A 72,089-nucleotide genomic window follows, 5' to 3' on the forward strand; every position below is an offset into this window, starting at 1 on the left:
ACAGCAAAGTTTGAATCGCATTATTTTGTTTTCAAACTGACTGCCAACTGTTTCTTTCTAATCATAACCAACATGTAATTTATTAGTGTAACCATGAAAACAAAGGTCCTCCGGCCTGAACTCAGTACTTATTTTAACCCAAACCTAACCAAACCTTTGCAAAGGCATTGCCACATCATTTTTTTTTAGCGCGGATGACCTATATGTTCAGACCTACAGTGCATTTTCACTGTTGCAGTCAACTCTGAGAAGATTTTCCTAGTCAGGTACAGAGAAACAGAGACAGACACTCAAAAAGAGGGAGGGTGTCTGATTCATCTGGCTGATTGAATAACCTGGACACTTGACTCCATGTTGTATTTGTTGTTTGTTGTTGTTTATTTAACAGTTTTTTTTCCAAAACCACATTTGAAAGCGAGGTTGGAGTTGATGCAGTTATATATTTGTAAGAGACTTGACGCGGACTTTGCAAGGTGACGCACTGTGTTTCAGTTTTATTATTGGAAACTGTGAAATGTCCAAAACTGAACATCTCTTAATGCACAATTTCACAGTCAGACACACTAGCACAAACGTACGGCGTCATTCACACACACATAGGCAGTTATCCGAGGGCCATCAAAAGGCCCTCAGCTAGTTGCCTCTTGAAGTGGAGATTAAAGAAGCACAGACAGAGGATTATAGGAAGCGCAGTGAATGAGCAGGACGACGGTGGCACGGAAATAGAGGAAGAGGATAAGATATGTGATGAATAGGGAATAAAGGACGGAGGAAAGGATGAGAGAGGGGTGGAGAGGAGGAGCCGTCACATGCACCAGAGGGGCAGAGGGAAGGGAGCGTGACGCGAAGGGCGGAGAGGATTTATGTGATATAATCATTATTATGTGCATTAGAGTGGTGATGGAGGGAGGGCGAGAGAAACAGAGAGACGATGAATTGAGGGATCCATGAATAAAAATAGTTTCAAACACTGCGTGAAGGATACTGTCACAGTCATAATTTGAACCTTCAGACTCACATGCAGGGTTTCACTTCAAAACGTGATGTATGCTCTGCGAAATACATCACTTTCTTTCTCTTACAGTACATGACAATTTTAGAGTCTTATATAGAGTCTTATCAGACGATATGTGTGTGATGTTTTCCTTCATAGTTCTTTGCTCTTGAAAAGGTGATTACTGAATGAGATATAAACTAACTACAAATATACAAAATTTACAAAAATGAAGAATAACCGAAAAATGTATATCTCATCCTGAAAAATCAACAAACATTTACACTTAAAGTTGCAGAGAAGACGGAAATTTTCATTTTTCATGATACAGATTTAGATCACACTGAAATTGCATCTTAACCCTAAAACCAATCTACAAACTTGTACTTTCTGTAATCTGTCTTAGTCAAATTCACGAACACGGAGCATCTTCAATAAAATGTTACTTTCATCTTAATAAAACCCCAATTTCTATGTTTGTCTGTGTTAAAAAATGAACCTGTGGACCATCTTTACCAAGATTCTTTAAATTAATAAAATTGATATTCTGTTTTGAGGACCGTAAATGGTCGACTTAAGTTTCACTACATGGGATCATGATGAGTGTTTGATGGTTAGAATTGCTGATTATGTGTTTGCCCACCGGACAACTGCCGATTATCAACAAGCAGCTGAGGCCCTGGCTCCCGGCCCAGTCTTCTTCTCTCCCACTCCATCTTCTCGCGGTAAATTACTCCATTTCTGTTTCTTTCGCAAATTATAATCACCATCTCCGCAAAAGCCATATTCTGTAGAATAAAACTGAATAACTTGAGAAATCAGTGTCTTGCCATTCGACAACTTGTGTAGAGCAGCACTGGATTCTGGCCCTGGTACAGTGCTCGAGTGCGGTTCTGACTCACAGACATGATCCCCCATGTGAAATCAATCATCCTGTGACAGTTGCTTTGATGGGGACACTGTATAGCAATCGCACATTAAAGCTTTAAAGATATACTATCTACTTAATTCACCCCTGTGCATATAATGAGACGCATTAAACCAGCGATTAAATGAGACTATTGGGAATTTGCCCTCTGTAACATCCTGCTTCAAGGTCAGGTTGTTTTTTTCTCCATTTGGTACAAAGTTAATCTTTCCCGCTTCCGTGTCTTTGGGTCTTTGTCCTTCTGCCTCATTCTCGTTAGAAACTGAACCAAAACATGGAAATGTCGAAGCAAACTGTTTTGTTTCGCTATTATAGGTTTGTTATTTCAGCAGCGAGTGTAATTCTTGCAAACACCAAACTCGTGGAACTGTATATATTCTGTTTGGTGCTAAAAGGTGTCAGTTCAGTTCATCGGCTGTGTTTCAAGGATGGGAATTGGGAGACCTGTTGTAGTTCAAGGGACTTCTACTGGTCGACTGTAGTCCCCTGATGACATGGCAACAAGTAAAAAGTGTATTTAGAAGAAAAACTCTATTGACTACTATTACAAATCAGTTTGTTTCTGGTGTCACTTGTTAACAAACCACAAACATACCAAAGTGTTCAGAGTCGTCATTCAGCATTCAAGAAACATACTCCACATGAACACAGGCAAAGGCTTGTTTGCCATGACATAACATATTTTTATCTTTTTTCTTTTCTACATGAGTTTTTGTGGGTTTTACATAAGAACAACTATTACTCAGACATTTCTTCACTTTCCCCGCTTTGTCTCTCTAATCTTGTTCAGACATATAACAACCCTGCTGATGGTCCGATTTAGAACCCATTTATGAGGAAGCAGATATAATTATTAGAATTTTGTGAGGGAGTCATTATACATTAAATCCCTTTATACTGCGCTGGTGTTTGATCTGTGGGAATCCGCCCAACTAATCAATCTCGCGTGTCACACTTCTGCAGTCTTTTGTCTTTGTCAACGTGAGTTGCCATGAATACAAAAGAACAACACTTCAAAACACTCTGATAGCCACTGAAGCTCAATGGTGCTGGCAGTGTGTGTGTGTGTGTGTGTGTGTGTGTGTGTGTGTTGGGCCTTGGGTTCATGCAGAGTATCATACAGAGCGTGGGACTCTCTTCTATATGACAATAGCATCAAAAGCACTCAGGCTTTCTTTGATTTCACACACACACACACACACACACAGACACACACACACACACACACACACACACACACACACACACACACACACACACACACACACACACACACACACACACACACACACACACACACACACACACACACACACACACACACACACACACACACACACACACACACACTTCACTATCACTTCTATTTACCTACAGAAGTAAATAAAGGTCACATAATCCCTCTGTAATCAGAGTTGGGTGTTGCCATGGATTATAGTCGTTGTGAACACGTTAAATGGAGTCATCTATATCTCTGAACATTTCTTGCAGTTAAACCCTTTTCACGGTGGCGGACACACTTTGAGTTCACAGTCCTTTTTAATTCGTGAAGCGTAGTTGTCACTTGTGGTGAAGTTTTTTGTAAAATATGTATACAAATAAAATTTGCAAACATTATCTGACACACACTACACATCTTACTCAAAAGGACAGGCGATACGTTTGAAAATTCACCCCCTGAAATTGTTGAAAGATGCTCAGGGATGTTTTCTGTAGTGTGACTGAGTAGTGAGTATATTAGTGCAGTGCCAGTGATTACGACCTCTCAGTCTGTTGGCCTCAACAATGTGTGTGTGTGTGTGTGTGTGTGTGTGTGTGTGAGAGAGGGAGAGAGAGTCACTTATGGTGTCCCAGGCCTGAGGGGCTGCCAAGACAGCTTGACTGGTGCGAACAGATGGCAGCCCACTGAGTATGTGTGCGACAGAGAAAGTCTCTGTTTGCAAGTGTGAGAGGGTGAGAACGTGTGTAGAAGTAAAAAAGTGGGTATTCTATATGTACTCTATTGGTGTGTGTGTGTGTGTGTGGGTGTACATGTACATGTACATGAGAGGTAAAAACTTCAACGACATCACTTCACACACACCAACACAACACACATCCCACGCTGGGACCTGATTCACACTCGTCAAAGCCTGAAATTACAAAACTCTGCCTCTCCATGATTCCTTGTCCTCTCTGCTTGAACACACACTCATGCGCGCACACTCTCTCTCACACACACACACACACACATACACACACACACACACTAGAATTTAGCGATTTCAATGACGATGGGAAAAACTGTAGCATACTTATAAAAAGACAACAAATAAAGAGCATTGATTAAATCGCCAGTAGAATCACTGCTTCAGCGCTGGGTCATTCATAATGCATGTTGCAGGTTGTGTATATGTACATGCGCATACTTTTGCCTTGCTCTGATTGCTCTGATTGCTCTGAGCAAGACATTCAATCACCACTTCCCCTAAATTTCACGTACCCGTCTCAGTCAGAGTTCACCACCTGCCAAATTCTGTACCACTTCAGAAACTCTGTCCAAAAGTCAACTTTCGGTTACAAACTAAAAAAAGAAAAAAATCACTGATCACTGTGGAAGGAAATGTGCTGCATTTTGACAGATGAATTCAAACTCTTTTCTTGAAATGATACAGGTTATTCTGATTATAAATAGCAGAATGTTTATTCAGTTTTGTGTTTTGCATTGCAATGGATTACATCGTAACTTTCTTCTCTGAAATATAGTGAGAACGAATGGCAAAACACAGTTAAACCCACTAAAGAACAATGTTTTTGTGATGCTTTTCTATATCATATATTGTTTTTACATTAGATAGCTAAAATTGTTATTCTGGATTTCAGATAAAGAAAATGGTTGATATACAGTTAACTGTCATGACATCTGAGAGGCAAACGTTTCTTTAGCTGTTTGGCTTGAAGTATTTGTGGATTAAAAAAATAGAGGCAAGGGAGACGCATAGTATATGTATTTTGCAACACTCTGTCGTCTGTGTTTTTCAGTTTTTGTACATTTACTGACCAAGCAGTGTTATGGGAGAAAGCATATGCTACAGTTGCAGCAGCATGAGTCACATTTGGATGAAATATGAAGTGTTTTGTCGGTTGCAAGTGCATTTTGAACCGAAGGTTAACTGATGTGCTTCAAAATCTCCCTGTGTAAAGAGTTTTTTAAAAAGTGGACATTATTTTATCGAGGCAAGAGAGATAACAAATGTAATAAAAAAAAAACACTGTAGTTTCAGTCCTGAGCCAACAACTGCATTTTTATCAACTCCAAATCCTTCTTTTTCAGAATAACCGGGACTATTTGAATATAAATATTCTTGCCTCGAAAAAAAACCCCAACACTTTATTAGAAATCTGAAGTTGACAAATGTGATAGCTCTTCATAGAGAAAGTAAGAGCCAACCAGTGCAAGTGGTGATTTGTTTCGGTGGAAATATGTAACTGTGAGCTTCACTCTCGGAACTCATACGAAAATGACACAGGTGCAAACTTGGAGGGAGGAAGGACGTCTGTTTTTCTAACTAGATGTTGTGTTAAGAGGAGAAAGACTCACAGGAAAAAGGGAAAAGGTTTTATTTAAAAGGCATTATTTGCTAAGTGTGGCAAAGTGAGGGAAGGAATATACTACAAACATTTTCACCCGACAAAAAAATCTCCGTGACCCCTCAAAAAAGGGGTTTTGTGTGCCATGTCCATTTTGTTTTCCTCTCTCTCTGTTCTCTCTTTCCCCGTCTCCGTGTGTCTGTTACAGCCTGTTACAGTCTGACCTTGTACATTGGGCCAAATCAATTGCCACACTTGTGGAGCCAACGCCGCGAGGGGCCAGGCTGTGGCTCCGCACTCTCCCACACATCCAAAAAAGTGCAGACACAGAAATATGCAAGGGGGTCTCCCACGCAGCAGTTCAGAGTTACCGACGTACAGAGTTTTACGGGGCGCCATCTCTGACGAGGCCTGAGATTTTCCCACGGCACGGAGATGAAGACAAAGACGCGTAGATTTGAGGAGGCGGAGAGATACCGCGCTGAGGGGGGCGGGACCGAGCGGCAACCTCACCAGACTAACAAGTCAATTCTTTGCTGTCTTTTGTCTCATCTTAAAACAATCCACATCTGAAAAATATTCTCTATAACCACTTCTACAGATATGTAAAGGCTGCTAAATTAGCTTCAATGACACAGATTCACAGTGGAAAGGTGCCGTTTTCAAGAAAATGGTTCCTGATGATCTAAACTGTATGAATATGATTCTGCCACTATCTTTGTCACCATAACTTCAATAAAAATGATGGAGATTATGGAGATTCTCATTCACCCAGGCCACAGTTGAATCAGGAGCAACTGGTCTTGGTTGTAGTGTGGTCTAATGACACAAAGCTCTATAGGCTATTGTGTCATTAACAATCATGTCAACAACAATCATGCTCATCAGTATTTTGCAGAGCTCAACGTGGCAATCGTTAAATTACTCTTGTTCAGCAAGAGGAACAGTCCAAAAAACAATTAGTTGACCATGAAACGTGACAAAGAAAAGTGTGAGTTACAGACACTGAAGGATCGAGGAGATTTGTGTGTTTGTGTGTGTGTGTGTGTGTGTGTGTGTGTATTGTGTCAGTTGCTCAAGGGAACCGAGTCCTTAACTGCTGGTGCCAAATAGAAGTTAATGAACGGAGGCCAGATTTTTATTCCCTTTGGAGATTGAACTCATGTTTGACGACTCGTGTTCAAACTTGTGTGTGTGTGTGTGTGTGTGTGTGTGTGTGTGAGTGAGGCTTGTCTAGGCACCATTTGGGCACCATCTGCCCCTGTCGGTTCTCATGGCAACCATCACCAGCTGTGTGGTGGGAAATGTTCACTTCACACGCTAACAAGTCATGCCCCCTTCTCCACACAAACGCGCACACTGTAAAAAAAAAAATATTGATTGGCGTCATGGGAAGTTGCTTTTGTTCCCCTAAAGGAAGACAGGTCCCCATAAGGTGACTGTGTAAAGGCCCCCACAAAATGAGTAACTCTCACACACACACACACACACACACACACACACACACACACACACACATTGCCCACACGAACAGCCAACGTCTATTCAACCTTGCTGAGTTGTACAGTATGTGCATGTGCAGCAATCAGCTGTGGCTGAGAAGAGGTGGATCTCTATTCTGGCCACCAGAGGGGGGCAGTGCTTCACCAGACAGCCATCTGAACATACAGATGCATCTTTTCTCACTTTCCAATACTTTTAATCTCCAATCATTTTCTGCCCATACTTCTGAATTCCTATGACAAGAGGCACAATCACAGAGAGGTGGCATCTATTTCCATTTCAGGCCCAATGATTAACCACCCCCTCTTTGTCGAGTAACAACAGTGGCTTCATTTCCGGCCTCAGGGCTTTGCATGCGTGTTCAAGCTTGCCAATAACTATTATGTCAATGGTGACCCCTGTAGGTTGCAGTTTGCACATGCACTGCAGGGATACAGCCATGAATTGCAGGCAGACACACAGTCCTCTTCAGTTGACTTCCTCAGCATCCTTCAGATTAATCTGTCCTTGGATTTTCTCAACAACTACGTAATTTAATCGGCTTCAGATTTGATCAACTTCACGTTGCTCGACTCAAAATCACGACTGTCTGTGACGGATCGGTCCAACCTTCCTGTTTATTGCTATCAGAATAATGAGGAATAAGGCAAGTAACCAAGGAAGTCAGGCTGGTCGGTCAGGGGTTCATCTTACTGTAAGATAATGACCCGTAACATCAGAGGAAAAGAACCAGACGGTGGATTCACATGATGGAGGAGCAGCACCAGTCTCCAGACTTTAACCTCTGTCGAGCTGAAAACTTCTCAGACGGAGTTGGTACATATATTTTGTGAACAATTTTTTGATTTCCATTGCGTAGAGGATGCCATGTGGTTTTAACATTGTCGCTGACTGATGTGCAACTAACTACGCTAACATCCAAGGGGCCAAAATCAGCCACTACAGCTTTGATAATGATCAAGGTTGCTCCGATCTCTGGAAGTCAGAACACACACCGAATGCATCACATCTGTGCCACATGGTGTCAACCTCCCAAAATTGTTCCCAAAAGCAAATTAAAGTCATACAAGTCAGAGGGGAAAGGCTCGAGAAGAACCTCCAGTCAAAGACCAGCACATGCTGAAGACAGAACGAATTTAAGAAATGAAAAGCACCAGGATTCTCTCAGGAAGGCTAATTTAAAGTTCCTGTCAAATGCTAGAGGAGAAAATGGCAGATGAGCCATAGTTAAGAGGATGATTTTATGCAACCTGAATGGATGTAATTATTGGATGAGCCATGACTCCTGCTCTTTTGTGATTCTCTTCAACAGAAGAATATGAAGCCATCTTTCTAAGTTGACATGTAAAATGGGTCACACGGAGAGAAAATAGTCTGAGACACAACATGAACGTCAGTTTGACGAAGAATTTTTTTTTGGGGCTTTTGTTAAAGTCTGGACCTGAATCACACCGACGTGTTGCAGGTTTCTTCATGCCTGCTGAGATGAAGCAGTTCAAGGATGAACGGGTCAAAATGAATCCCATATGGTATCGTTACTCATCGACTGCTTTTTTGTGTTGCATGTGAATGGAAATCGAAATTTATGAATGCGATAAATTTGTTTGGGGAAAATTGTCTGTCTAAACTACATTTTATGTGAAGCATCTGTCCCTGAGTAGCAACACAGATCATTTAAAAATGATGTGTTGAGTTGACTTTTGTCATCCTCATTCATGCAGCTGACATGAGAGAGATCATTTCAGAATAAGATACAAAACAGAATTTATGAAAGCTGCACTACTTTCTAATGAATAACCTCCCCTCAGCTCTATGTAGCATTTAAGCATCTTTCAGCAAAACAGCTTGGGGGGGATCCACAACAGTTTTTTTGGATTGCCCTTCACTATCACAATCATCTACCCATTTTTTATGGGCAGCAGAAAGTTGCTTTCAGCAAACTCTGCTATAAGCCCACTGTCCACTACTTTACCAGCAAGGAACCGCCCACAAACTGAGTCACAAGCAGGCGAACTCAGCGATGCAATTATTGGCTACAGAGCCAGATGTAAACCCCCAAAACAACAACATCAGCATCCGTGTCTGTGAGAAGTAGCGCGGCTCAAACTACTGATCAAATCAAATAATCATTTGCCTGGGAACGAACATGTTGACCATACCAACTCGATACATTTTGGGCCTATTACACTTCCCCAGACTGGATGCAAAAATCAATCAATACAAGTTGAATCCCTGACAGATACTGCAGAGTAGTTATCAGGAACACTCTAACATCACTCTTTTGAAATAAACTGACATTGATGTAGTGTTTTAGGTCACATTTCTTTTTCGTTTTTGCCCTTTTCTTTGACATATCTCATCATATACAAACTACAAATGACACAAATGCTTACGGTTTGCTGTTAAACTAAAATGATTTCACTTTCCTCGTCCATATTTTTACCACCCAGTCGGAGCTGAAACATTAAGCCTCTAATTCCAAACACTGCTCAAAATCCTTTCAGCTACAAAAAAGCTCAAGGTATCACAGTCAAACAATCTTTGATGAAAGAAAATGCTCATGGTACAAAATGATACAGATACAGAAAAGAACTGAAGGGGCTAGAATAGTACCATCACTGTGTATCTGCACGTGAAGAGGCTTCTACTTTCTGTTCTGCTGCAGCCACTGAGACTCTCACACTCTCAGAAATAACATATTCTCCTGCTTTTTCAAATTTTTAAAACCACATGCCTAGAGGCTTAATATGAGTTGACACGTTTGTGGTATTTAATGTTGAAAGCCAGCTCATGTCCTCCTTACAGAGACTCCTTTGATTTGAGGCTGCTGCAGAAACGAGAAGATGAGGAGAGAGACGAAATCATAAAAGTGTCAAATAAGATTAACCTTTGGTACGTATGCAATTTAAATTGTGTTAATGAATAAAAGTAAAAGGACTAATTCAATTGATGTATAATTCATACCAGCGGCTGATTCAACACGAGTGAGTTAATCAGATTCTAGTCATGGGCAGAATTATTTAGGATTCACTAAATTAACTTTATGTATGACAGAGTTAGATATCTGCACATGATAATTTGATGAAACAACTCTGTAAAAAGTTATTTAATCTCTAGTAGTTTCATCAATCTCAAGAAATATTATTATTAACTACTTAATACTTGTTCATGGTCTCTTACTAATTTTAATATAGAACAAATTAGAGCTGCAACAATTGGTTAATTAATTAAGTAGTTCATGGCCACAAATATAAACTGAAACTATTTTGATTGTTAATCGTTTAGTTTTCAAGTAGAAATGCCAACATAATTCTTCTTGTATTTTTGTAAACAGAAGATCGTTGGGTTTTAAACTGTTGGTCAGACAATACAATCAAAGCTGTCACTTTGGACCAAAAACAAAAAGAAAGTGGGATTGATTTTTTTCTTGTTTCATGACATTTAACATTAAAATAAACTGAAAAAATAGTTTACAGATTAATTGATAATGAAATGAATCCCTATTAATTAGCAATAGACCGAACCTAATATAGATAGCAGTTAATATTAGCATTTATGCACTGTGTTGCTTATCTAAATGTACTAGATCTGAAATGATAACGGAAATGAAAGAAAAAAAAGAAAAGAAAACTTGAAAATGAAAATTGTTGGCAATAATTTGGGAGCAAACTTATCTGCGACTGTTCGGACGAAGCAATTTGAAACTGGGAACTTTTTTTAACGGGATTTTTTTGGGGGGTCCAAGATTTTCATCATCAATTGATTTAGCAATCAGGAAGTGAATTGATGAAAATACGGGGCAGACTTTTTTCCAATTTTCGAATTTCTTCACTTGATTTTTTGGTCTTATTACTTTGCTCCATCCATCCATCCATCGTCTACCGCTTAATCCACTTAAGGGTCGCGGGGGCTGGAGCCAATCCCAGCTAACATTGGGCGAGAGGCGGGGTTCACCCTGGACAGGTCGCCAGCCTATCGCAACATGCAAACTCCACACAGAAAGGCCCTGGTTGGTTTGAACCGGGATACGAACCCAGAACCTTCTTGCTGTGAGGCGAAGGCGCTAACCACTACACCACCGTGCAGCCCCCTTATTACTTTAATGTTTTGAAAAAAAAGGAGGCAGGTAATATTTTTTTTCTGCGAGAAAATTTGCACTTGAAAATGAAACTCTTGAATCTTATTTTCATACACATTTACTTTTCAACTTCCAAACAGCTCTTGTATTGAAAGAGTAAAATACACACAGACATTATTAATGTTGGGCTTTAAAAAAACAACCACAAGAACGTTGAATGCATTGATGAGGATTCTGCACACGCCTCTCTTTGTGTTGAAGAGGAATCTATCAGTACGGTGCCACTCTCTGCTTGTTGTAATAATTGGATCTGTGAGTTTTGTCACCGGGGTTTCCCTCACCCTAACAGACGGCTTTGAACTTGTCACAAGAAGCTTTGCTCATAACCTCCTTCGCCGCGCTGCTGTCCTCCCCTGTCACTTCAGTCTAGCGACGGCGGAACTCAGAGAGTGGAGACTGTTCATATTCACCTGTGTGAGAATGCCGAGGTGGTCGTAGGGTGGGAGAAGCTCTGAGAGCCGAGATGCAGCCACACGGACGATCTGTCAGCGCGTCCGTGTGAAGCAGACGAGGGGAAGCTGCCATGAGATTTACACTTGGATCTGAGTCATCTACAGTGACAGTGAACATTTATTAACCTTGACATGTACAACTAAGCCACGCTGTGCGTTTCATTCTGCAGAAGAACCACACTGTTTACACATTACACTGAACATCCCCCGGAGATTCAGTCACACAGATTCTGTTTCATCCTACAAATATGACCAATTTTAATTGTGCAGACAAAGAAAGATTAGATTGGAGCTGTAAAAGTTAATAGATTAATCGATTAGCAATTTACTATTAAATTAATCACCAACTATTTTAAGAAAATTGATTAATCGGTTTTAGTAGTTTTTATGAAAAAAAAAGTCAGAATTCTATGATTCAGCTTCTAAAATGTGAATATTTTCTGGTTGCTTTGCTCTTTAATGACAGTAAACTAAATATCCTCCGGTGTGTGGACAAAAGAAAACATCATCTTGGTGTCTGGTAAACCCAATCGGGATTTTATGACATTTTATGGACCATACAACTAATAGATTAATCCCGGAAATAATCGACAGATTAATCGATAATGAAAATAATCGTCAGTTGCAGCCCTAAATTAGATGGCCACAAACAATTTCTTACAAAGTCAACCATGAGCTTTTTTCACAGAATCAGTAGAAAAGAATGAAAAATGGCAAAATGTTGGCTTTTTCCTGAAATTTATTGAGAAAACTTTGTCTATCTCTTTATCATTCTTTGATGTTGGTTCTCCTGGTGTCACCATATAGTAAAACTGTAAACTAGAGGGCATTATTTGATTCTTCATGTATCTTTTTGCCGTCATCCTATAAACATGAGATATTCTACACTGTTCCCGCTTCAGACTCATGCACTTGTGAATACTCGTCCCTTATAAATAACATTCACTGAGGCCTTGTCTATTTTCTTGTAGAGAAAACTTTAAAGCAAAGTTTAAACAAGCAGTTCAATAGAAATTTAGTGAGAGTAAATGCTATACATGTTTAAACAACAGTCCAACATCGTAAATCTCCATCCCTGCGGAAAATGAAGATTACGAAAAACAACCTCAGAAGATATTTTAAAACAGATTATACATCAGCTCTTTTCCCTTTTTGTTTCGACAGCCTTCATTTCTATTTTAACTTGGATGAATAACTGAAACGATCTGGTGTTCTATGAGCTTTGCACACAGCAGAGGGCCATCACTCGGAAGAGATGACTGCCGCGGAGTGATTTCGATCTTCCATATTGTGCTATTTTTTCTCCTCTTGTCATCCAATTCAGTCCATAATGATTCTTCACTCAACTGCTCGGCAAAGAATCCAATGAAACTGGGGGACAAATCAGACTGTTCCCTTTCTGGTGGAGCATCAATCGATATGTTTCTGACCAGGGTTCCAGATATAAGTTATGTTATTAACAGAATTCACCGACTTCAGAAAAAACATCACAGAGTACTACGAAAATAACTGAGATAATCAGAGTGACGGCTGACCCTTGACCTGCCATCACTAATAATTCCATGACTAACGCTCTGACCTTTCCCGATCCGTCTTCGTTTGACGCATTTCCATACTTAAACGAATGAACATATCAGAGTCATCGAATCACGCATGAGCGCTTTGAGTAATTAAGGCATTAGTCATTCTTTCCCCCCCATGTGTTAAATGATTTGCGATACTTCTTGCATAATTTTGGCCCAAGGACAATTATGAGTTGTTTTCGCATCCTCGACTGAACTTTTTCGAACACCATCAAGAGCGGAGCAGCCGAGGTCAGATCATTACGCAGATCAACGGCAGATCAGATCTTTGCCTCACAGTGTTAAGAGCATTGAGATCATACGTGCTGCGATTTGGCGCTACATAAAACTGAATAAAATCTGTGCGGCACATTATATTCTAGTGATCTGTTGTAGCGGAAAAACATCGGCTGTAATTGTGGTTTCATTCTTGAAGCTGTAATGTGCTGCTTATGTCAAATTAAATTTGATGTGTCTGAAAATAAAATGAAAATCTGATCAATAACCAACAACAACAATCAAATTCATAAAGTCTTGTTAAGATCCAATGTCTGATCTCAAATGTATGTGCTTTCTCTGTTGTTTATAATACCCGTAACATGATGTATTGGGGCATGCGCATGATTTATCCGGGCTCAAGAGCAATTTTTACGTCTGATCAGTGATTTCCAACGACGGGGCAGCGTCTTCCACCTGCTTTCTGTCACGCACTAAACTGAGAGTTTTGGGTGACGGCTTGCTGTGAAGACTTTACTGATGGCTCTTACCAAAACATCACAACACTATAGAGGCCATCTGTGATGATCGTCAACGCCATTCGGATCTCAACTTCACCTTTGCGAAGTTTTCTTACTAAATCTTGCACAATTGTGATGCTAGTGTGACACAGAGGAGAGAGTTTAGCAACAATGCAGCCGAGGCAATAGTGGGAGGAAAATCGTGACCACGGAAACGAGCGGAAAGAGTGCACAACAGTAAAAGGCGAGAGGTTCAATCAAAGGATAAACTACTAGAGGCAACGAGGAGACTTCCGCAGCGGAAACACTGAAAAACTGAAATGATATTATAAGCGAGGCGCCGACAGCAAAGAAGGACACAGGGAACAAATAGAAGACAATTAGACACAAACTGAGGACATTCTCGCTAAAGAAAAAAAGTCCAAAATGAGAACGTAAAAGTCCAACTGTGGGAAAATAAGAATGAACTCAACAGAGACGAACGGGGAACTACTGAGGGAAACTGCTGAATGAAGTGAGAAAACGAGAGAGAGAGAGAGAGGGGGGATTGTTGAAGGAAGAGAAGCGACGAGCTGAAAAAGTTTTCTTGATGACCTCAAGACTTCAAAACTCTTTGCAAGTGAACAAGTGAACTAGAGAGGCAGATGAAAGAGGAGAGGGATGAAAAGAATAATAAAACAGGGCTGAAACGGGAGCTGAAGAAGGCATCTGAGCAAATGGAGGAGACGGAGGGAGGGAGGGAGGGAGGCTGGGATGGCTCTGAAAGACGAGAGAGAGAGAGAGAGGGGGAGGAGCCATGCGGACGGGAAAGGGAAGAAATGAGCGAGATCTGTGAGGCAGAGGCCAGAGATGAAGAAAGAAAGAAACCCCGATGATGAAGGCGATTCCCCCACCTCACGGTCTCAGAGACAGATGCAGACAAGCAGGTGCAGGTGAGGAGCGAACCAGGAGGAACATTAGGGGAGAATCTGTGGGTGGTTCCCGGTGCTGGAGGAGGTCCAAGTGGAAAATCTGCTGACGGGAAGCAGACACAACAAGCAGACGTGGAGCGGGTAGAACAGCTAAGAGGAACGGGTTAATAATGTATTATTGTCTGCACTAGAAACTGTTCCTCTGATATGTCGAAAAATAATAAATCCCATGACAGCTGTACTTATTAAAGGTGTCGAATCGCTCACCAAGTGTAACGCTCAGAGGTTCAAACGTTTATTCCTTTTGACAACTCCTTGAGTTTTAAGACAGAGGTATTTATATTAGTCATATTTGAAGATGAAAGTCAATACACGTCTTTTTGAATACTTTGATAGGTGTCGATGGAGGAATATATCATTTTCATTTCATATGGCGCTGATTAGTTGGTAGAGACACATAATAATAATAATATTTGACATTTGAAAAAGTCAAATCTCTGGGAATTTAAAGGGGACATTCTTACCGCTTGACTAGTTTTGACATTTTGAATACAGTTATCTTACAGCTTCTACACATAGTAATAATTGAGTTTATTCTGTACAATTTGCGCGTGTGGTACTTTTTTTCATAAAACTACAGCAGATTGAGTGAAAAGCTGAAGTAAAGACCGTTCTTCCGTCCCTGCATGAGCAATAATCTACTGCAATATTCGTTGCTATTTGTTTCAGCTTACAGTTTCTCAGAAGTGAAGCTTCGCACCGGCTTATATGAATGAGTCAGCTGAAGGCAGAGGAGGATCTTTTGTCCTGTGCGATGCCGTTTTGGAGAAAATGAGAAACTTATTCATCTTTGCCACCGACGGCCCTGAAAGTCTGTGTGCAAAAAAAAAGAAGAAGGTTGGAGACAGTAAGACATTAAAAAACAAAACTGAGTTAATTTCACGGTAGCAAGTGTAGTTCAAGTTAATACAGAGTATCCACACAATGCTTTTCTCCTGACCCCATCAAAACTTAATTGAATTTTAAATATAAAAAATGAACTACATTCATGTTTTCAGTCGTTAAGACTGGACACGGTTCAGTTTAATAATTAGGTCTTACAATCTCCTTAACGCAAGCAACAATTATTCATTTGCAGAAGTTATAAAAAATACAGATAATATTTACTAGCACCTCAAACACAAATACAAATAACCCCCTTCACTTTAAATCTAAATGAAATGTTGCTCTGCTTTACTGGTGCTGGTAGCGTTGTTCTTCTGTAGGCATTCATTAATTCTAAGGGTTTAAAAAAAGTTGTGATTTTTGAATGCACATGCATCGTTCAGTTCTGTAGCCTTCACTGCTCATCAGCCGTGTGCACTTGGTGTGAAACACTAGATGGCAGCAATGCATCAGAGCGGCGTGGCGACAGCATCTGACCGCAGCGCTCTCGCATGCTCTCTGTAGTGGTTTTTTAAAATTCTGTTTTGTATCAGCCGGAGCCAAACACGAAAATGTTACACATCGTCCATTGAGATGATGAAAAGAGAGAGAGAGTGCTATACGTTTAAGTATCGCTGACTGATTAACAGAGGGAAGGAGAAATGTAACTGCTTCTTTCGCTCTTGAAGCCGTGATCGACTATTGGCCCTCTAATCAATAGACCCAACATTTCCTTTGTGAGAGGTGAAAATAATGGAGGGCTGCTCCTTGGCATGAACACCGACTCCCCCCGCCCCCGCCGCTGATCTGGAACGGACTGAATTAGAAACTCGAAAAAATCATTTGGAGGCTCCACCACTTCCTGAGCACCATACTGTGACACTGGATTGGATCTCCCTCAAAGGAAATCATCTTCCAAAGTCTGTATTACACCATCTCGCCCTCCTGCCAAGCAAAGGCCAAACTGTTCCACTTGTCCCTTGCCAGAGTCACGACTGGCACAGACGGTCGGCATGCACCTCTCAACGCCGGCCAGGGCACGGCTCCTCCAAAGGTGGGCTTCTGATTAATTGATCCAGGGGATATGCGGCCGAGCCACTGACAGATACTAAGTGCGGGTGCCATGTCGAGGGAAAAGAGCTTTCCATCTTGCCCCCGGTGACTCATTCTCCGCCGAGGAATAGAGTGGGAGCTCCCTCGGAGCTTCACCCCCGCAGAGCCACTGTACGCTGGCCGGACGGACTCACAACACGTGGACATTGCCAGCGTGCGGGCAGATGTGTCTCCCGTGTGATCGATTTCTCGTCCGCAGCACCTCGTCGAGGATTCAATTTGACTTCCATTTCTTTGAAAAATGATTCCTAGCGGCCGATCGTTTGTCCAGGCACACTCAATTAAATATCACGTTCGGTGAAGATCAGTGAGAAACGAAACGGGTTTCTACCGTGGTAAGAGTCTTCTAGTCCTGTCCAGTCAATTTCAATCTGCCGTCCAGAAGCCAGCTATTTCATTCAAGTAAACAAGTCATGCTTTTGCCTCTTTGTCCCACGCTGTTGATGGCTCACAACGTTCCGAGGCAGTAGCGGGAGGCTCGCACAGTCACGCCGCACGTGCCAGGTAATGATGGTGAATTTGCAAACATGCACTTTGCATACGCACATCTTCTACGGTTTCTCGCTCGGCTCTAAGCATGTTCACGCAGAGACGCACACGGGGGGGGGGGGGGGGGTGTGTGCATGTTCCTCGTGTTCAAATAAAGATACTAACCAGCGCAGCATGCAGGCAGTTTGGGAGTGCTCTTCTCCCTGGAGACGGAGGGAGCTTCTCTGAAGTGCTGCAAGAAATGATCACTAACAACCTTCTGTTGTAAACACGCTCATGTTTACGTCGCTTTAACAACTGGCGTGCCAAATGAAGTACCTGGAGCGTGGGCGGGCGCACATTTTTTGTGTGTTTATGTGACTGCGTCTCGTGTGGATTGTGGGCCGGCATTTATTGCCATCGTTGTGTGGATAGCATGACGACACACGGGTTTGTGCGTAGTTCAGGCAGCTTCGAGCAGCGGAGACAGTCACTCGCGATGGCACTAATCGCCCTCTCTTCCCAGAGGAAGCCGGAGAGAGAAGAGTGGGAAGAGAGGATGGTGGGAAAAAGAGAAGAGAAGCAGGGAAGGGTAGCGGGAGGGGGAGAAAGTGGGAAGCAGACAGAGAGAGGGAGGTAGGGAGTGTGTGTGGTTGAGGGAGATGTAAAAATTCACTTTTAAAATGGGATTTCGCTCCACGACGATACAACACTTGATATGACATGATACGATATGAGCCTTAGAGAAACGACGAGGCAAACATATTAATAGTATCGCCCACAGAATAGAGAAGAGCAGCTGCTCGATGTGAGCCTGATTACTTTAATACTGTAGGTTCGATATTCAGAGTTATTGCAGCCAAGAGGTCTGGACCGCTGTGTTTTGATGCACATGCCGCCCGGGGCTACGTTTATGCAGAAGAGGATAGTAAGATCATTATTTTTCTTTGTTAAATCTACATTTGTTCTCGTGTAGGTGCTGTGGAGGTCTCTGTCTTCCCCCCTGGGCATTGTTTTTTTTTTTTTTTTTTAATCTATGCAATTTTTTCGTTGCCATTTTTAAATTATTCTAAAGCTTAATTCATTTGCGACAGATATCTTGGCAGCAGACCACTAACCTCTAAGTGGTCTTCATTATACATGGGGATTTTCATCTGAGATGTATGGAGGAAGCAAACGTGTAGGCGAAGAGACCAGGGATTCAGAAACACCCATGAAGATCACGATGTGATCTTTTTTATCATCTCACCTCTCATATTATCTTTTAACCTTGCAAAGTTTTTATCTTATTATAGCTGTCTTTGAAATTCTCAAAATGTTGAAACATTAATTGCCCGCTCATTTTTCCTCTTTTTGTAGCTATGATCCTCACAGAGATAGAAACTATGGCATTTAATTTTTTTTTTTAAAGAGAGATTTCCCTGGTTGTGATATTAGATTATCACGGGTTCTAAGATTTCTCTGAGGAGATTAAAATTGTGCAGGAGTAAACCAGCACATCTGGCTTGTACCAACACCATGTGACTGTGTTCATTAAGCAAGCAAGTGATAGACAGTGTTCTGTAAGCAAAAAAAAAGTTGCATTTGTACCAGAGTTGTCAGTTGATCACTGTAACTGTGATCAATATAAATAGTTACAACTGCTCATAGTTATTGATACAATGATTGGCTAATTCAATCTATAACAACACATCATGTTACATAAACAGAAGGTTTTTATTCAAAATCTTGGTCTTTGTCAAAGTGCAGTACAAAGTACAAATTTTCCTTCTGAAATGTAGTACGCTGTGAATTATTAAAATGATGAAGAACAGTTAAAGCACCTATTCATTGTACTCCCTGTAGTACTTACTTGGTCAAAAATAATAATAATACATGTTTGTGCACTTTTATGTGCCTACTGTATATTAAAACCCATTTAGAAATAGTCAGACGTGTATAATTACTATAATGTGTGCAATCTGCGATTTGTAATTCTTTGGGAATATGCCAATAAAGAACATCAAATACTTATTCCTGCTGCAGAAATCTCAATATTATGCTGTTTCTTTATTCTTCAATTTCAACGTCTTAATCCGTTTGTGTCCTTTGCAGCCTGACTTCCTCTGAGGATAAACAAAGCTCATCATGCCATCGTACTTGTGAGGCTCTCGTTTATGGAAAGTGACTTGCTGCTCAGTGTCGACAACCACGGCGTACGGTGGGATCCAATAATGCTAATGCATTGTTATCAACTTTGATGACGGCTCTACATCTTGTCTTGAGTGCTCAGATGAAATATTGCTCCCAATCCTCAAGCTACTCCCAAGTAAGTGGGTTATTATCGTACAAAACAAGTGTCAGCTGTAAACATATCATCCCTTCAGGGGTAGGGGTGGGTTCAGAGTAGTCTTAAAGTATCGGCAACCGCTCATCCCAAAGACTTTAACAGTCTCCTGCTCACTTTCTCAGTCCCCGAGTGATTCATCCGCCAAGTTCAAACCACTTGGATGGGCGGTTGTCCAGGAAATCAAAGGACAGACAAACAAGAGTCGAACTAGTAAAGGAAAATCATTAACAGGATGCAAATGTATAAAGTAAAATAAAAAAATAAAAAAAGAAGCCATATAAGCTACTGTTTTTGAAAATAACATGAATAATTCATCAAAGCTTGTGTTGCCTATTTTAGGCGAACGGAGCATCATGCAAAGATGAGATACATCCAGAATTTATATCGGATTCAGCACTGTAGGTTGAAAGTAAATTTGGTTCCCTTTGAGCTCATGCAAATGACACACGAGGAAATCGGAACTGAAGCTGTGTTGAATTAAATACAGTATTTCATTTGTATGTCGTGCTGAATTCTAAGCATTTACTTTGTAATTATGTTGGCTCCAGTACATTTCGGTGAGTCTCTACTGTATCTGCTCCATTTCTCATGTTCTCCCTCTCCCTGCGTAGGTCCTATATCGGCGTGGGCCGGCCGGGGGTTTGTGGGAAAGCTTAACTCTTATCAGCTCTTCATTACATATCGTATCATAACTCTTCGCCATGAATTGCGTACAATTGGAGAGCCGCTTGTAAGATTTTAAAAGACTTCGGAATGGAAACTCTCATTCCCATCTAATTCTGTAATGCTTATCTTCTAGTGTGAAACCAATTCATTCAGTTTCTTTTGCAGGCCGATTTGCCATATTCAACTCACACACTGCGATAAATGGAGATACAATGGAAGCTATTCAGCTCTGACACTGTGTCAGGATGTTGATACTCCCAAGTAACAGTGGCTGATACAGAAGCGGATGGCCTGGGATTGTATTTGTTTGTGTCGCGCGGTTAAGAGAACATGAAACTGCTTTACCAAGACGCCCAAAACAGAAGACATTCAGATCAATGGACTGAGTCTACAGTATTATTCTGTCTTGGCTACGGCCTAATCTCAGAAGCAGGACAGGTCCATTGTTTGTACTGACACGGCTTCAAGCACAACAGGACCTCACATATTTGCTATGATGTACATACACTGTTCAATAATGCAAGTAATGCATAACTTCTCTCCATCTCTACGAAACGACTGAGAAATTGAAGAACTTCAATAGCCCGACCAGCACATACAACAATTTATGCCTTTTGCATCATTACTAGCTCCAGGAACAACTTTTTTAAGCTTCTGTTTTTTTCAATGATGAAAAACCTTCCCTGTAGTATTCTCATTACCAAGCAGTAGATAATGCATCTAAAAAAAAATATGTGGCTGAACAACTTAAGTGGGTTTTCATAATGAGAGTATGGAGGCCAGCACAGGAGTACGAAATGGCTGTTTTGTCAGTATTTTCCACTGCTTAAAACTACACACAGCACTACCAATCTGCAACAGGAAATACGTTTTCAAAGAAACTTTGATCCTGATCAATGTTAATCGGAAAATGTTTGAACAAACTTATCTGCAAAGTCCCAAAATGTTCATATTGAAGGTCTCTGCCAGACGTTCATTGAAATTGTATTTGTTCTGCCTATCTGTTCATGCCGTTCAAGGCCCGATTTACATTGTTACGGGTGTGTTTAAGTTACTCAAAGCTCTTGGTTAAATCGCTTGGTTACATTTTAAAAAAGCCAATAGTGAGACAATCTACCCATGAATTACAACTGGCAAAACATTAGTGGTGAAATAAGACAGCGGGGGGAAAAAGTGCGTCTGCAAAATGTAAAACCAGTGCACTCAGAAGTAATTTAAATAAATGTTGTATGTGAATTAGAATTAATCAGCCTTACCAGAATAAAAAAATATTTCTATTAATACACCTGGACTGATAGAAACCACTTTTATAATCACTATTGCAACACGGAGCTTCAGAGAGCTGTGCAAACGGCTTCACCCACGGACAGAATTCTTCAAGGCAAAAAGTGGCAGACACTTAATGCATCATTTCACTGCAGCAGCTCCCTTCTCGGAACGCATCAAAGAAATATCCAATAGGACTAGTAAATTGTCAAAATGGTCCTCTCCAGACGTAATATGAATTTGTTCACGGACCTCCGATTAATCTGACTCACCGTACATAGAATCTGGAACGCGGGTTCAATCTTGGAACAAGGGTAAAAAAATACATTCAGAAAATACATCAGTGCGTTGCAAAGGGTTTTTCTTACTGCTGCGGTGAATTAGTGTTTTTAATGGCCACCACACAGACGATTTGAGAGAGACTTGAGATGCATTAGGCTGTTTGAAATAGTACTATGCACTTATGGTGTTATTTTCTGCATTTGAAGTTTAAAAGCACCAAACAGATGAATTAATATCAGCTGGTCTATAATCCTCCCAAATCCAAAGATTGCTTGTTTATTCACATATCTTGTTATTGTAGGACTTGAAACCAGTTTCATGGTCTCTGTACTGGAGATGACCTGTTTGTCGTTGTTTCGCAGGTGCCTTGCCATAGAAATTGGACCTTTTCGTTAGTAAGATCTTTACACCAGTTGTCAAACATCCAACATGATCCCCAGGGACCATTTGTTCCCTCGTGGTCAACTTTTATCAAAAGTGTAGAGACAATCCAAAGCTTACGATAATATGATAAGGCACTCACACATAATGAGTTTTATTGGTTACTGGTGAGAAAACGTGGTCAATTTATTATGCCATTCACCTGCTGAACTACAGTATGATAACTGTATGTGTTCTGGTGCTTTTCTGCAAAACGACACCGTTAATTTGCTGGTGATTGCAGCTCGGTTGAAAGTAAAGGGAATGCTAAGGGAACCGAAAGTCGCTCAGTCTGTTTTTATGCAAAGCATCTTGAGTAACTAATAAATGCAAACATTCAGTTATCCCGCTGCAGATGCAAATCGGCTCCTGAATGCTCTGCATCAATGACGACGTGCGTCCTCAGTCAGTCAAACACCACATATACAATGTGGCCGACCTGGAATGACATTCCTGTCTCTGGCTTCGTATTTGAGCAAACACGTCATCTGAGCAACGGGGATTTCTCCGGTTACTACCCTGCTCATTTGATGCAGACCTGTGCTCTCAGACCCTGCAGAACCATGCGTAATGAAGGCGCTGCCAGCTGCGAATTCATTCATAGATCATCTGGTGATTTTATTAATGCATGAGGACTTGCTGGGTAGACCCACACCTCGCCCCCGCCCCCCAGGAGAACATGATTAATGGTGCTCCCCCGAAACTGCATCAGTTAGCCGGTGCTATCTGGTATTTGTCTTTACGAGATCGTATCGACTTTTTGGGAGATCATGCAGAAAATGAACTGTCATGTGCTCAGGAGCTTGCAGAACGAAGGGCGGTAATACCTTCGTTCTGCGGGCGAACAGAAACACGCCTCAGCATGGAAATAGACACACACACAACAACCCTGCTCTCTTTCGGAGAAGAGAAGTCTCCCTTTAACAAGAGTAGCTCCCTGCTTCTTTAATGGAAATGTGTTTAACACAGGATATTACAACACATCAAGTGATTCAACTGTTTGGTTACGCCACATAATGACTACATTATTTCCTTATCGCTTGCGCGTGGAAGATAAATTTACCCCAAAACATTGACAGCAAGCTTCGTCTTTGTTCTCTGTAAATGGCTACTTGTAGTCATACTAAACCAAGACCAAACATCTAACGCCTTTTAATTTCAAAGAGGATGTTCTCTCACCTTTGTGGCTGTTACACATTTGGACAGACTTCAGAAAGGCATTAAGACAACATATCGCAGGATTTACTAATGACATGTTTGTTGTTCATATGCACTTCTTTCCAAATACATCACAACTCCTCTTATAGTGGCCACATTCGATACAGTGGGAAACTTTGATCTCCCAAATCCAAAATGCCAATGACTTCCATGGAAATCAAAAACGATAGTTGAAGCAAATACGTTTTGTTTTTCCAAACTTGGTCAGCGTATGGCAGATAGAAGTTGAAAGCTTTGTCCAGTGGGTTAGAGTCATTTAGAATTTCCAAAAAAGAGAAAGTAACAACAGATCTGCCGTTATCTCGCTGCTGTGTACTCCACCGTATCATCTATCTAATTTTGGTGGCCATTTTACAGAACAATTCCCCCTTCAAATCGACTGATAAAGGCTTGTCTTTCCTTGTAATTCACAGTCAAATCTCAAAATCTAGAGTCAGGTCGCACACAAGCCATTTTGGGGCAGTCTGGAAAAAAACGAGATTGCATCAACCACGCTGATAATGCAAGTTAAGCCTGCGGCTGATTCTCTGACAGACCGGCGCCGAGGCATCGGGGAAGATCCGCGACCAGCAACCAGTGCAGGGAGAAGGAAAGGAAGGCAGCCCCTCTTATTGAGGCAATTCACATCTGTCCCCACAGAGGGTGGAATGGCTGCTTTGGGAAGATAATTGTGCCTGGTAAAATCCAGCTACAGGAACACTAGGAAGTTTTATCAGCACACCACCTTCCCATTTCGCCGACAGGGTGGGTTTTGAAAACTGGCGAGGTTCAGGTGGAGAGGCGGGGAGTGTCATTATTGAAGGGTCACTGCACACACGATAACCCCACCCGCTCTTTTATTCCTTTCATTTTCTTTCTACTCTCCACTCTGTTGCGTGCTTCATGAGGTAAACACATTGGTCTCCTGACTTTTGAAATCAATTTGATTCTGGATTCGTCTGCGCAGACGCCCGACGGACCCTGCGGTGTGCAGCTCCGTTATGGAGCCGGGCGGGGGGGGGGGGAGTCTGGCTGCCCTCCTTCCCTTCAAACAGTGAAAAAGGAGCTGGTGATTAACCGTGACACAACAGCAAAGCATCACTAACTCACGAGGCATGAGTAGAGATGCTGCCACAGTCGCTCCTCACCCTGCCTCACTCTGCTCTCCAGCTGTGATGCAGACTTGGGCAGTGGCCAGAACTGTGCAGTTTTTGGATGAGCCTTGCTCCTGTGAGAGCCTGTGAAGTAGGTTGAGAGGACAGCCATATACCCACAAGTCTCTTCCTACGCCAATGAACATTTTGGAAAATAATTGGTGGGATGCAGCCAATTGCTGTGTTTGACCTTAGAAGCCTTCATCTGTCTCTTATTTAACAAGCATCTCAACTTTAACGTTCACGGCAACTTACTCCATAGCTTTATTTTATCAAATTATTGTCACTTATGTTACATGTTGTCCATTGATAGTAAATACTGTGGGTAGTTGTTTATGAACACAAATTACAAAAAAAAAATGTAGAAGGGGGATTACTAATAACTCAGGTCAGTATATGTTAAGGGTTTTGCTTCATTAGATGCACATAACAGATACTCTATGTCTCTAAAGTCCTGATTAGTGACGACTGACCTGGAAAAATACCTCGACTTAAAATAGACTTCACAGGTGTTGGGGGTAGAGTTCAAGGCATGCCCTATTTTTTCGCTCCTTCATCAGTGAAATTAGACAACAGATGCATGTTGTATGTGTTCTATAAACCAGTAGGGCTGCAACTAGTTATTATTTCAATTTATTTAAATAATTTAGTCAATCATTTAATCAGATTCAGAAATGGTGCAACACAGTCAAAATTCAAGATATTCAAATTAATTCCAGTCATAGTGTCCTACGTGGAGCATTGCATTTAATCTCAATGAGACTAACCTGGTTAAATAAAGGATAAATAAAAATACATAAATGAATAAAATTGCCTTGTTGGACTTATGTTCCAATGTGGAATGTTTGAGGGACTTACATAATAAATTAATTTACACACTCAGTTTTTGGACAATTTTGACATGCAGTTCAATTTAACCTTTGGATTGTTTCTTCAGCTCAGTATTTTGCAGAGATATCTTGGACTTTTTTTTTTCTGGATACAAACACGCACGCGGGTTAAAGTGATACCCTGCTTCCGTGACTACGCCCGCACTCAGGGTAGTTGTGAGGTTGCCATTACATGTCCCAACAAATGTATAAGCCGTTGCAGTTTAGTTGAATAGAAAAAAAATTCTGAGGAGACCGCGTACAAGTTCACACCTGATCTCTGAGACAAAAAGCATTCGTTGAAACATAGAAAATCAGTTAGTGTGAGGTTGAAGGTCCTTTCAAGCCCAACAACAGCCTCAGTCGTTCAGTCAAATGCCCCAAATGCCCTCATGCTGGTGTGCTTCAGATTTCCTACAGACAACAATCAATGCTGTTATGTTTTAACCATGATCGATCATGGTCATAACAACCAGGAACATATATACCCAAATTCGCAGGAGTAACGTAACGTGAAAATTGGTCTGAACACAGCGTGATTGTAATACTTGTATATCGTAACACCACCCAACCCTATGTCTGACTAGTTCCTTTAGTAGATGTACAGTACATGAGTTAAGAAAGGAGGAAATGGAACCAGTAAAAATGGACACTAGAAACACTACAAAGTAAAAGAATACTGTAATACTGAGCACTGTCGTTTACCTGAAACCAGCATCATTTGTCAACTCTATCTGACACGGACTTATTGTCTTTGTTTAAAAATACATGACCTTGTCTAACGCGCCTGTTTCCTCCTCCTACTTCTTTGGTGGAAGTCCAAGAGCGGCTGTAGACTCTAATTAGCCTGATTACCGCAAACACTGATTAATAAAGACCTTCCCCAGAAAAGTGCAACTGCGAGCTGACGTGCACCAGTTTTTCTCAGTGCAATGCGAATAACTCAAGGTGGGATCAATAGGCGAGGCCCTTTCTACATGAGGCGAGTCTCCAGTGAGTCTCTACCCATAAAGAGACATTATTTACCGCTTGCTCACACTGCGACAAATGAACTCAGCATGGGCCCATTAATGTGTAATTAGAGAAGAGAACGAGACAAATATTTAACAACACAAGTGATTCTGCTCATTAGAGCGGCTTCGATGGGGGATTATTTATGGTTTCCAAGTTTAGGATGTGGTGATGAGCTCAGGTTACAGGGGAGAGTTCAAGTGTGATTTATTACATCATGCTACTCTCTTGAGGCCTGCTAGAAATAACGATTATTGTCGCTATTACTGTCTAATAGTGTTTCTTTAGTGTTTCTAATAGTAAGTTGAGTTGAGGGGATCTACGGAGAAAGTTTCACATACACGCAGACATTGTAAAAATAATAGCTACTATAAAAAAATATTATAAAAAATAAAATAATAAATAAATGTGAATCTTTACTTTTAAGATATCTGAGGCATATTGCTTAAATAAATCTCCTCCTCTCTGTGTCAGCCTGGATGCCGTTGCCAGAAGGAATAATGTACCAAAAAAGTTGGCACATCCATATATAGACTTCCAAATCAGAAATTTCACAGTCTGGGAATAACATATGGATTCTACAAATCAAACCTTAGCAGGGTTTGAGGTAACTTCATCCGCCATAGTCCAACATCTTTATCTCTGCGAACAGACAGAAAATCTCAGTTCACGCGGCAACAGCCTAACTACGGCGTTCAATATTAAATAAGAAAACTTTAACGCAACGCTTCACAGGGACTGCCTCACAGAGCACGATACCTGGCGCTCCCCAGGACTTCACAGAGGCGGTGGAGTTAGAGCTGTCTGAATTAGGCGCAGACAGCAGGGGACTGGTGGCAGTGGGAGAACTGCTCACCACCCTTAAGTTGCTCGTGTTGGTCTGATTAAAATTAATGCAGTCGTCTGGTTGGGTTGGCAGTGGTGAAGCTTTACCATGTACTGTAATGTTTAATTCATACACTGGTTGTGTGTGTGTGTGTGTGTGTGTGTGTGTGTGTGTGTGTGTGTGTGTGTGTGTGTGTGTGTGTGTGTGTGTGTGTTGTTTTTTTATTCCACTGACTCCATAGTATTTTTTTCAGGTTAGTTCGCTCTCTCACCTGAGGAGGAGGAGGATTGCTTCCTGCCATTCAGGTCTCAGTGGCATTTGATCATGCTGCACAACATTCTCCATAATCCCTTGCTCTTTTCCCATTTGATGTCATCTTTTCTCGGGGATTAACACGGGCACCCTGAGGGGTGGTGATAAGCACGTCTTCTTAGAACAGCCGAGTCAATGAAAACTTGTATCAGGATACTTTAAAGTTTAAAACACACACACACACACACACACACACACACACACACACACACACACAAGACAACCAAATCTTGAGTACCAAGACAACTGAAAAACATTACCACCAGATAGAGTTTATTATTTATTAACTCATGACAATTATCTGCTGAGAAAAAAGATGAACTTACTGTTCAACAACAACAAAAAGAAGAAAGAAAAACAGTTGATGGAATTGTGGCAGCTTTTGACATTAAATGAAATGAGAATAAATAAAAACTGGATTTTTCTCCACAGCAGTTGTAGCTGTCAGTTAAACGTCGCTCCTCGAGGCTAGACGGCTATATGAGCAGCAGTATTTGGATAAGAGCAACATTCAGTCAATTACACAATGCGGGTTTTTGCCATGTGGACTGAATTTTTAGCAATTTCAGTTTGTCCAGGAAAGTACTTTTTCAAAAGCCGTGCGTACCTTGGCATTTAGTCACCGGAATAATATTTGGATAAAAGCTCAGACAAAAATACCACTTTGTAGTTTAGAAGTTTATCTATTCACACATAAAAGGTAAAACCCAGAAAGAAGAGCTAAAACACATTTTAGTACAGGTGAGATAATTTATTAGAGACATGCTTTAAAAACATCTCAAAGTCCTTTTTTCCACAAAAGAGGCAAGCCAGCAATAAAAAAAACAAGCGTGGGTAAAGTGACATTACAAAAGCTAAATGCATAAATGAAATGTAAGAGAAGTAAAGTGAATGAAAAGACTTTGAGGTGGGCTGTCAAGTCATACAAAAATGATGCTTTTATTCTTAGACAAAGCAATTTTTTTTGAAAACCAGCCCATATACCTGTAAGGCCAGTCAGAGCAACAAAGTGGGGTTTTATTCAGACCGTACTCAATTGTGCACCACTGCCAGCAGAAAATGAACTTTTCCGATAAATAGCACATACAGTCACATCACTTGTAGCTGCAGTCAGGAACAACAGAATCAGAAGTGGCGAGGACTGGGGATTTAATTTAATGAGCAAAAAAACAAAACAACGCAGTCATACAGCACCCTTTGCGTTTTCCCAAATGAACCCGACACCTTGGTCTTCAGTCAATACCTCGCAATCAATACTTGGACCATGCTGAAGCCAACATTTTCAGATGATACCGAGCATAAATCACTTATGTCATGGAGTTATTGACCCATAGATGGGAAAAAAACAACACACACACATGAACATGGCCTACAGAGACTATGATCTCACTGTGTATTTAGGGCCATCGTCGATCTAACATGAAATGCCACCACCATTTATAGTCGCCGTCTCTTTCTCTCATTCTTTGGCCACTTATGCGGAGGAAAACATTTGCATCTCTCTTGGGGACATCTCTGCCGGGCTTTGTGCGGGTTACACATGTACTAAAAAATGTCCTCATTGAACGTCTAATCAGTAAAGCAGATAAGGGTGGGTTTTTCTCAGAGAAAAAAATAATAATAATAGAGGAAATTCCACCCCAAGAAAAAAAGTTAATGAGGTTTTTCCTGCACTACACCTCTAGAGGCAGGGGCTGCTCAGCAGCAATTTCATTAGGCGGGAATTTAACTGAGACTGTTGTTTCACTGTTGCTATCTAAGGCTATCTATTAAAGGCTTTAATTGCATTAACCAAACTGTTCAGGCAAAACAATGCAAGTTGAAGATGCAGTAGTGAATGTGACCAGATGTTTTCATGACTGGACCAAAGCTTATTGGCAGGCAAACTGGATCAAACTCAGGAACATGGATGAGAACAAAACAGGATATAAACAGTTACTCCAAGCTGCTTGAAAAGCAAAACTCTGGGGTATAAACACAGGAACAAAACAGATGTTTGGACCATGAGTGAGAGGAACACATGCTGTTTTACCAGAAACTTTGGAGCTCGGCATGACGTCACACCAGAATTACCAGAGTGGACTGCATTCCAGTTGCTCTGGGCCAGAAGTTGAAGAACCATTGTTAGCAAAAACCAGTTCATAAAATTGCATTACGCGGCATTTCACGCATACCAACGCCGTAGTAAACGTCCCCAGACAGTAATTGGACAGCACTATGTGTCCGACAAATGAGTCACAAATGAGACAGAAGTGCTAATCAACAGTAAAAACTACAGTTTTCACTTACTATTGATACACAAAGCAGCCATCTTGGATTTAGTAGTCAGGGTTAATGAGGTTCTCCGACCTTCCGAGTCAAAATTCAGACTCCAGTTGCAACTTCCGACTCGGAGGTCGGTCATTCCTAAGGTATAATGGAAAGCAGCATGAACACACAAGGTGGGTAAGGGAAATAGGGAACAGGTAAAACTAATCGGGGCAGGCAATCACAAAGGATGGAAAATAGAAACACAAAACAAATACGAGTGATTCAAAAAGCACAGAGTCCGTTCAAAGTCAGGTTGTGACAAATAAAAGCCTTTTCTTTTGTTGCCTTCAAAGAAGCCCTGCTGTCTTGTTTTGTATGTGCATTTGTTGCAAAGTTTTAAACTAGAGCAGACACAAACTCAGTCCCAAGAGAAGCAATACATTAGCAAACACCCTTTAGCGAGCTGGGGACTATGTCCTAATAGTATTCAGTTGCACTCAGCAATCCATCATGGAGATAGCAATCCCAGTCTGTCCCCTTATGCTACAATAGACTTACTGTCATTACACACACAGACACACACACACAGGCACCCACATGCACTTTAATGCACCAAGTAATTTGCGACTCCTTACAGACACAGCATGACGCAACAAAAATAATATAAAATCTCAATTTGATTTCAATTAACTTTATCAGGATGTTGTATCGGTATACTATGAAATTGGGGAGAAATCTGTTTCCTGCAGACCAATGTCCCAATTCAGGGGGCGCCTTGTTTGGCCATCGCGGTCTACATGGTCAACGGAGGCCAACGGCCTTCGTCGGCAGTCCTTGAATTGGGACACAGCTCAAGTAGGCAGACAGGACTTAGCTGAAGATAATGTCATTCAAAAGGAAGCTGTCCCAGTTATTTAACACACTACTCGTGTCCCCAAAAAATAAAAGTAGTCTCCTGGATGAGGTATAATACAGAATGAAACAAAAATTGATAGGGACAAAGATAAGGAAACAAAAAGAGATGATGTTTGCTGCTGTACGAGGTTGACTAATCTTGGACTAGAGTTTGCTATATTTACTTTTGCGACACAATCTATGAAGAGAAACTTAAAGTGTAAAAGTCTTATGATTTAAATATTTTCACTGTTTTAGTTTGACAATGTTATCTTGTCATGCTTGCAAAGCCCACTGAACTGAATGCAACTGATTCGAACAGAAGATGAGTCTGTCAGGGAGAAGAGTCATAGACAGGGCACATCTGACAGAAGATTTGTCAAAATGAAAAATAGTAGAATTTCTTTTGTAGAGATTTCCTTTTTCTTTTATTTGTTGCTTGGGAGAGTAGCAATGTTTTTTTTCTCCCTGCATTTCCTTTGTTTTGATTTACCCCCAAGATGAAGGCATCCTTTATTCTCACTGCTGCCTTGACTGAGTGATGTTTTGTTCAAAAGCAAGTTAATATTTTCATTTGTCTGATTGCTTTGTGGGGGACGCTTAACTCTGGGGAACAGAGCTGGGAGAAATTTTGTGTGAGAATCCATTCCGAGGCCCGCACAACTGCAGCCCTTCACGCTGCTACGGCACCAGAACTTTGTAATCGAACCCGAGATAACGGGATGGGTGGCACTGATGCCAGGTGCATACTGAAAATAATGCTCTCACATTGGACCCTCTCTGAGGGAAGCCATTTTTGTCATGAATTATGCATATATGCAGATATGGGGCAAGAAAATGGATTCCTTGAAAGGGCACCTGTGGTTCCCTGCTCAAAGATATATTCAAAAGGGGAAATGAAGCGAACGGCACTATCATTTAGCTGATGCACAGCTGTGAGGTGAAGTGGAGAAACGCTCTGTGAGACAGGTCTGTAATTCAGAAGTGGGCAATGACTGATAAATGGGGAATTGAAATCACAAGACTGGAGAGTATACCTGTGTATGGAGGTATTCGGAGGGCGCGCTCATCTTTATTTCTGTTTGTGTACAAGACCATTAGCTTAACTGCCTATGAAACATAAATGGAAGTAGGAGTACATTATAAAATGGTGTAGCATCAATCCTCTAGCCCGGCTCTGGAACCATTAATTTAATTTCCAATGGGCGTTGTCAACAGTGATGGATCAAAATGCTCATAGAGGTACTTGGATAGACCTGCAACCAATCAACGCAACAAAATGTGTGATGTAAGTGCAGTTATTTGTTCTGCTTTCATTGTTTCAACAGACCTCTCTACGTCAGGGGCAGCCATCTTGACAGTTAACGAAAATGCTTCAGGGGCGCCCATCGTATCACATACCCCATTTTTTTTAGATAAATGCTTGTGATTGGCCCGAATTTGTGCCCATCTGTGCGGGTGAATAAACATGAACAAGCTGAATGGTCTGGTTTACAGTCTATAAATCCTCACCTCTTTATTAACCTTTCATGACAACAACCTGATAAAATGCGTGCGTGAGTATCGGAAACGTATGGTGAAAGAAAAAGCAAATAACTCAAACCATTCTGCTACTGTGACTGAAGCCCAAATATATGTGCCCTACTTTATTCATTCCTAAGACAGCAGGAAGAAAAGTCTATCTTCGCCAGCATCTTTCTTCCAGCTTCACCCTGAATCCAATTGTTTCAGTACCTCCTATTTCCTGTCACCAACTCAAATCACTATCAGATCACTATCGCCGCCATGATCTGTAGCTGCAGCCGTTGCATTTGCAAATGTGACCAAGAGCATGATGATTAATTGTTGAGATACCAATGTGTATGAAAATCTAAGTATACGATGCCATGGGGATTTTAAGAGTTATATATAGATAATCTATATTTCATGTCTGTGCTGTGTTTTTCAACATTTGTCAAGATTAACTCCTCTAAAATTATTCAAATTTCTCATACACCTGCGATCTCTTCTTCCAAAATTGAAGCTATCCTACAATTGAATCTTGGTCTTTGTTGCTTTGCACCAAGAGTGAGATAAATAGGGTCCAGTCGCCTACTGTGAAGTAATCCCTCTCCTTCCTGACAAGGATTCATCCTATACAAAGCAAACCGAGCCACACTTTCTTTTATCCTGTCGTGTGGGCACAAGAGAGCCACACACAGCCGCCTATAAAGTGTTGAAAGTGGAAGGATGCACTGTTAATTCTGAACAAAGGTGACTGTTCTCAGTCATCCACTCGCTGCAGGTGAAATTGGGGCCACAGTCTTGACTCTGGCGGGGGGCCCTGGTGACTTGGGGTTGGATTTAAAAAGGCTGAATGGCACCTACATGTGCGAGGCATGAAAACAGGGAACCAAGATGTCAAGGAGCCGGGGGTAATATCCTCAGTCACACGCGCGTATGTGCGCCTGCATGTGAACTTCATGCACTGATAACATGAAGAAAAATTGATTCTCATGTCTCAGTGCAATTACAGGATATGTAAGCTTTATGCCGTATGAGTTCTGGCTGGCAAAGAAGTATTTAGCCCATAAGCCTCTGTCTCATCAGCACAAGCTATGGATGGTGATTTCCCAAGCGTCCCCTGCATACTGTTTGTGATTCAGAGTTCACCCATATGCCACGGCATGTTTGTTTACATGTAACACTATGAAAGTCAATTAGTCAGACAGTGATGATCTTTTATGGTGCGTTCACACCGAACGCAACTCGGAATTTTCCCGAGAGCAGATTATATACGCGATTAGGCGCAAGTTTCACGAAGCTCAAATCGCTCTCAAATTTGAATTTGAGTGGCATATTCGCGTGATGCGTTGACACAATAGCCAGTTAGCCCTTGTCGTCAGGCGGCCTGGCTTATCAGAAACGGAGGATAAAACCGTTGCTGCTTTATGTGGGCACCCAGAGCCGATATGCGCAGATATGAAAACTTTGTTTACATTTTTTTTCATGTATTTTCTTCATTCAAGTGCTATTTATTTGGTTGTATTTGTTTGTTTTTTTGTTTCGTTTAATAATACATTTTATGGTTAAACTCTAGAATATCAAGCCTCAATTACAGTTTCTATGTTATTAGGGTTTTAAAATAAAATTTCAGGAATCATTGTTAATTTCTTTAAATTAATAATATTGACCGAAATATCAATTCTTTTTTTACTCCCAAATATTGGTATCAGCCCTGGCTCCTGAAAATCCACATCGAATGGGATCTAGCATTTGGAGCTGAAAATATTATTCAAATCACAAAAAAGTTTCCCTCATCTTCTGAGACAATAATAAAAATACTTTTATCATTTTGAATTGTTGGTCAGACAAAACATGCAATTTGAAAATTTTCATTTGGAATTATGGACATTGTGAATGGCTTTTGTTTGTTTGTTTTTATCTTTTCAACATTTTATGGACCAATCAATTAAATGGTTCACTCAGAAAACAGTCAGTAGAATATCCGGCTGTGAAAATGAAACATCCCATGTGGTCCTACTGTATCTGTGGGTCTGTGTCTTTGTGTGCCTTTAAATAGATTGAAATTGTAATGACGTGAGTGCATGTCCTTTTAAGAGGTATGTATTTCTGCATGTACGTGCTTCTGCCTTTGTGTACGTGCTTGTGTTCACCTGATCTCCAGCCAGCTGTGGCCATTAGCCGAGGGCTGAGCCTGTTCAGACGTGCAGGTCAGTGTTCTGATCTAATCAGGAGGATCTGTGTCTGATGAGGTCTCTGCTGTACACAGAGTGGCCAGACGGAGCCAGTTGCAGAAATCATGGAGCCAGTGGGCAGTGGGGATGGAGTGGGCAGGCAGACATTAGCACAAGGGTAATTGCTGTCCCCACGGCGGCCCACTGAATGACATCTAATATTGCTGGGGAGGGCAGCTAACCATTACCTGGTGCGGAATAAGAGTTTTTTCTGATGGCCACTGAAGTCCAATTGGGCTCGAAAATGGTTCATCATACACCGTGGTCGACCAATTTAGCCTCCTCTGCTGTTGTGTCTGAGAAAGGTGCGGCAACTAGATTATTGATTGTCCTTGAGATTTTTCATACATTGATGTTTTTCCATAGACTTTGAACTGACAGGTGGGTGGTTAGGCCAAAATGAAGAGAGTGACTGCTGCATTTATGGATGTGGTGCATTGCAGAGGCACACAAGCCTGATAATTGGGGGCCTTTGGCGACTTAATCTAACCGTAGGCTCCCTCAGCTATGCAGGATTTAAGCTCGCTAGAATATGCTTCATAAGCAAAACGTGGTCCGGAATGTGCTTTGTGTTTGTTTGCAGCCAGTTTCATCAGCCTGTAGTGTTTCATACTGACACATTAAACATGGTTTGATCATGCTTTGAGGAAAAACACTGTGCTCAGAAAAATATATTGCTTAAATGCACTAAGTGTCACAGCTCGTGCTTGCGTAGCTAAAAGTTTTGTATGAAGAAGAAAGTGTATCTCATGAATACATCCCCACGGGAGTGCACAGGATTATGGCTCAGTGATAAACATATGCTGCAAAAGAAAATAAATCAATAAAGCCTTATTGGAATGATGAAACAGTTACTCCACAGCTACTGTTTCTCAGAAGCCACCCAGCTGTCTCTTCATTTTATTACATTGGAAATCTCCCAGAAGACCTGCAAAGCACTGGATTAAAGACAGGCAATTCGCTCAATTTGTTGTTACCAGGTAGTTACGTTTGCATTTCTCCTCTTTTCTATATGGCGATGATTTTTTTTCTTCTTTTGCTGTAATTCATTTCTGTACCCAGCCTCTGCTTTCTGCTTGCCAAAGAGCTTCAGTCAGTCCAGAACCCCATCTGCTTCATAGCTTCCAGATCACCTCTACAGCTGGTCCTCAGGCCCTGGTTTATGTGCAGATGTGGGCTTCATTTACTTATGAAGTTCCTCTGCAAGATTTGGCAATTCAAATTTGCGAAGGTTAAAAGTTTACTCGTGCCGGACAATTTAAAACTGAATGTGGGTTATACTTAAAAGCCTGCAGTTGCCGTTCATGAAATGTTGAAGAACTGATTGCTTCCCCAGAGTGTGCAGTTCCCACTTCTGTTCCCATGCAGTTCTGCTGTGAATTTAGTCGTACTTTGAACCAAGCTCTTAGGTCTGTGATAGGTGGCAGCTGCTTGAAGTACTGAAGGAGCATGCGGCTCCTTGTGAGGTCCACCTGAAGAAATTGTGCCTCCAGCAGCCTTCGAGAACCAAAACACAGAGATACCAGCATCTTATTGAAAATGTACAACCCAGCCCCCTCTCATCAGTGCAGCAGTCAGTCATGCTCCTCGCAGTCTCGGCTCACACTGCAGACCTCCAGCACAGGAGTGAGTGTGAGGCTGCAGTAACTCACCATGGCTGGTGGACATTTCTTGCCAAAATGCTGCTGTATCCTCAATGACGCAGCTCCAGGCATCTTCCTCTACATGAGCAAAGTTTGCTTTAAAGCATCACCTTTTGAGTCTGTCCCCCACCTCAATCGATGAACAATGTCGTTTTTGAAACAGCGTATTAGGACGTGTGAGGTCGTTTAAAAGACCGCAGACCTCTAGCGCTAGTTATGTACATGGCCAGCTGTTGACCTGGTAAGTCTGTCAAGTTTGGATTTCCTTATATTCTTTAAAGTAGTCGTGCCAATTCCCTGCCACCCTAACCAACGCCCCGTGCCCCTACAAGCGCATTAACCCTGCGTTTAAATCCCACGATGCTCTGAGGGGTTAAAAGGTTTTTTGTCCCGTCACAGGTACAGTCGTATGAGTTAGAGGACTTGTTGCACCTTTGTCATGGCACATCACTTTATAGTCTATTACACAAAATCAAGCTAAAGATACTTATAATTTCAACTGTGTGAGTTTAGTCATTTTTACATGGATTCAGTCATCATGTTGGCCTTGTTTCAACTTCGTCACTCATTCGCCTTTGTCTCTGACTTCTAGTCAACTTCAGCGGCGACAATTAAATGATTCGTGGTGCATCATTGTGGCTGACTGATGTCAGTCAAGATCGTTTCCAATTGAATTATAAAGGGAGGCTTCTGCAGTACGACTATAAACAAACCAATCAGTCAGTCATTCAGTCTGCAAGGAGCCAGCTGGACTAGGCAGCAAGCCCAGCACTGGAGGGGAACTGGAGGCGAGGAAGACACGGTGTAAGATTATCAAAGAGAGCAGAGAGAGCTGTGTATCTAAAGGCTTAGCAGAGGCACACCGAACACCAATGAAGAGTAAGGGGGTGGGGTGTGTGTGTGTGTGTGTGTGTAAGTGAGGGGGGGGTCGTTTGGGTCGCAGAATGAGTGGGAGCAATACGGGAAAGAGAGACGGAGACTGAAAGAGACGCAGATGAGGAGATCTGGTTCTGAAATGACTGAGAATGAAACTCTACCGACAATCACATGGGAATTGTATGTCTGTGTGATTAGGTGTGTGAGCGTGGGAATGAGAGAGACAGTGTGCGTGTGTGTGTGTGTGTGTGTGTGTGTGTGTGTGCGCTCGTGTATCTGCCCAGCAAGGCGCTCATGCGGGATATTTCTCCCGGGGATATTTCTCTCCTGTTGTTTGTTTCCTATCTGTCAAGTCGAATACAGGAAATATTAAAAACATATTCACACAGACACCTTGTTGGTGATGGTGAACTTTGGAGGTCATGTAATCTTCAGGGGGAAACAATGTTTAAGGTCCCAAAGACTTTATGCCTACAGTATGCTAAATAGGTTATTATTTATAGACGTTTTTTATATGTCTGGTATTTTCATTCGATTGTGTTCTACATTTTCCCTGATTAATACAGAGGCAGCATGGCGTAAACAGACATCCACAAAACTAATAAATCACAGGTTTTGATCCGTCATCAATAAACTAGCTGTCCATCTGCCTGTCAGTGTATGTGGTGCAGGATAACGGATACCAGATGAACACTATCCTCTCCTTTCTACAGCTACTGTTCTGGGAATTTCGGCAGACGTGCAGAATACCAATTGGACCAGTTGGTTCGTAGCGTTTTATTATCTCATACCCTCTCTGAATGAAAACCAGGTCCATTTTTATTCACCATGGACAATTAATGAACAATACTTTGTGTTTATCTAAGAACTAAGCTTGTATAAAAATTGAGGTATTTGTACTCTGGTATTTCCAATTCATGTCACTTACTACTTGAATTTGTACTTTACTCCGATTCAGAGGCAGATATTCTTCTTTCTATTTCACTACATTTAATTGAGAGCGACAGTATTCTGCAGTTGCTACTATAAGATTTTACTTTCAAAACATTAAGAACCTATAGTATATGAAAGAGTTTGTGTAGCTTTTACCGTCCGATGGAATATTTTTACTGTGTTATTGTTTCCTCATCCACTTACAATATGTTTGACAATAACACAAAGATATTTATTTACATTCAGATGGTGCAATTGATCAAAACCTCCATTCCCCAACTCTCCTATTCCCCCTTCTCTTCCCCCCCTAACTACTGATGTGAAGTAAACAAATAATGAATAAGTAAATTGAACACTTAAGCTAAGTGGGTTGCCTGTCCCCATCATAAAAAGCTAAAGACGTTTTCAGTTATCAGTTAAATTTGGTCTGACGTATCTGTCTGGCTGTTTGCAAAACATTTTTCCAATCATTTATGATTTAAATGATATCTCATTCTCACCTTGAAAAAATTAGATATTTTAAGAAAAAAAAATGTTCTGGTGAAAAAAACCAAAAACTGTCTAATCTGCTCACCTTCGTGAGAGTCTGTGATGAAGCACGGGAGGCGAGCTAGAACAATTAGAAATTTCACTGCAGCTCTCTTGTCACTGTAAGGACATCAGAATTCACCATCAGCTCTCATTGAAAATGAATGCTATTCAGTTTGTTGCCTACTGCACAAATCTAAATGTAGCAGGAGATGAGTCAAATGGTTGGAGGAAAAAGATGTCTCCTCTTCACGGAATGAACTGCCCTGTAGCTTACCTTAGTCATCCTCCAAATGTCACACACGCACACGCACACGCACACACGCACACACACACACACACACACGAATATAAGTGTTGTTTATCATCATTGCCAGCACACGTAAAAAAAAAAAAAGATAATTAACACTGCAAAAATTCATTACCATGACCGCCATCAACGCAACTCAAAGCCATTTCATCTCCACTGACATGCAAAGGGGAGATGACGTCAGATGTCAGATTTGTTTGTGCACGCTTTTACAACTGCATGGAATCAAACCAAACGCGTGCAGAGGTTTGAGTCGACAACTCCCAGTTGAGTACAGCATCTACAGCATTTTTTTTTTTACCTCACCACTGTAAATACAAGTTCAAGCTCACAGAGATCAAAAGCAATGCAACAGTGTCTAATTCCTGTGACATATTCACTGCACACACACTAGCCACAGGTAATTCCAGCTGAAATTAATTTCCACCATGTCAGCATTCATCTCTTACCTCGGGGGTAGCTCTATTTCCTTGGAGGTCCACTCTACACCTTGTTAGCCAGAGAGCCAAGCATTCTGCAGACCCTGCAACACTGTCAACTTCACAGCTGACTGGAAAAAAAAAAATCCCCACAAATTACCCCAAGCATTTGCCACTTTGCTCCTAAATTCAACCCCTGACAAGTTTCCAGCCCATTTTACTTCACTTTGCTCACAAGAATATAAGACTCGCCATTGGTGTGGTTCCCCTGTCGACCAAGTGGGGGCACTGTTGCATTTCTGAGTTCGGTTTTCCAAAGCAGGACACCGGGGGTGCTGAGGTTTTATAGCCTGTTTTATTCACGGTTGCAGACAGAACCCCCCTGTTTAGGGAGAATTTGGTCAAAGGTTTGGGCACAATTTTCCGTTCACACACTTGCCAAAGACCTTTTAAGGTGCAAGTCAGCATGTCGCCACACACCAGAAACACAGAGAGAAGAAAGGAAGGGAGGGAGGGAGAGGCAGTTTGGAAGCTGTGGGTGCTGCACTGGGCTGTCTCCTGAAGCCAACGAATATGACAAGTTCCTGCGGTCTCAGTTTGCAGACAAATACAAAATCAGTCGTCACTAAGACACGACTTTGCGATTGGAGGTGCATTTCTCCTCCCTCTGCTAAAATCCCCCACAAACAAGTGGCTATCATTTCCTGTTCTCCCTGTTCCTGTTTGATAGAAAGAAACAAAATGTAAAAAAAAATTTTTTTTACCATCATACCATCATTACATCCATAATCCAAGGATTCTGTTTGTAGATGATTTCTTGAAAAGTCCAATTACAGGTAAAATGTCATTCACACTCAACTGTACATCTCTTCACTGTTGAGCCGATTTTCACATAATTATGCTAAACTCACCAGTTTTTTCGTCTCTGAAGTGGACATTTCATACTTGGAATTTCTGCAGCAGTCTATGACAAGTTTTTATATGGTAAAGCCAGTATTTATTTAGTTCAATCCCATCGTTCAGGACATAAAGCCCATGTCTGTCCATCCCTCTCCAGATTTACTGACCAGCCCTCTACAGCGCACAGATTCTAGTCATACGCTGATGTAATGTAGAACACAAAGAAAGGAGACAAGCGTGACACTGATAGAAAATTACTGGACGTGTGCATATAGAATTAAGTGGGGGTAAGATGTATGTAGACAGCACTAAGACATACTGCCAACCACGTCTGTGATAAATTTGTATTACTAATGCCATGCTAAATCCTTTCCCCATGTCCTGCACTGTACTGACAGATAGCTAGTGCCATCAATCAGAAAATCCCTTGATAGCAATTTCCCTTTTTTGTCTCAGCCAACCATCAAACTTGAACGTCTCTGAGGGAAGTGGTTGGCAAGGTGATGGCTGGAGATGAGTGACAGTGAAAAAGAGGCAGCGAGAAAGATGAGGAGAAGGAAAGGAAACTAATTCCCAAGAATTGTGTCCCTGTGACCTCTATCCTGAACCTTCCCACTAATATAGCTGCTAATGTCTTCTGTCACACAGGGGAGGCCTTAAGAATAACAACTACGATGTTTCAGTCAACAGACAATAATCATAAATGGGGCAGCAAGACGCACAATTCAAACCACACCACACAATCAGTACTTAATGGAAAGTGATACTGGATATCAACATGCTCGCTCACTTGACTGACTAAATCCTTGCTCTGATGTTAACTTTGCGGCACAAAGTGCATCACTTAAGCGAAAGCAAATTAAAATGTCTGTCATACTGTATATTGTGCCATCAGTTGTATTAATTATTTCAGATTGGAGGACTCCATTTTAGTGTGTGCCCACTGACACAGTTGCAACAATTTATTAGCATATGGTCATTGTCTATGCTATGTTAACAGGGACAACAATTTATCATGAAGTTGACCTATTTTGGAACAAGGCTGAAACTATGAGTTGATCATTCTATTTGTCCATTTAAGGAAAAGTACCAGCAACTATTTTTTTCATACATTTTTAAGTCAAACATTTACTGATTTCTCTGATTCATATGTTGTGTCACAAAGGTCCACACGATTTGGACAATAATGGTGTAACACTCAAAATCCATGCAAGAAACAGGATTGAGCTGCAGAACAGATGTGGATGCAATTGTTTGCAAGCAGCTGATGAAAAGTTAGCTCCATATCTGCAGCAAAGTACTTGGAGTGGATGGAGTCATTTTAGTTTATCTGAAGATTTACAAGCCTTCCAACTGATGTAGTTAGTCTTCTCTTGGTTAGAATTGGTTAGAAAGGAAAATGATTTCGATTTGGGTTAAAATAAGTTTTTTTGCGGTTAGAGGAATTTAATCAGTTCATAGTAAGAAAAATAGGCAGCAAATAGCAATTACCTGTGTTAAAGTCCATTTTTCTGTTGACCCATACATCCACCCCAACCTACCTGAACACTGTTTTGTCGCTTGATAATCTATGTCACCTAACTTCCTATTATACAGCCGTCATAATGACCACAGCCACTAGATGTCGCCTTTGGCTCAATCGTACATTTTCCGGGGCTGGCCAGAAAAAGCAGCTCCTGCGGTAATTTGCGTCCTCACACGCAGCCCCCTCTGGAAAAGTTCAGGAAAATGTCCTGACCTCAGTGAATGTCTGAAAGCATCTCTAGACTTTATACGTATCATAATAATGACTATTGGACTATCAAAAAAAAATCCATGAAGTTTTTACTGTTCCTTAGCGGTCAAAGACAGAACTCGGCATTGTGTTGGTAGTTTCTGCATTAGCTGCGTGCGTTCCCCCAGCGGCAGTTGTGCGGAATGCGCGCGCGTTCACTGGGCAATCGCAATAAGCCAGTGCCTGGCCCCACTGGCAGCTACTGCCACAGATATAGTCTTAATTCTGTGGGAAACTGTGGTTTCATGTATACTGTATCTTCAGAGCCAAGAGGCAGGTATGCACTAGACGGGGGTGGTTCTGGGATGTGCTGATTCATTGTTGAGTCCTGAAGGTGTTATGTTGTACGTACCTAACTGAACACAAACACTTGTTAAAGGAGATGCCCACTTGATGCACATAACAACATAACTTACTGCATACATATTCATTAACCTCCAAGGTAAGGTTTAACTAGAGATGTGTTTCTGTTCACGTCTGCCACACTGAGCCTGTACTACTCTTATACCTGCCTTATAATCATTGTTATATTCAACCCACCTAAATGTGGCTGAGATCACATTAGCTTCTCTTTATGATTCATAATGTCTGGAACATTCTCACCCACCTCAGACACTTAGCCTCCTGTGGTCTTGCAACCCTCAGATCTCAGAAACGTTTCATCCAACAAGTGCTCAGCCCTGCAGTCCAGAGAACACACAATGGGATTCAGCCTTGGTGTGACTGACTCACTTCTCAACATTATGCAAACTCAGCTCACAGACACTGATCATCTTTCCTTTTGTAGGTCTGAGTCCATAAGTAGATTCAGTAGCAAAAAATTGGGAGTTTTGCTGTTGTAGTTGTTTCTAGACTACTATAAAAATACTGACATTTTTGTACTGACATAGATACCAATGTATCAGTGATCAGTTAGTAGCATCCAATATAAAGGCCTGGATAATTTATGTGTTGGCTTCTCAAGTATATATTATTAAAAAAATTAGCTGCACATCCTATGCAAAGTGCAGGATTGTGACATTTTGTTCTTGTGAATGTTCATATACACAAACCCGCCGGTCTGCACTGATAGTAAGCTTATTAAAAAAATCCGTCAACACTTTAGCCGAATGTCAGCAGGCAACAAAGAGTGATCAGTTGTATAACTCATTACTGCTGAGCCAATGGTTCAGCTGTGTTTCCCCACTATCAGAAACTAAATGACTTTTAATACATCAGAAGTGATTAATTCAAGGAATAACATTAGTGTTGTCTTTTCTATGTTGTGTTGCCAGGTTGTTTCATACTTCCAAGCCAGATGTGTTGTCTGTTTGTTGCATAACCAAGCGTGACTGGATCTACAAGGCATTTATTTCCACTTACAGCAATTTAATAGAAATGTGCTCTCTATAAAGTAACAGGATGCTCAATCTGTCTTTGTGATTGAAAGTAAGGTTGACAATTTGTGTCAATTACCATGTGCTTAAAAGGACAACACCCCCCCATCATCCTAGTCATATTTAAAGCACACGCAATATACATAATACACAATGTAATAAACTTGCAGTAGTAAGAGCAGTATTCTTAATAAGTTACTTTACACCAAAAAAAAAAAAAACTGTGAGTGGCAACGCTACAACTTGTATCTGCACTACTTGCAGACTTTAAATGACAGAGAAGGTTATGTTGTTATGATTTGTGATTGTGGTGCATTACCAATAAAAGCGTTTGGCATTTTCATTTTGAAAGCCATCCAAAGCTATTATTTTCATTGTCACCAAAGTCTCCTGGAAGCAACAGGGATCCCGTTTGACACCTCTTAAATATACTCCAGAGGTAGAACAGTCATCTTTGCTGACAAGAACAATCATTGCATTTCAATTCAGACTAGAATTGCTGCAATATTAAAGCCTCCACTCACTCGACAGCATTCATCAGCATCAGACTCCCTGTCACTGCCGTCCACAGAACATGTCTTGGTGTCATTTCTGACATAGCAACATTTGGCCGTTTCGATATTCGACGCATGTCGTGTGACACTGTACTAGAGTTGACTCAAGTTTGAACCAATTTGACATGACAAGCAATTTGTTGGTGTTGTGATTGAAAGGACAGCTTTTGCTTGCTGGTGTCCTCCATTTTTATAGCAAAGCAACGAAACACTACTGGCTTACTTTACTAGGTCAAGAGGGCATGCAATAGGTCAAACTGAGAGTGAGTGCCCCCTGTTGGAGCAAGAGGTAAACCACTTTGGACCGTCTTGTGCTCTTCTAGTTTATTTTCAATTCAAACTGGTCATTTAAGTTTGAATATGAACCCTTCCCACGTTCGAAGGAATGCTTGAATTTTGAATAAAGCCCTTTACAGTACGAAGAGTAAACGCTCTACTCAAATAGTGCTAATACAAGAGTACGAAGAACTCACACACAACAATCCTGAAACACATGCAGTAAAACTACAGGCCAAACATACCACTCTCCAAAACCTGCAGTAAGTCTGCTTGTCAGCTAGAAAGCATCATTTCGAGCAGTTATAATGCATGGGCTGTCCCTCCACTGCTGGAGGAAAAATAACACAGTGATGGACCCTGGATGTCGAATTCACTTTGAACTTTATACAACACGCTGGTGGAGTCCTACACAGACCTCAGCACTACCCATGAATGTAAACTAGGTGCGGTGTTGTTACAGCACGTGTCTCATGGCTAAAAACACTGTAAACATTGCTGCCTACAAGCCTGGCTGGATGCAGGTCAGCGGGTTGCGCAGTGTGCTGACTCTCCTCTCCTCTCGCGGTGGATGGTAACTGTGGAATTGTGTAACACTGAGTGTATGATCTATTGTTTTTCTGTGAACTCCGATCGCCCTCACAAGGTATTTTTCTCTCTCCCAGGTTCTAGGTTACATTTTCAAAGTCCCACTGCGGCAAATTATTTTCGCACAAATGTGGACTGTAACGGATCCTAAAAATATCCGCTCGCCAGCTGTGTATCATGTCTGTCGCTGCCATTCTTTTTGTCCTTGGTGTAAGGCCACAATGAATCTGCTCAGTTGCCTTTGCTGCGTCTGCTTCCACACACACACACACACACACACACACACACACACACACACACACACACACACACACACACACACACACACACACACACACACACACACACACACACACACACACACAAACACACACACACACACACACACACACTTGCACTGGATGCAGTTGCATTGCTTCCCTCAGCCATTGAAAGGATCAACACAGGCTGGGCGGGATAATCCCCATTGTGCTAATCTGAGAGAGTAGCCTCTGGGGATGCCACGAAAAAATGACTCACAGAAAAAAAGCGAGCTTTGCTTCTCAGCATGAACCCCCTTGACCGCAATACATAAACAAGCTGGCTTTTAGTTATCTTGCTATTCTGAATGGTCTCACCTCACCGAAGCACCCATGATCCCAACTGAAAGGGAAACCTTCATCCTGGAATTAGAAGAGTCAATGGAGTTTTGTCCATATTCCTCCATCTAGGCAGTGTTAAATATTAATTACCTAGACTACGGTGGCCCGCCATGTGCTCAGCTCCACCTTGCCGCGATGTCACTCTCGCTCCCTCACAAACATATCAACAGTGGATAGATTTGTCATAATCACATGGTCATCTGGAGCACCGGGAGAATTCCCGCCACATCGGTGATCAAACAATCCATGAAGTTTTTTTACGGTGCGCAGCAGGCAGGCAGAACTTTTTTTCACTTAAGTAGCCGTGCACGTTCTTGCCAGTAAGCAGTTCTCTGTCCGACAGGCACAACTCTGCATAACACCGTTCTTCTCTGTGTACCTGTCAATTGGGATGCGCACATGATAGGGTGCTGCACGTGTGTGCCAGAAACCCCACCCCCTTCTCTCTCCTCGCAGCTGCTGCAGCAGAGTTAATCTTATTCTGTAGGAAACACTGCTCTAGGTATCAAAATGACTATATGAAATATAGATGCATACATTTATTTTACAACTTTAGTGTGTAAATTTGATTTTGGTGAATGAAACTAATCTGCAGGACACGACACGACAGGAAACTTCCCGGTTTGGACGCGCATACAAAAATATTCATATTTAACGAGCTCAGTAAGAATTGCAAGTTGAATAATTGTCATATCCAGACAACTATGTTTCTTGGTATGATTGAATATCAGCCCCAGGCTGGTAGGCACAAGATTTCTCCCTTTGTGATGATGTTATTCATGAATTCAATAGTCTTGCTTATTTTGCATTCATTAAAATGCGGCACAAAACCTGCAACACCACAAATTAATTATGACCTAAAATTAAGAACAGACTCCAATTTAGTTTTTTGCACCAAGCAGCAAACTAGTCTGCATTGCATTTTTAACCAGCACCCAAGTGTAAGTACTCAGTAATCCTTCATTATGGTTTTGGTTCTTAACAACTCTCAATTAACAAGGGGAAACTTCATTCAAAACAGTTCAGGGGGTCTTAACAGGGGACCCTCACACCAGGCAGATGGCAGTTTTTCAATGTGCAGTTGTGGCCTCAGACAAAGACTTGTGTGCATATATATATATACATATGTATATACATAGATAAATGTTCGTTTTCTACTGCTCTGAGAAGAAAGGCACTCAAATATCCACACTCTGCAACTGATTTGTACTTCTCAATCAACCTCCAGTGTGACATCACACCCTTTTCTTCTGATTTTTGCTTGGGTGCAGTTTTAACATTATTCTAGCCACTATGTGGCCTCACAGTAAGTATAATCAATAGTAGTTACACTGGAGAAAGGCTTTCATCTCAACTTGCGCTGGCTTCCCCCTGTTTGTTCCTACTAATTTGCAATAGGTACATTTTTAGTGAAGACAAAAGCAATCGTTTTTGATCAATGGCCATTTTTTCATCAAATACACGTTTTTCAAAGTAAATGACCAAGCGCACTCAAGCAATACCTGAGTATTCTGACATTTTGTACTACTCCGTCTTTGCCACCAATTTGTCCGACCTATTTCCTTTTACAACATCTGAAAATTTAATTCTGAATCAATATGCAATGCTGTTATGCCCTCCTCTTCTTCTGCAGAGTGCATGCAGAGTTTGGGCAGTTTCACCTACAGTACAGTTCCTTTTGAACCTTAAAATCCATTCCAACTACATAGTCCTTGGTTTAAAAATGTGTTTCTTCGAGCTGGACTCTGCAATGCACTCAAAGGGGGGGGGGGGGGACCACACGCACACACCTTTTTACAAGATGCTGCTAAGCCCCATTGCGTGATTATTGTTTGGAGAGGTTGGAAGATTTTTGACTTGTTGACAGAGAAAGGCATTCACCCTAGGACTGAACGCTGACAAAACACTCTGCTGCCAATGCCACATGCCAGCCAATCGTTTGACCATAGCATCCTGCTGAAAATCAATGGCAAAAAAAAAACAACACATTCACAATATCACAATGAGCATTTACGGTACCTGGTAGAAAAAACAAGCTTATTTCTACTATATGCAGGAGGGAGGAATACTGTACATTGACCAAAGCATACATCAGTATTTGACCCCTCATTTGAATTTAGCCGAGCACTCTCAGGAGATAGATATCAATTAGAGACACTGGTCACTAAAGGCGTTTTGTTTCTCACTGTGGATAATGTAAGTGCGATAATGCAAGCGCATAGTACTGAAACAAAGTCATTTTCACCGGGAGATTGGGTATCCCTCATGCAGGCGATGATTGGATTTGTGACATGCTCTCCACTTAGGTAAAAGGAGTGTAATTACAGGCTTGACCTTTAGGGGCATTCTATGCATTGGATCCTATTAACAGTATTCAGAAGTGAGAATAAAACTGTGATTGGTTGAGTTTTGTACATTTCATGGGCTCCACTTCTATTTCATGGAATTAACTCATCTGGGGGCTGGGGTACATGTGCACATGAAGAGCTTTTTGTTTTTGTTTTATTTTAATCTGACCACATTATTGGTAGAGGATGAGACCCAAGAAATTATCTTTTGAAATATTAAACAATAATTTTCAGTCTTAGAAATGTATCAGGATTATACAAGTGTTCAGCATCTTTTGGAAGAAAAGGAAAATGTAATTTAAAAAACAATATGAAAATCAATGAGTTCTACAACCTTGATAAATATAATTTTTCATGAAAGGTAATTTCATCGGTCAAAAATTGTCAAATCAGTTTACCTGATGCACATGATCAACGGAAGCAAACATTACGTGTCAGAAGTTCACTAGCAGGTTATGTTTCACCTCTGTCCTTTTGTTTGTCAGCAGGATTACGCAAAAAAACTACAGAACAGATTTCCACGAAACCTGGTGGAAGGATGGGTCATGGGCCAAAAAAGAACCCACTTCATTTTGGCAAAGATCTGGACAAAGGGGCACCACTTCCTTTACCATTTTTCCCATGGAAAAATACATGGATCTTGATGGCAGCTTGATTGAATTGAAGGTGACTGTTGGGCTTTGGCAGAGATATGCGCTCCGCTGAGTACCTTTGTAGTTTTTATTTTTTTTTGTATTTTTGTTATTATATTCTTCTGTTCAAATTACTTGCTTCTTTTTGCAATTTCATGTGAAGCCCAATGACTTTATTTGTCAGGAAATGTGATAGACACAAAAAATGCAGGGCTTCACCTGTTCTGGATCGATGGTGTACCTGCATTATATTCTGTATAGATTGTGTGGTTGAGTGAATCAAAGTCCTTCCCTAGCGAGTTGTTTTGTTCATCATGCAGAATTTGGTGGGCTTGTATTTTCCTCAAAAAAAGAAAGGAACATTTGTTGTGTTGATGTCACTCAGTCATACAGTATTGATCGACTTCAACCGAGACTGTGCAACTTTTGCTCAACAGATGCAACTTAAGCCACGAGAGACGAGATAGTTCACAGAGGATTCTTTGTATCTAGGATTAGAGTTATCATATTCTCAAAAAAATGTTGTCGCTAATTGCGCACCTGTAATCTGATAACCTGTAACAGGATTTCAAAGTAGTACGGGCATAAATTAAAGTCAATAAGCTTGTGAGCTTGTTAAGTGATGTTCACAAATAATTCTTAAGCCTGTAGTTGTAAAGCAATGTTTGTAACCTCTAAAATAAATCTGCATGAGATTCATCTGCATGAGCTTGGACATGTTGGGAAAAGATTTACATTTAAAAAATAAGAAACAAGACAATGAATAAAATGTGACACAAATCACACAAAAACAGTGTAGTGCTTTTGCATGTATGAATGTCGACAATGTTTTTACACCTTAATCTGATTGGACAATGTCAATCGAATCCCAAAGAGTTAAATTTTCCAGTTAGAGGGCAGATGGGTCAGTTGCTCGGCTTTATAGATTTTGCAGATGGATGGCGTTTGTGGGCTATTCTGTGACCCAGGAGGGCTTAATTATATCTGACGATACTGTAGAAAAATAATGGTAACTATTTAATGTGATGCTTTGTATATTTGCAAACCCGCCTGTGTAGCGCAGAAAAGCCTGCACCGCCATCCATCTTCAAAATCTACATCGACTCTCAGGACCTGCAGTGAGGATGAAGGCAACAGAATCATCTGTCCTCTGATTGGACTCTTATGTCTTCCCTGGTATGTTGGGGTTAGGGTTTATTTAAACAGTAACACAATGTTACACAGTTTAACATTTTTTGCAAATACAAATCTTTATATACAAAACCTTGAAGCTCAAAGAGATCTATTTTACAGGCTCAGGTTGATTTACAACAACAACCTTTATTTGTAAATGTGACATTACATGCTCAAAATCTTATCAACTCTAATTTGAGCCCAGTGTTATCAACTTGCTGGAGTGTTGTTCATTGACTGAGACAATTTGCATGAGAAGCAGAGCCGTCACACTAGATGTACAAGCGATATGTGCGACGGGGTGATGGTTCATTGTTTCTGACAGCACAAGGCTTGAATAGTACTTTGTCACAGTGCAAAATTCACCAGCAAGTCAGGCATGCCCTTTATAGGATACTGCAACTGAACTTTTGATGCCTAGCCACACTTAATGTAAAAGCACTTTAAAAAAAAAAATAAGAGAGTCCATGTCTTCTCATTTGAATGTCAAAGCATGACGGGTACCTTTGTACCATCAGCTGCTACCGCAGTAATACCCGAATCAATGCAGGCAAGTATTTTCAGTTATTAAAGGAAGATTGCATGCAGAGAGCCCTTGACTCCCACAGGCAGTCAGACATCACTTGAGTGTAAAGTGTCTCTTTCTTTGACAGCCTCTTTTCTGGGGGGGGGGCTTGTTGGCAGGGGTCACTGTCCTCCCAGTTCACCACACCCGCTGCCTGCGTGACTGACTCTGAGTTTGGATAACCGTCAGCTCTCCCTCTCGCTCATTGCCATCAAAGATGAAGGGTCATTTTTCTCCATCTCACAGCGGCTACCATCAAGACATATCCCGCCAAAATGTCGAGGGGTGGCTTCCTCGCCTCTCCGCCACAAGCCTGTAATAGATGGCTCAAATTTGAGTGACAGTCATTACAGTATTTGTACTCTTTTTTTTTCTTTTCTTTCATTTTGTAGTTTTTGGTTTAATTGAATACAAATGTACAGGGGAACTACACGTATAATTTAATGGTTACTACTGTTTCCCAGTAATTACCTTGTACAGCCCAAGTGGCAACCCACCATGACGTCGCCCACTGGTTTGTGATCTGCCATTTTGAAGCCACAAGTTTAGCATTTTGACCAGCGGAATCTTTTTTTTTTTTTTACAGTCAGACATCCCGAATCCCTTTCACATTCATCCTCTCCATGATCATTACGGGACATATAGTTATTTGCACCATTGCTCATTTTAGAAGGACCAATATAATATTTGGTTAGATTATAACACGGCCAATGAATCATTAGATGTTTTGTTTAGCTGTGGTGTTAACCACAAGGCTTCAGCCTAGCAACTGCCCAAAGCAACAAACAACTGTAGGAATCCCAATGAATGATGAAGCGAGCACGATGTCCTGAAGTAATCCTTCTTTTTTTCCCGTGAGTGATAGCACTACCATGCAAAGTAACATTAAGAATGGATTCAAACTAGCTTCAGTGGCTACAAATGAATGTTCATTTTGTTGGACATCTGGATTCAGCTCAGTTTCCCAGTGGCCACTAGTCAGCTGAGGAACTGGAGTGAGTCCAGTCCTCTCTCCCTTTCATTCCTCTCTTGCATAATTATTTTTCTCTGACAGTTTTTTCACACTTGACTCACCATCTGCACCACACGCAATTCTTGGCTGTTTGACAGATTTCTCCCTTTCCATTTCAGCAAGAAAGACGTCAGGACGCAGGCTAAAAACTTTGCCTTTGCTCGTCGTGAATTTATTTCCTCTGGGGCAGCAGAACATGTTACACACCAGCCTTCAGAAACTTTTTGCGATGTCAGCTACAAGTAATAATTTGAAAGTGCACTTGTCCCAGTATGTCCTTATATTCAGTTGGGATATTACGTACCACATAGTGCCCAAACTAAAAGAAATCTCATAACCTACAGTAGTATTGATTTAATTTCTCTAACCATTTCTATCCAGGGTTATTTGACAATTCTGAAATTCGGGAACCCTACATCACCTCTGGCGCAGATTCAGGTCGACCATTCAGTGAATATCTTCTTGGAGTAATAATAAAAACTTCAATAATATTGTTCAATGAAAATTATTTTAATTTGCTTTAAAGCCTTCACTTTTATTCTTTGTTCTCTCTCTGTACTTGACCTGATACATGTTAAGATTTGTTTTTATCAAAACAACCTTTCTCTGAGCATGAAATAAAACAAATAATAGGGGAAAGAAAATTATCTCCACAGGCCATGAACTGGAGGTGGTTGGGTTTTTATTTTTCTGGTTTCAGCCATTTAGCTTTAACATTTAAAGTAGAATGGTGTTTGAAAGATTGTACATGAATATTTGTGCTGTATTTTTGTACGTCCGATTCATAAAGCATGTTGTTTAACCAGATTATGTTTTCTCATATAACGTGTGTATCGAAAGCATTACTTTCGGACGTAGATATCTTTCCCTGCCATGCCTTATTGTACCAAACCCCACTGCATGAGTAGCACCATTGAGGATTTGATAGCTGTGCCTGCTGGCTTGTCAACGTACTGAAACCTGTCTCGACATAGAGTAAGAGAGCGCCATATACAATACCAAATATCATAGTAGCTTCCTCTCCAGCGGTAGCCACCATTCATCATCCTGAGCCAGAGGACTCCTCAGCATTTCTCCCTTCGGATGAGAGATGGATGGTGGCCTCAGCTCAGCGTTTCGAGCATCCACCTACTCTTCTTGCCCGGCGAGCACTAACCGCGCAGCCTCACCCTCCACAGTTCAACCTCCTTTCTCAGGCTTTTCTTTCTGTTGCTTTCGACAGGTGGCTTGGACTACAAGAGATGTCAGCTCCGTAGTATTCCCAGAGTGGACTGTACGACTGTTAGCTCCTGACAGATAGGCTGACGGATCTCTGATACTCTCCAGTGGCCAGTTTGTCTCAGAAACAATAATTTCAGATCTGCAGTGGACAAAGTCCTAGTACCTCTGTCAAAGGACTGAGTGACCAAAAGTTAAAATCTGATTAATAGTTCCAATCTTTGCTATTTGAAGCTTTTCCATTAAGTTGGATGCAAAATGTTTATTTTGCCTTTAGTATATTTTTTGTGAAGCACACATTCACTGTAAAAATCTCAAAACACAATCTTCTCTATGTTGCTTCCCTTGACATTCATGTCATATTTGCAGTCTTTTCAAAAACCCACTATAAATCGTAACACACCTCAAACAATCACACAACTCAGCCATGCTGACAAGGAATGATTGATATTCAAATAGAGACTTTATTGATCCTTATCCAGGAATTTAAATGAAAGCCTCCTCGACGTCGCTCCCGACAGCCCGCGCTTGGTTCTATTAGGGAGATGAGAGGGAACGTGTGGAAAAATGAAGGCCATCTGTCTTGACGGTGCCATGTCCCATGTATGCTGTGTCTGATGTTAACAACTCCATTAGTCAAGATATGATGAACCTTGGACTGTCATAACACATATCGCACCCATCGAGCCCCCTGGATGCCACGAAGCTGAAATCAGCAAATTTCTACACGGTTTGTGCTCAGTCAAATCCCTCGGAAGACGCGGCTGCCTGCATCCTTGGTGCACGGATCACTCACAGACAAGTTCATTGTCAAAGGTTGAATGGACTCTGACCACACAAATTACAGTGGTGGAGTTACATGCTCAACTTCAAGCCTTTGCTCGGTTAATAAGTGTGGTGAGACTGAGCACATGCCCTTATTATCCCACTTTGGGCATCTCATCCTTCTGTCTCTCTCTCTCACACTCACATTGACCTTTCACGTCTGCTCTATCAAGTGTCCACTCACTAAGTCAACTGCCCCCCACCCCCCTCAGCAACGACGGAGAACAATACTAAAATGATTCAATGATATATCACAAAGAAAACTATTTCAACAGAAAGTGGAGTTGTTATAAAATAATCCAGAAAAAGATGGGCTGAAGATTAAGACAGTACATTAGGAACACCCATAGATGCTAGTTTTGCATTACCATAACTATATCTCCACAATGCTGCAACAGAGCTGGAGACTGGGCTGACAAAACTCATTATCATTCCGCTATAGGGGAAACTTTTTTTTTCTTTAAACTAATCGCAATTGTCTTGGGCGGTACTGAGGCCAAGCTGCAGCAACGGTGCCCCTGCAAAATAGCGTTGGTGGCAAACTTGCGTCGCACGTGCAGAGGTAATCTTTGTCATTAAAAATGTATGATTCCCTACAAAGAAAACCCCACAAAATATAAGCAAAGAGGTACGTCGGCTGTTTGATTGCACACATCAGAATATTCATCAAAATTGCAATATTCAACACATAGGAGGATGTTTTTGTTTGTAGCAAAAGGTATTTTGAAAACGTTAACAGACCAAAAGAGGGTGCCATGTTAGACACGCGGCCAATGCCGGCATACATCTCATGTGTCAAACTATAAAGATGATGACGTCAAGGGAAGGTATATGTGTAGGCCGGGATTTAAGCACAGTGTTCTCTTGTTGCAACCGAAAGTCCATGTTTGCGCTTTTCACAACAGAAAAGGAAAAGGGGCTGTGAAATGTTTCCACCCATTTTCACTGATGTGTAGCCTGTTGACGCATGCATACGCTCAGTGTCACAAGACATAGAATCGTGCATAAAAGGAGCCAAGGCTAAACAATCCCACAAGATTGTCAAGCTGTAAAAGGAAAAAACAGTTCTCTCATAAACTGCACCAAATTGTACAAACTCATAGATTTTTTTTTACATCATCATCCAAACATTATTTCCAGGGAAGCTGATGAAAATGACAGAACTAATTCAACATAAAGGAAAGCGAACAATTCATGGATCTACCCATTTAACCGGATGCAAAATTGTATGCGTGCTTCCCTTGGCCATGCCCCGTCACCACACCAAGTTTAGTGGAACATGTTTCAGAACTTCTTGATTCATCCTGTTCACAAACCAACAAACAGACAGGGGTGAATACAATTTTGTCAATCTACTATGTCAATAATAACTTTATTGAAAAATAAAGTAAAAACAACAGGAAGCTAAATCCTGGCCACACGTTTAATTTAAAAAAAAAATTATATTCTTATTTGTAATATATAATAGAATAGAATAATTACACCGTATAATTCAAATTCACATTTGCAAGTTGTGATGTTTGCATTATTAACATGCATGAGTTTCTGATGCTTATGGTCGTAGAGACAGATTTGCACCCAAATGGTTGATGTGTGTTTATTGACCATTTTCATGGGCGGGCCAACACATTTGCAATGGGACATCTATGGCAACTGGAAAACTTACTTTTATAGTTGAACTGTCTCAGTAGAAATGACAAAAAAGTAGTTTATAAAATGGGTTTGTTTTCGCTGACTGAATCTTTGCACTGCATTCTCCCTCTCTTTCTACACATTGTAGAAATACTTTGCTTTTTTCTGTGTATTTAGTTGCATAATCCACTTCTCTTAAATCTCTATATTTTAAATTGTGCTGATGTAGGAAAATCTGTAAATAAGTGGGCCTCATAAAAAGAGTAAATATCTATAATTCTTTCATTTGGTGCAAAAACAAGATAATAACCTTGCATTATCACACAGTCCCAATGCTTAAACATGTGCTTAAAATGCATTTTGTATTATCGTAAAATTAAATCCCTTCAGCAACACGAGTTACAGCCTTCCATAAACCATCTTCTTGCAAACAGTAGAGCTGGGGGGGTTTTACCATGCGAGCTGAGGCTGTCGTCCCTTTGGTCGGGCAATAACTGTCAAATCACTGCCACTAAGAGGGTATCAGTTGAACAATTTCCATCTTAATTGTGTAGAAATTAAACAACTTCTTCTCTCAGAAGTGGGGTGGGGAGAGTTTGTATTTTACAATCCAGTCATCATCCTATTGAATAACTTTACTCCTTGCTGGATTGGATGGCCTATTTTTGAGCGTGCAGCACTCACGCTCCCCTCAGAAACATGTGATTCAATCACATAGCCTCAAGCATGTTTTAATGAGTTGCAGAACAAAAATAACTCATCTTTCAGCTCTCCGTGGTGTGTGTAGATTTATTAAGCAAAAAAATGAATTGTCTTGACTTTAGCTCACACGCATCTTCCTGAGAGACAGTTTAAGTTAGAAGGCCAATACAAACACAAATGTACATCAGGATTTGATTCCCTCAAAGCCGTGGGTAAACTAAGCAGGATATTACATTGTCTGCTTTTCAGCCCCAAGCAATGCGAATGAGCAGCACTTCTTTCCCGAACACCGGATCTCTGTTGCTTTTGATCAAGTTCCCAATCACAGCTACGCCTGATCCCCTCACACTCCAGCCCTCTGTCGACACTCACGCCACTTCCTCTGGCAATTTTATACCTCCTGACAGGTTCATGGATTGAATCTGCACAACACTATGCAATTGGTCACTGGTAAAAAAAGGCTGGCGCCATCAAAAAATCCAACTTTTGTTCCAGCTTTTGGGCAGCAAATTGTCACACAGTCGGCATTGCAGTGCAGTTTCACTGCTTCAGCAGTAATATTGGTCTAAATGAGCAATCGCCAAATGTTTTCACATTAAAAAAATCCAATTATCTGTACACGAGACCAAAGACCCCCATTTCATTAGTGCTTGTTCCACAGCAACCCATCTTATATTATCTTTTTTTTTTTGGTACAAAATGATTTAACTGTGTGTACAGATTATTTTTCTGGGCATGTAAATAGGCAACAATGCGATCAGTCACACTTATGATCTGAATAATCATCATTTTGCAGATCAGGTCAAAGACGTTTTGTGGGGCGTTGAATCATTTCTTATTTTGGTTGGCAAGACTCCTGACGTGTCCCTCATGTCACTTTAGGACTGACAAGTCTGAGGAATACATCTATCACACATGTTTGCTATCAATTTAAAGGTTTATTTATTAATATCATTAATTAAAGTTGAGCATATTTGACTTTGGATAATTCAGGTGAAACACGTACGGCAATTTTTTGACATTTATACTTACTAATGTCATTTAAATGGTTATTCAGTTCTCACAATGGTTGTAAATGACTTGTCATTTTGTACAGTAGGAATGTAAAAAGGACAACCCAAAATTAATTCACAGACAAAAACAAGGTCTATGTTCACATCAAAACCACTGCATGTATCAAATACATGACTCACCCAAATACGTCACACATATATGAACCATCAAAAAAAATTAATAGACAAACTGTCAGACCTTCTCAATGGGATGTAAACATCACACAACATAAAAAGTTAGGTGACTGCTAACAAGTTTGGAAAGCTAACTAACTAGCTAACTAACTAACTAACTGCTCACTGTTGGTAAATAACTCAGCAGCAACACAACAACTTCAAAGTCCAGGCAAACCAAATTTCACGTGGCCTCCATAGAATCAAGTAAAAACAGTCATTGAAGGCAACTTAGCATCAGAAGAGCCATTAAAGAGAAAGACAGACAGACACAGACAGACACACACACACAGAGAGAGAGAAATAAAGAGAGAGTGAATCTTACTCACATGTTTTGAAGATGAAGGTCGCTCTCGTTTCTTTCACAGAAGCAAAGTGGTTGATATCCGGATTCCAACATGGCTACCTAGCTGTTGCTACCTAGCCGTTGCTACCTAGCCGTTGTTACCTAGCTGTCTAGCTCCCTTCTAACTGCTAACTCTCTGGTTCCTCCTTTTGGATTGGAGTTGTTGTTGTTGTTGTTGTTGTTGTTTTAAGGGCCAAACTGCAGCCGACATAACTTCCCAACTTCTTCACAGTTCCCATCCAGACTCATGAGTATTAATAAATCACCACTCCGTGACGTTAATTACTTCACCTGTCGGGCTCCTGAGGTGATTTGTCACCACAACTGCAAGGGTGCAGTACTCCGTTGCACCACAAAGTCTGACATCCTCACAGGTTGCAGTCAAGGGGGAGGCGCTGTTTCACCAATTTCCAGAAACCAAATCCAAACTGAGGAAGAGACAACTGAGATATTACAATTCATACAGTGAATCACCATTATCAATATTAGAAACCATTCATAAAGTCATAAATTCTAAATTTGACTAGGTAGAAGGACAGCAAAATGTACTTAAAGAATCAAAATTTAAAAAATACCTATTATGGACCATATCATTGATATATTAATACTTGGATTATTCAATTGTGAATACAAACCCATAAATGTGAAAGCAGCATATTACTGTAGTAACATCGCAAAAAAAAATTTTGAGTGAATATCTCCTATGTAATAATGCAGATGAAGCCCATTCCTCTTGAAATCCATAGAACAACATCTGAACATACGAACATTGGTCAGCGGCTGGTCAGCTGAATGTTTGTCTGAGAGTTAGAGGAAGGATAAGCTTTATCATGTACAATTTTTGTGTTTATGCGATATGCTGATTTAGTTGCTTGTTGTTTTTATTGTGTTTCATGTAGTTGTAAATGGTTGATAGTGAGTTGTAGTCGAGTTTCAAAAACGGTTCTGTGAATATGATGTATGGCTGTATTGCTTCACGTTTAGAAAAATGACTAGTGATTTGGTCCAATTGTGTCGGAACCAAGGCCCAATGAGGTTCCTATGGAGCAGGTCAAGTTGTCCTTCCAGGCTACCTCTGATTTGCACTGACAAGTATACGGCAACCTGCAGTACAAAGAGAATGGTATGCTCAAAACAGTGATGGACACCACACATAACAGTGAAATGCAATGCCATGGTTAGGCAATGAACAGGAAAATGATAGTCAATGATACAATCATAGCCAGAATTATAACTTTTATTGAGCTTTTCCATTTTTAGTCTTTTGGCCTCTTAAATGAAAATTTGTGGGTCATTGTGCTTTGTGCATTCAGCCAAATCAATAGTCTAACGAATAAGCCTGGTGAGTTTCTAATGTATTAGAATCAATATTCATTTTAATATTTTTGTGTTGTTTTCTTTCAGTGAACAAATGAGATGGCAGGTGCAGATGTTTCAGCCCTGCAGATCAATTTAATGTCTGTTGAGTATAATAATCAGCATGGCTGCAGTCCTGCAGCAGCAGGGTAGGTACTTAATTAATTCCCTCGTGGGGAAATTAATTTGGTACAGCAACAAAATATAATCCTTTATGAGAGCTGGGTGTGCAAGAGAGCGTTGTCCAGGCCAGCACAGGTCACCATTTACAGAACTATTTAACAACTGCATATGAAAATGAGCCAGGGCAATGATGAAAAAGAAATAATTCTCTGTAACATTTAATGGGGTGAACTTTAGCACATTCATGACATATTACATAGTCTCTTGGTATTTCTATCAAAGATTGATCAATATGAATGCCAATGAATAAATGTATCGAAATCTGCCTTCATGCCGATGACCTGTCTTAAAGTTGAAGGAAGCTCTGCAGCAACGTGTGTTGATGCAGTTTTACTCTAGAAATTATGAATATTGAATGTTCCTCCATATACCATATGCTCCTGAAGTAATTTCCATCTCTTGCTTATCTATTCTCTGAAATGGCTTGAGAGCAAATTAGTTCCTATTTTATAGCGACCTGCCAGAGTGAGTGGAATGTCTGATTTGACAGTAATCAGATGATTAGCATATACAACACTCACCATACCGCACCACCTAATGTGAGTTATCAAAAAAAATTCCAGCTCACCTCCAGCCAACAATGTGTCACCTACTGCTGTAGCAATTACACCCAACATACCAGCAAACTACAATTTGTCAGCCACGAAGCAGTCATTATCTTCCATTACGCACAAAGGCTACTCAGCGAGCTTAGCTGGAAAACCCAGCAAATCAGGACCATGTTCCAGGAAAAAAAACATTTAAAAAAAAGAGGGTGTCTTGCATGCACTGTTCCTCCCAAATGGAGACAATTGCTCCATTGTTGATAGGGGTGTCTGGTAGACAGAATGTGAATATATCTTTAGTGATATTTTGAGCAAGGAAGAGTGCCTTTCAAAGGGGATTGTGGTTACCAGGCAACAAGCAGCAGAACCAATTGAGGACTAAAGTGACAAAAAAAAAAGTTTCTCTCTCCCTCAATCATGCAGTCTCCATTGCTCCTATACAGACTCTCTTCCTTACATATGTGTAAGTCAGTGCTTTTCCCCCAACCAAAATCCCCTCTGAATGGGGTTTGACCACAGATAGGGGACTTAACCCATTTCTCGTGCTCACGTGTAGGATTTATGTCCAATTGATACTGAAAGGGAAAACCTCGATAGCACAGAGGGTACACAAGTGTTCGTGAAAATCCGTGTTGGTATGCTCCTGATAGAACCATCCACAAGGCTACCACCATGGACAAAAACACCAAACATCATAACACCATAACAGATTTACAAGATGTCTCGTTTTCTTTTCTGTCCCTGTTGAAACACCTTTAATTTTTTGGTCTTTGCCAGCACGCAGTCAATTAGCCACGCAATGCAGGCACAGTAATTGAACACGTCCCTGTGATGACACGGTCTCCAGTCATTCGAATCTGGACATTGTTTTTCTGTTGTCTCACCTGTCAGGGGCTGATTGTGTAAAAAATTTTAATATAAACCGAGGATCATCTTGAAGAGAACTGCTTACATCAGAATCCTTGTAATAGCCAACGCTGTACAGTGTAGTGATTTTCTATTATTGCTAGCACTGCCTAACATGGCTGATGGCTCTCTTAGATAGAGAAGAGAAGGTGTAGCGTCTAATTTCTGCACTGGAGTTATAGTGGCCACTGATTACCTGGATGGAAAGGAAAAGCCCACAATGTCGTACGTTAGAGAATATCTCTGCTTGGTTTTCAGTTATTTTCCTGCTCTTGTAATGTTTGCACATCCTCTCTGAGCGAGTCACACCGGCAGCGACAGGTATCGACTGGTGGAAGGATAAACACTGAGTGACTGCTGGGAAAGGATAATTACTCCTGGAGCATCCTGTAAGCATCCCCCCCCCACCCCCCACCCCCCCACACTCAGCTGCCTGTGTAACTATAGCAAAACCTGCATTCACAGTTGTCTCAGGTAGCGAGCTAAGCCCTCATCATCTACCCATTAATGTTTTTGACAACTGATTTTCGTCACAATTTCTGTTTCTGTCCGCCGAAGATGTATTGTTGGAGGTTCAATTTGACACGTTCAGAAGATATGGAAATGCAGTTTTGTCAAAGGATAAAGAACAGACCTTGATCCAATTTAAAGTCTTATCACTGTGCAGGTTCTGTGTAGAAAGAAAGAGGAGCAATTTGCTGTAGAACACATGCAGACAAGAAATTAACTATTACGTCACCAAAACGAAATGTTCTCTACTGGCTGGAATCAGACGACATTGGGAGGCTTAAGAAAAATAGTGGTTTTAAAATGGGTACATGACTCATAAGACATTGAACATTTATGATCCTTGTGATTGGTTGTTTGACATCAAGGGGGCTCCAGCAGAATGCCTTACATTTTGCTGCTTTGCGCAAAAAGACAGAACAAAGAACATGAAGTTGCTCTCTTTTAGACAAAGCTTGAAGAACTGGGTGTATTTATTATCTATATCTAGTCATGTAGTGTTTTGATTTAGATCTCTGTTGACAGTGCTTTACAAATCTTCATCCAAGTCCTTAAATACGATAATAATTTCAAACAAAATTCAACACTACAATTAGGCTAGTAAGGCTGAGTCAAACCATGCCTGAGGCAACATGGGAAAAGTCAAAGGTTTGGGTTGGCCCAAATTGACTTCTGTTTTTCCTTATCCCAAAGAATTCAGCTTTGTGTTTGCATTTGAAAGGTAGAGCCTTTCACTAGAAGGTTTCACAGACCAGTGTTACCGTCATGGCACCGCTAAGAGACAGTTACAGAGCCTGGCCTTTCAGGTCAGAAGCATCTGATTCAATGTACTTCCGGATGACCTAAGAAAGTGAAGATGAAAATAAACCTGATTCGGTTAGAACTCAGTGATGATACACAAGGCATTGTTTCATTTATCTGTACTTGGAGGAAGGGGGGGCGAGATAATGCCAGCGCAAAAACTGTTCCAAGTCTCCACTGTTGACATTTCTTGGTTTTCTTTCAGCCCTTCCAGGCCCAGTTTGCTAAGCGCTGGAGTATATTTAGTGTTCTGCCCCACTTCACACTTATGCGCATTCGCATCCACAAGGTACAGGCAGGGTCTTCTCTCCTGGCAACTGAGCATCAGCAATTGGGATGCCAAGTGCCCTGCTTTAGGGCACCTCAACGAATGTTTGTATAAAGTTTGGTTTTTTTGTATCAATTTTTATGAGCAAAAGTAGAAAAAAAATTGTCAGTTTTGCTTGCAGTCAGATAACCCGCCTCCTACTTTCTTCTTTTGGTGAAATCTCTCTGGGTAGATTTCTCCATGTCCTCCATGCATAATCCTTCAGATTGTGGTACAAGGCAGGTCTGAACATAGCCGACTGAAAGGAATTATTCGATCCGTACAAGGGCCAGACTTTCTTTACAAATAACTGTATTTCGATCATATATCGTATTTGTATTTATGTACTGTGAATTACAGAGATGTAAGTAATCAGCAATACCATTCTCATGCACATACACTTATTGACATAGAGTTAAAAGTCCTGTGTTCATGAGCCAGCCAATGAGCCTCATTGCCACAGGAGATAGTGTCAGATAATTTGTTGTTTGTCATTGAAATCCAACTGTGCTTTGCAAACCCAATTTCCCAAATGGATCAATACAGTTTTTCTGATTCTGCTACTGAATTTGTCCATTTTTTCCATAATATGCATTGTCTGCTACTCAGTCACCCAGTGAACAGTAAATGGCAAACTAATGATCCGATTAGTTGGTGAGATGCAACAAAATCTGGTGCTGGAGCCGATCCCAGCTGACCCTGGGCCAGAGGCAGGGTGCGTCCTGGAGAGGTGGCCAGCCTAGCACATTCACACGGTCTGACAAATTGGAGTCACCCATTAATCTGTCCTGCATGTGTTTAGACTGTGGGAGGAAACCATGGTACTCAAAGAAAGCCACAGACAAAGGGAGGATATGCATATTCCACACAGAAAGGGTCTTGCAGGTTGGACCGGTTCAAACCATGAACTCTTGCTGTGAGGGAGCCATGCTGCCCGGTCTTAACTTTCAGTACTTAACAGCTTGGTAATACAACAACTGGCAGCAGGTGTAATCCACTATTTAATCATCATGCAGGGCACTGGCCAAAAATTATTATTATTATTATTTTTGTTTTTTTTACTTTTTACCATTTGCTAACAAAATAATTACAGTCAGCATGAGGATCATTTGTGCAACAGGTGGGCCAGCCACTTTGGACCAACTGCCTGCACGATATGGTGATACATGCGGCGTTTACACTCTGGGCACATTTCTCGAATACTAGCACATCAACACACACTGATACTAAATAATAGCCAACAATACACCACAAGAGCTATGGCCATTTATTGATTCCATCGTCTTTCTGTTATTTGATTTGGTTTAATTTTGGCATTATGAAATATAAAAGGACAAAATTGAAGTCACGCATGCCGCCTTTTTCTTTTAAAATAACAAAAACAATACTGATTAGACTTCAAATGTGTTTTTTCTTCACTAAATTAATGTCAGTAAATCAAGTATTGTGCATGACTTTAATAAAGAGAGTAGTGTAAGTTTGGCCTCGTAACCATGCAGATTGATGCAAACTATTAGAACGATTTATTACATTATGACAGCTGTGACAATTTAAGTAAAGTGTTTTTTATGTAAACTGTATGTTGGCGGAATTATTCTCGATGGAAGACATTATGATGTCACCCTAAAAATGTTGCAGGATCACAGCCATTCAATTAGAAAAGTGATAAGGTTGCTGCATTATAAGTGCGTAGTAATGTCCTTTCTTTTTATGAATTATTAAAAATCATACTGCTTACTTTTGATTAGTAGTTATCTTTTGACTTGCAAAGGTTTGAATGCATGTTTTATATTTTGGCATATTTCTGTAACCACAATATTGATAAAAAATGACATTTTCATTGGAATTTTCTGAGCCAGTGCTATTTAAGTGAAAATACACATTTAACATATTATAGCTAAAATAATAAAAACCATGAATCCTATATGATTGATTAATCTTAATTACATAAGTAAAATATCTATACACATTTTAATGCACAAGATGAAAACAATCTCTTCCTCCCTGCCCAACCTCCTCTGCTGTGGAGAGAGAGAAAAAGCATGTCCTTAACTCTCCTTGTTTGCGATATGTTTTTTGTTTTGCCAAAAGGGAATAAAACCCTCCATAATCATGAGGTGTCGTCAGTCATGCTGTCGATCATGAAGATATAAAACTTATCCCAGATAAAGCCACGCTAGCTGCATACAGGGAAATGGTTTATCATGCACCATTATCTTCAATGTCAGGTACCCTGCAGCTGAGACACAGTCAGAGGAGAGAAATTGATTTTTGGTGGGGAATAAAGTGGAAATAATGTCAAACACTTGGTGACTTGTGAACATCACTGCTGAACTCATTTTTTTTAACCAACTTTTGATACTTGGCTCTTCTTCTTCTTCTGCTCCGTGTTCAGACTGCGAAATAACTTCAGTGATTATTTTAAATTAGTCTTGAGATTATTCTTTTTCTCTTAGCAGCACACACCTCAAACACACCTGCTCCTGACTGAGACCCCTCTTGCTTGCCAAAGTAACCATTTCCTTCACTTGTCTCCATCCAGTGTTCAGCTACATATTCAACTGCATTGGACCAGTATCAGATTGAGCAGCTCGCTAATGCTTTAACAAGAGGTACGCAAGCAGAGGATCTAAGGGACATGATGCTTTTTTTAAAATATATATTCCCGGTGTTCAGGAGGGTTGTGTGAGAGTAGCAATGTTTCTGGGAGATTGTGCGCTGTTGCGAATATGTTGAGTTTTCCTTTTGGAGAGAGCGAACAGTTGCATTGGTGTTGCAGCTCAGAGGAACTCGTCTTACCGAGGACATTTTGTCACTGTCCAGATCAGAGCCAGGCCCTCCTCAGTTTGGATTAGTAACCAGAAAGCAAACTAATAACTTCTCATCACGTGTGTGTGTGTGTGTGTGTGTGTGTGTGTGTGTGTTTGTGTGCGTGCGTGCGTGTGTGCTTAGGCCTGAAAATTTAAATTTAAAAATCACTACTTTTCTGACACAATCCTGAAACAGCGAATAAGAGTCGGGTTTATAGCTGGGCTGTTGTTCAGGGTTCTGACCGTGTAGAGTTTCCCTGTTTTCTGGATACTGACGGTTTGGGTTATCAAAGAGAAAGTTCAATGATTGACTCATATTGCAAGAGTTATATTGCGTTGGATTTGCTAATGTCGTTGCATTTTCCCCCCCGACTTCGTTGTTTTATTCTCTTTCATGTCTGGATGTATTGCTTGAATTAATAACATCAGACCAAACATGCTTGTGGCTCATTTGCATTTTTATTTTTATTTTAGCCTGAAATCAGTTGAAATGAATTCTCATTCGAAAAGCAGTTTGCTGAAGTTTGAGCAAAAACGCTCACTCTTATTCTTGAAATGTTCACAACGTTGACATCAACTAATCTGATTAAAACAAAGAATGTCATGCCAAGTTTTTTTTTCCGTCGGCAACAAGAATACAATTAATAAAGAAAACCGCATTTTATTTCACTAAATATGACTTAAACTAACATGGACATTTTATCTCAGGGCTAGAACCAAACCTAGAAATAGTTGATAAAATTAACACTTATTTGAATTATTTGTTTTGTCATCCCCAATGTTAGGGACTAACACGCTACAATACTGTTTATGCAAGGATCGAAAATATATCGTGGCCCGTGATTTCAGTGTTATTTAAGTCACTACAGAATAAAATTAAATCTTGAAAAAGGAAGGAAAAAAAAAGGTCAAACAAAAGCAAATGTCATGCAAATTCATTGTCAATGCATATTTGATTTATACATGCATCTCCATCCAAACAGTATACGTGCATCTATATAAAGATGTGCTGGTCGTAGATCTACATAAACGTACAGAGCAAATCCCAGGAAACGGACTTCCTGCTCAGAGCCTCCGCAGTTAAATTGGGATTTTTCATCTGAAATGAAAGGCCTTTCATCGGAGGATGACGCATTTGATGCATTAGGTGTGATTGAAGGGTCAGGCACGGGCTGTTGCCTGCAGCATTAGCTGCTTCTGGCTACAGCCAGCATGAGTTGACTTTTCCTCATCAATGATTTCATAGCGGTAAAGAAACTGGGGCAGAGACAAGAGTGTTTTCCATACTGGCAAGACTCCTGAATTTGATTTTGCAGGCATCCGCTTGCTGGGATGGCTCAATATGTCTCCAAGCTGGGGCACAGTGTACGGGCAGCTACCCCCAGCCAAAGCAGCCTGTGCATGTTTAGAAGGAAATGATGATCAATGCGTCATGAAAATCACACGGCTCGGTTACAGGAGAGGGCTCTACAGTGGAGGGGTGAGAGAAGAGGGCCTGCCTCAGATGGTGAATCAGTGGAGGCATGAGCTAGTCGCACCTGCTGCAGTGCTCTTTGATGAATATCTGGCTGTCTCTGCCGCACCCCCACAGGAAAACATAATTACAACTCTTTAATTTTCTCCATCTTGAGTGTACCACTGTGTCCCAGAGAAGCCCAGCGTTGGTCCGGATTCATCAGATGCTTATTACCACAGGTCATAGCTCCTGCCCATGTTCCTCCTTTCCCTCTCCCACACCCCTCCGCTCCCACCTTCTACAAGATCAAGGCAATGGCTGCATTTGCATAATTTGTTATTCACTGGCAGATTGCATTTTTGATTATATTAAAAATGATTGGAATATTCGAAATCTGTGTCTTAGAGTCATGATATGACTCATGGTTGGGGTTTTTTTTTTAGTCAAGCATCTATCACAAATCAGCAAGAGGAGCAACATGGAACGAGAAAAGGTCTCTGGGTCACTAAGCAGGATGTGAAGGGAAAAAACCCCTGCAGGAGGCCAATTTATAAAATGTAACATGCTGTTTATTTATCATTTCATACCAAAAAGTGTTCTGCTGTAATGAGACCCCCGGCTGACATTTACTTCTTACGTGTTAAACATTTAAATGTATTTTGGATTTTTCCTATAATGACCCCAGGATAGCTGAAACAATTGTTCTCAACACAACAAACTAAATAGTATGAACAAGAATTTTTTTTCTTAATTTTAGCTCATCTTTAAGTTTGTCCATTTAACCTCACTGATCAATACGGGAAGTTTGGAGACAGCAAAGTTTTGAAAGTTAATTTGACATGCAGGACAGAGTGACATACGAATCCACTGATTATTATAAAATCCTACCATCTGTGACTTCATGCATGTGAGATAAATGCTAGGAATCATATGGCGGTACACATACATGCACATACCCCTCGTTAAAGAGTGATTTAGCCTGTAATACCTCCGCTTTAATAGTGTTCATATGTAATTGATGGTAAAGGCGCACACTTACAAGCTCTGATAAACACACTGGTATAATCGATGCGGCGAATCCTTGGGGTGTCAGAAACTTGTAACCGAGACTCCGACCATCTGCTTCCCCAACAGTAAATGTCAGATGAATGAATAGATATGCTAAATGGCGTCGGAACACTGTTTGTCAACATGACAACACCCACACAACCAGTGCGGGAATTATGAGCCAAAATGTCTCTTCTGCGCAGACCAAGAACCACACTCAGTTGACCAGTGAGATCATCATTAGTGCTGCTTGTTAGTGAGTTGCTTAATAAGCATGAGAGTAAATTAAATTTGGGTACATGCAAAAAAAAACAAAAAAGTTTCACTTCAGCAAAATAGCTGGCAAGAACTGCCTAATGATAAGAAAAAGAAATATATAAAAACCAGAAGTAAAATACATTCGCTGCGCAGTCTGGACATACAGTATGCTGTATATATTCACAGCAGAAATACAACAAAATATTACACCACACAGCTATGCGATAGGTTTATAATAATCAAATAAATGCAAAAAAATACTTTTACATTTCTGTTGAAACTGTCACAGAGGCTGTGGTGGAGGAAATTCCTTTTATTTCAGTATAAGAACCAGTACAACACAATGAAAGAACTTCATTTCAAGTGAAAGTCCTGCATTTCAAATACAACAAAAAGTATTTTTTAGGAAGCTACACGTAAAATATCAGGTAAGTAAAAGAAAAAATATCTATTTATATGAAATTAGATTCTTAATATTGAGTATTTAGCAGCATTTTACTGTTGTAGGTGATCTGATCTAGTTAAATGATGTTTACCAACCTATGGGTGGGCCCTGTCTAAGGGGCCACATTATAAATATGAGAGGTCAATAGACACATATTTGTAAAATATTGGATAATTGTACCTCTCTGAAAACTTTTAATTAAGTACTGTACTTCAATTTAATGTACTTACTTTCCAACACTGTAGAGAAGTGTTAATTCAACTACTTGGTAATTTGTGAAAATGTTTTGTTATTTTTTTGGGGGTTAATGTTCATGTTTGACAAATGTATAAATTGGTCCCATCTTCCCTGAACACAAACAAAAAAATCCAAAAATGTGAACTGGATGTAAACCCGGGTTGTGCAGAATTGTTCAACACTGATGTTTGTGTCATATTTTAAGGTCTTCATATTACTTTGTCTGCCTTCTCACCAGGCTTGAACACACTGCCTGTCATGCTAATGTTTCACGTCTCCTTTGTTCTGTAATCTTGTTTTTTTTTTTCTCTTTTTCTTCTTACAGCAGTGGAGGATTTCTTGCATCATATATATATATATATATTTTTTTTAACCTCTGTTGCCTTTCAAATTAAAAGCTGTATGACACTACTGCAGATCATGAAATAGAGTCAAATAAGGTCAGGAGCAAAGAAGAAAAGAAATATGACAGCCAGCGAGTGTGAAGAGTTCAACTGTGGAAAAACATGTCCAGGCGGACAATCTATTATCTGGGCACATCTGGGAATCTCACTAGTAGCTTCAAAAATAGATGAAAATGAATCATACAGAGTGTTGTATATGAAAGTACAATTGGCCGCCTTCGCATTATCACTAAATATCCTCTCGTCTCACCTGAAAATCATTGTTATTAGATCAAGAGTTGACTGGAATAGACTTTTTCTTTATTGTAATTGCACAGAGTACAAGGAAATTACAAGGCGTGGTGGCTTTTTAAACTCAGGCTTTTCCCACTAATCTCATTTATGTTAAAATGGGATAGATCACCATGGTAACATGCTGTGCAGCCAACCTGCTCCATTCACTGAATCAAAATGTGCAAAAAGCCTCTGAGTGGGTTTGGGAGGAACATGGGAAACTTGAGGGGTGTATGAATTCTTTTTTAAAAAATCCTTTAATATACTTAGTGAGCAGATGATTAAAAAGTAGACACTAATCAGAGGGTGTATCTCTTCATCAAGGTTGCACAATCTTCTAAATTTGAATGATTAGTTTAGTAATGAATTTTAATATCGTAAATAACGTTTAGATGTGTTAGGTGAGGCAGCATAACTCACTAAAACAGATAATATTCTCTGTTGATTACACTTCTGTTCACCTTAAAAATACTCGCAGAAATCTCACCATGGTGCTAAAATGTGTATATTTTTCAGTATTTCTGAAACAAACAAATATTCATATTTTAAATATTTACCTAGTAAAATAATTAAATAGTAATTGCATGATTCTAATACACTTGTTGTTACATTGTTTGTTTGCTTAGATTTTTATCTTTTTATTGTTTTATTATCAAGATGGGCGGTGTGATGTTTGGCACTGTCGTCTTACAGCAAGAAGGTTTTTGGTTCAAGTCCAGGTTTGGACCAACCTACCACTTGTGCTTTTTATTTTTATTTTATTTTCTTTAATATAACCATTAACCAGGTCAAGATTGCAGCATAATACATTGTACACAAAGCAGTACAAAATAAGACCTGATGTACTGTAAATCAACACTTGCTCAGACAATTTATAATAGAATCATTTACTACAAAGTTTACAATAATCTTGAAATCTACCAGATATGAAATTATTTTCTTCTGCAGCTGAGTCCAAGATGCTGGAGCAATAAACACGAGGCTTTGTGAGACTGGTAATCCAGGATCATCAATGTTTAGTTTTGTGAAGCCAGGTAACAGAAACAAAGACAGGCAGCACACACACACAAACTTATATCCAAAACCATATGTAATTTTCCTGCATTCATTTTCAACTGCTGATAGCTTAGCTTGACTGACATCTCGCAGTACGGTTCAACCACACATGCTGAAGGGTGTCAGCTGGCCCTCATTTGAAATCATCTGGCAATTCTCCTGAAGCATGGGAGATGAGAGTGTCATGCAGTAGAGATGCCCGATGAATGGAGCACTTCGCATCAAACACTTGCTGAGATTATTGCTGATGACACATCAGCAGGGTCAATATGAGAAAAGTGTCCTCCCTGGGGCAATTTACTCGCTTAATCAAGAGCCGTGTTGAAACGCCACGCACACTGTCGACTCCGATGATGTGAAGACGGTTCACCTTGGATTTTGCTTTCTGAGCTGTGAAAATGCTCTTGACGTGAAGTAATCTCAGAGGGGCAGTTATAAACAGATTCATTTCCGATGGATAAGGTAAAATGAAATCATTAAATATATATATATTAATATCTGTTCCTACTGAACAGGTATCCCGGCACTCTGAATGAATTGTCCGATTAGAAATAACAATGGAGATACTCTAAACTAAATCATCTAATCGAAATATTTAAATGAATTGAAATATTAAAAAAACATGGCTGCTTTAACAAATTTACGTTCTTTACATTACATATTTCCTTATGGCTGTCTTAACAGAGAACATTAGCTTGTCAAAACCATTTATCATCATAAGCAGACGGAAGGGGAAATGCATAATTCACACGGAAAGATTAAAACAGGTTTCGGAGTCTTACCGTAGCCAAAACAGGGATGTGACTAAGAGCTTGAAATGGGTTGGTGGGTGTTGGCTAGTATCTGCAGCAGAGATGAGTCAGCTCAAGGTCAGACAGATCAGGGATGTGGATACCTGTGCTTGACACCATGTTTTAATGGCAGAAAGGAAGTTCCTGAACTTCCTTTTTTGAACTACAACAAAGCAAAGCTAAAAAAAAAAATAAATAGCTAAAACCCATGTAATTGGTTTATCCCTCAGTGCATTTTCCATTAACCAATCTAAAAAATACATCAACCCAAGGCCTAGACATTATACAGATTATACGCGCTACTTTATCAAAGGACCTCTCTTCCATTATCGGCCAGACTATTGGACCTGAGTAATGTAATGTAATGTTACTGAAAAATAAATATGCTGAATACGATGGAAGAGAAGATTTAGTACACAACAGGTACACATTTTGTTTAATAATATTTTTTTTTCAGATGGCCCCTTTAAAAATTATGTTTATGATAATAAACACGAGGCTAAGGTTATGGACTGATAGTGAACGTAATTCATAAAAACATACCCTCATTGGCTCTTGGCTGGGAATGGGAAATTAACAGTTGTCTCTAGCTTCTTCCCAACCTGAGGAGTAGAGCCCCAAAGGGATTGCAACATAAATTTGGGTCGTCACATAATCATCAACAAGAGAGTACATGAGAAGAAGAAAAAATACAGTAAAGAAAATGATGGGTTATTTTTTTCTTACACCTTTTAGAAACTTAACTTAACCCTTTGGTTGAACTGCTCACAGCTCTTAGACATTTGTAACCTGTGAAATAAAACTGCATGTGTATTGGTATTACTTGGCAACACAATCAAATTGCTGACACCTAAAATGCTGCGTGTGATTGGCTTGCTGATTGGCTGATTTAAGCTTAGTGAAATTGAAATATGCAAAGCATGGCCCCGGTCTTCTATACATACAATACACAGACACATAAAAAGTGAGCTGTTTAATCTTACGTGAAAAGATGACCAGAATAGAGTCAAAGAAGGAGACATTGCATTCAACATGTGTTGGCGGCAGTGTTTTCTTTATGATTAACAGAGCGAGCTGCAATTACAGGAGAGGTGGGGAAAAAAGTTGAAAAAAGGAAATATCTGTGAAAGATGCAGATGGACAGACACATTCACAGAAGGAGCAAGATGGTCAGTCATTAGTCACAAGAAGTTCTCCATTAGCTCATTATTTTTTTGCGCCTGGTATTTTCCATCCTGTCTGCCAGAGGCACGACGATGATAGAATTCACAATGATGTGAAATGCCTGGCACGGCAAATGGCTTGGCTGTGCTGGTCTCCCTGCGCACTATCGCCTGCCAGGTCTGTTTCGCTGTAGTGATAGGAACCCTCCAATGAAAGCCTATCCCTCAATTACATCGAAAATGAAGCCAGGGCGAGGCCAAACTGAAAATAAATATCCACTCCTAGGCAGACACTGAGATTAGATTTCGGTGTCAATCTTGAATTTCAACCACTGTGTAATCATGTTTCTTGTTTTTGAGGGAGGAAGTGGAAAGTAAAAGGCAGGCTTTTATACTGTATGTTTGCGGGGTCAGAGAAAGAACTGTGGAGTAACTTTTAAGTTATGTGCATGTGACATTTGGACAAATGTGGGCAAAACATGACAAAGGAGAACATCAACGCTGTATATTGCCAAGAAACGCAGCATTCTGTCT

General features: G+C 40.6%; 2 long non-coding RNA genes across 4 annotated transcripts; one reads left to right on the plus strand and one right to left on the minus strand.

The window, feature by feature from the left end:
* Positions 1-14,676: 14,676 nt before the first annotated feature.
* On the plus strand, positions 14,677-49,102 carry LOC118320080. Its single transcript, XR_004796215.2, has 3 exons — positions 14,677-14,816; positions 19,395-19,608; positions 48,168-49,102. It is a non-coding gene; the product is annotated as an uncharacterized LOC118320080 (long non-coding RNA).
* LOC118320079 lies at positions 27,899-57,322 on the minus strand. 3 transcript variants are annotated; one of them, XR_004796214.2, is made up of 5 exons: positions 56,994-57,322; positions 42,504-42,576; positions 39,253-39,353; positions 29,922-30,038; positions 27,899-29,730 (listed from the first exon to the last, which is right to left on the minus strand). It is a non-coding gene; the product is annotated as an uncharacterized LOC118320079 (long non-coding RNA). The 3 variants fall into 3 exon arrangements; XR_004796213.2 differs by lacking the exon at positions 42,504-42,576; XR_004796212.2 differs by lacking the exons at positions 39,253-39,353; positions 42,504-42,576.
* Positions 57,323-72,089: the final 14,767 nt, after the last annotated feature.

The sequence above is a fragment of the Scophthalmus maximus genome, chromosome 9, assembly GCF_022379125.1.
Source record: "Scophthalmus maximus strain ysfricsl-2021 chromosome 9, ASM2237912v1, whole genome shotgun sequence".
Lineage (NCBI taxonomy): Eukaryota > Metazoa > Chordata > Actinopteri > Pleuronectiformes > Scophthalmidae > Scophthalmus > Scophthalmus maximus.